This window comes from Enhydra lutris, unplaced genomic scaffold (assembly GCF_002288905.1).
Source record: "Enhydra lutris kenyoni isolate GAN:26980312 unplaced genomic scaffold, ASM228890v2 scaffoldscaffold35, whole genome shotgun sequence".
Classification (NCBI taxonomy): Eukaryota; Metazoa; Chordata; class Mammalia; order Carnivora; family Mustelidae; genus Enhydra; species Enhydra lutris.
The window spans coordinates 23036848-23108936 of record NW_019154119.1 but is presented as its reverse complement, the minus strand read 5'-3'; the positions used below and the strand labels follow the sequence as shown (position 1 = coordinate 23108936).

Below are 72089 nucleotides of genomic sequence, written 5' to 3'. Positions count from 1 at the left end.
TACAGACCAATATCCTTGATGAACACAGATGCAAAAATTCTCACCAAAGTACTAGCCATTAGAATCCAACAGTACATTAAAAGGATTATTGGTCATGACCAAGGGGGATTTATTCCTGAGCTGCAAGTTTGGTTCAACATTTGCAAATCAATCAATGTGATACAACACATTAATAAAAGAAAAAACAAGAACCATATGATACTCTCAATAGATGCTGAAAAAGCATTTGACAAAGTATAGCATCCCTTCCTGATCAAAACTCTTCAAAGTGTAGGGATAGAGGGCAGATACCTCAATATTATCAAAGCCATCTATGAAAAACCCACTGCAAATATCATTCTTAATGGGGAAAAACTGAGAGCATTTCCCCTAAGGTCAGGAACACAACAGGGATGTCCATTATCACCACTGCTATACAACATAGTACTAGAAGTCTTAGCCTCAGCAATCAGACAATGAAAAGAAATAAAAGGCATCTGAATCAGCAAAGAAGAAGTCAAACTCTCACTCTTTGCAGATGATATGACAATTTATGCGGAAAGCCCAAAAGACTCCATTCCAAAACTGCAAGAACTCATATAGGAATTCAGTAAAGTGTCAAGATATAAAATCAATGCACAGAAATCAATTGCATTTCTATACACCAACACCAAGACAGAAGAAAGAGAAATTAAGGAGTCAATCCCATTTACAACTGCACCCAAAACCATAAGATACATAGGAATAAACCCAACCAAAGAAGCAAGGAATCTGTACTCAGAAAACTATAAAGAAATTGAGGAAGAAACAAAAAAAATAGAAAAATGTTCCATGCTCATGGATTGGAATAACAAATATTGTGAAAATGTCTATGCTACCTAAAGCAATCTACACATTTAATGCAATCCCTATCAAAATCCCATCCATTTTCTTCAAAGAAATGGAATAAATAATCCTAAAATTTTTATGGAACCAGAAAAGACCCCAAATAGCCAGAGGATTGCTGAGAAAGAAAGCCAAAGTTGGTGGCATCAAAATTCCAGAGTTCAAGCTCTATTACAAAGCAGTCATCATCAAGATAGTATGGTACTGGCACAAAAACAGACACATAGATCAATGGAACAGAATAGAGAGCCCAGATATAGACCCTCAACTCTATGGTCAACTAATCTTTGACAAAGCAGGAAAGAATGTCCGATGGAAAAAAGACAGTCTCTTCAAAAAATGGTGTTGGGAAAATTGGACAGCCACATGCAGAGGAATGAAACTGGACCATTTCCTTATACCACACACGAAAATAGACTCAAAATGGAGGAAAGACCTCAATGTGAGAAAGGAATCCATCCAAATCCTTAAGGAGAACACAGGCAGCAACCTCTTCCACCTCAGCCACAGCAATTTCTTACTAGAAACATTGCCAAAGGCAAGGGAAGCAAGGGCAAAAATGAACTATTGGGACTTCATCAAGATCAAAAGCTTTTGCAAAGCAAAGGAAACAGTTAAAAAAAAAAACAAAAGACAACTGACAGAATGGGAGACAATATTTGCAATCGACATATCAGATAAAGGGCTAGTATCCAAAATTTATAAAGAATGTAACAAACTCAACACCCATCAAACAAATAATCCAATCAAGAAATGGACAGAAGGGGGCGCCTGGGTGGTTCAGTGGGTTAAGCCTCTGCCTTAGGCTCAGGTCATGATCTCAGGGTCCTGGGATCCAGCCCCATATCAGGCTCTCTGCTCAGTGGAGAGCCTGCTTCTCTCTCTCTCTCTGCCTGCCTGCCTTTCTGCCTACTTGTGATCTTTGTCTGTCAAATAAATAAATAAAATCTTCACCAAAAAAAAAAAAAAGAAAGAAAAGAAAAGAAAAAAAGAAAAGAAAAGAAAGGAAGGAAGGAAGGAAGGAAGGAAGGAAGGAAGGAAGAAAAGAAATGGGCAGAGGACATGAACAGACATTTCTGCACAGAAGACATCCAGATGGCCAACAGACACATGAAAAAGTGCTCCATATCACTCAGCATCAGGGAAAAACAAATCAAAACCACAATGAGATACCACCTACCACCAGTCAGAATGGCTAAAATTAAGTCAGGAAATGACCATTGTTGGCAAGGATGTAGGGAAAGGGGAACCTCCTACACTGTTGGTGGGAATGCAAGCTGGTGCGGCCACTCTGGAAAACAGCATGGAGTTTCCTTAAAAAGTTGAAAATAGAGCTACCTTATGACCCAGCAATCACACTACTGGGTATTTATTTACTCTAAAGATATAAATGTAGTGATCCAAAGGGGCACGTGCACCCAAATGTTTATAGCAGCAATGTCCACAATAGCCAAACTATGGAAAGAGCCTAGATGTCCATCAACAGATGACTGGATCAGGAAGATGTGGTATATATACACAATGGAATACTATGCAGCCATCAAAAGAAATGAAATCTTGCCATTTGCAACGACGTGGATGGAACTAGAGGGTATTATGCTGAGCGAAATAAGTCCATCAGAGAAAGACAATTATCATAAGATTTCCCTGATATGAGGAATTTGAGAAGCAGGGTAGGGGGTTTGGGGAGGTAGGGAAGGAAAAAATGAAACAAGATGGGATTGGGAGGGACGCAAACCTTAAGAGACTCTTAGTCTCACAAAACAAACTGAGGGTGGCTGGGGGCAGGGTAGGGAGAGGGTGGCTGGGTTATGGATGTTGGGGAAGGTATGCACTATGGTGAGTGGTGTGAAGTGTGTAAACCTGGCGATTCACAGACCTGTACCCCTGGGGCAAATAATACATTATATGTTAATAAAAATAAAAATAGTGTTTTAAAAAAGTGTTAAAATAAAGACTTATGTATTTATTTGGGGGGTGGACATGCACATAAGTAGGAGGAACAGAGAAAGAGGCAGAATCTCAGACCCTGAACCGAACATGGGGCCCAGTGTGGGGTCAATCTCATGACCCGGAGGTCAAGCCTGAGCTGAAACCAAGTCAGATGCTTAACCAACTGTGCCTCTCAGGCCCCCCAGTGTTAGTTCAATTATTTTTTCCTGTCATTTAGTGATTTTAAGGTAATTAAATCAGGAAGTCTGTATCTCTAAGAGTACTTTAATATAAGTATTTCTGCATTTTGGAAAAGAAATACCTCAATACATCTTCTATTGTAAACAGACGTCAGTCAACAGAAACTGATGACAAATGGAAGACTTTAAAATGGACGTCCTTCTGCGATAAACTTCCCTGGGCGACCTCAGTACACCAGGCAGGACACCAGCAGCCGCACTTAGAGGGGCACATGGAACATCGCTCCATCCAGTTCACACACACAACATCTAACAAGCCTGAAGAATGTGCAGAGACTGTCGCTTGGTGACAGTAGACTCTGGGATCAAGAGGGAGTGATGGCTAGAAGGACCAGAGACACAGATGAGCTAATCTGGGTTGTGGGTGGCGATCACCTGGACATTTCCGGAGCCTGGCATCTGGGTCTGCCTGGGCTGCAGTCTGTGGGATTCCCCTCAACCAGGCTATTTTCAGGCTCTGGAGGTCCTTTGATATATAGAAAAAGAGTTATTAAAAAAATTATCACCACTAAAATTTTCTTAAGTAGTATTCCTATTCTTTAACCATACTTAGAAATCTAAAATTATCCCGTGAATAAAATTTCCAGTCCTCTCTTTTTTCCCGCTATTAGACCATGAACATTTACATACCATTTAATGTATCTGTACATCAGCAATTTCCTGGCTGGATACTCGATTTAACCCTTCTTATGCTGTTAGTCATTTACATTTCTCTTTCATCACAGTAATACCACCTTCAGTGTGTTATTATTCTTATATATAAACCATTCATAATCTTGCTGAGCATTTATTTATGAGTTAGTTACATATGACTCGAGCTGATGTGGTTATATGTTTACATGTTTATTCCAAATAGAGTAAGACACAAGACAAAGTGTGTGGGCTCTGAGATGAGATAGAGCCACCCTGCACCCACGTTGCTACTCCTGCTATAGCTCCGTCCCAGTGTTCCGACACAGAAGATGTAGACAATGCCACGTGCCTCCTGACAGTGCTGCGAAGCCTACAGGGGAAGCAGGTGTGTGCTGAGCAGAAAGCATGGTGAGCACAGCTGGGTCCTTTCCCTGCCTCTAAGACGGACTGTCAGACACCCTGAAATCCATTCACAGAGTCTGTACTATGTGTGAGTATGTTTTCAGCAAATGTGGCTTTCCTCTGGGTCACTCTCAGCTGCCCTACCAGTTGGCATTCCTGGGACCTCCATGGGGAGGGTGGGTGTCGGCATTAGTGGAGAGTGACCCTCCCAGGTGTCTGTGTCCCTTTTGGGTTGCAAACAGCCCACTGCCCTTGATGTGCCTAAAGGAAAAGGGAAAAGCTGTGCTTCTAAGCTTGTGCAACAAATCTTTAACTCCTACTCCCACATGACAACCTGATACTGCATCCACAGCCAACAGGCTCCAGGGAATAGGGTACAGTTCTTACCAGTGGGGAGTTGGCTCTCACAAGCCCAGTGAACTCAAGCCAGCTGCTGTGTAACGAGAAAACAAAACACAAGTCTTTAAGTTAAATATTATACGAGAATAGAACAGGTGTTGAAGCATGTCTACATCCCACGTAGAGCCGCGCCTGGCCATGGCCTACATCACAGAGTCACAAGGACCTTGGGGAGAGGCTGCCATTCCCGTGGGAGGTGCAAGGACCATGGTGAGGCAGCATGTTGCCAGGGTCATCTCCTTCCTAAATCAGGATTTTCTCTGAAGAATGAGGAACAACTCAGTCCAGTCCCCTGTTTTTCCAATGAAATACAAGGGAGCCCAGAGAGTTGGACTGAGTCACTGACGCCTAGTCTATCCATTCAGTCTTCCTTCATCCATAAAAGGTGGAAAGCAGTAGAAGGTCCTGTGGTGGTGGGACCTGGCCCCACTGCTGTGGGATCCCACCATCTGTCCAGCCCACCGGCTCCCATGGGGGCAGCTGGAGTCCTCATCTCCTTGGGGGTGGTCAGGAAGGGGGTGGGATACAACTCAGGATGGAACTCCTTTTCGAAACAGTATATGTGTTAGTTTCTTCACTCTTCTGCTTTTTGTGCCAGCAATGACCAACAGCATAGTGTTTCTCACTTTCCTTGCCATGACAAGACCCCATATTTTACACAACTGAGTATTTTGAACCCTCTTTACTGGATTCCAGTGCAGTTTTACCTTGTTAATAGTGACATTTGAACATGTAAAGTTCTAGCTGTAGATCAGAGTGAAAGTAAAAAGGAAAGAAACAAAAACAAAAAAAAAAAAAAAAAAAAGGAAAGAAACACTGCCACAAAGGAAATGGGGATGAGCCTGTCTTGGGTCATGTTCACCTCAGGTACTGCCCAGCCCCACCTCTCATCCCTAATCCTGCCTCATTTTGGGGGGAGTATTTGAGAAGGATTGGCATTAATCCTTCTTTAAATGTTTGGTGAAACTCCACAGTGAAATAATCTGGTTCTGGGTTTTCTTTGAAAGTCTTTGGTGAGTGACACAATCTCCTTGTCGTTGATCTGTTCAGGTTTTCTGTATCTTCATGATTCAGTCGTAGCAAGTTATAGGTCTCCAGGGATTTATCAGATTTTCTCCACTTTGCTGGCATGCAGCTGCCCCACTGATTTTCTTATGACCCTTTGTATTTGTGTAATGTCCTCAGTGGCCATGCACACTCTTTCAGGTATAATTTTAGTTTTTTGGATCCATTCTCTTTTTTTCTAGTCTAGCTAGAAGTTTGTCAATTTTGTTTATGTTTTCAAAGAACCCGCTCTTATTTTTATGTTGATTCCAAAACCTAAAAGGTTTTAGTACTATGATAAGTATTTCTATGTATGAAAACATTGCAAATACTGCCCTTTACAACCCAACTATGTAGTCGTATTCCCGTTTTTGACCTGTGGAGTGGCATGTTAGATTAAGCAATTTAATGGTATCATATCTTTAATTGCTGACAGGGTTGGGATTTAAATCTGGGTCTGTGTGACACAAATGCTTCTGCCTGTAATCACTGGTGTCATTTTATCACCTACATCAGAATCCAGATTCTAATCCAGGCTTACCAGACTAGAATCTCCAGCGGCAGGCCTGGGAATACTCACTGTAACAATATCCTGTCTCGTGTAATATTGTGGCTGTTTCTGTCTCTGTGCCTTGCATGTCTCCTTCCAGCCTGAATGCCTCCTCCCTTCACTCATTACTTCTTCAAAGACCTATCATCTTGATAACGCTCTACCTCCCTCCTGCACGGGTGATCTATTGGTGGAACTCGTGTTCTCCATGCAGTGGGGCGATCTGCACTCCTTGAGGTCTGAAAGCTCTTTATTTCCCGGTTGGCAACCTGCACACGTAGCTCTGAGGCACCACAGCCAACTGTGCTTTACTCCTTAATGATTTTGCCTGCTCCCCACTAGTTATTGGAATCTAGTGCGGGCTTGTCACAGCCCTGTTCAAAGTGGGTGATTTGCAAGGACCTGAGCATGGCTCTCTGATTAAAGACAAGTTCTTCCTAAATGCTAACAGCACATGCGAAAAGCTGGAGCTGAGGGAGAATCTTGGCACTCAGGGATCGGGAGTCCTATGGGGCTGGTCGAGAATGTTGGGTGGGGACAGAAACAGCGTATGCTCACGGATTTGGTGATTTAACTTAGGGGTGTGGTGACACGGGCTTTTCAGGGTTCCTCTCAGAAAGTCAATGAAGAGCCATCTCCTTATTCTGAGTGTTTATTTCAACTCTCTTCCTTCACCCCTGTCAACTAAACATGGGGACAGGCGGGGAGGCGGGAATGTGAAAGAAGGGAAGTTGCGATGAAGTCTGCAGCCAGCATTTCTCAAGCATCTCCTGGAAGTGACCCACCACAAAATGGGCACTTCCTGAGTGGTGCTGAAACTGGCTCAGCAGCTGGGGTTCCATTTCTGGAAGATTCTTTTCAACCAGTCCTATTCTGCAAGAATTCTCTTTCCCTTTCTCCATTGAGTGCACACTTCCCTCAGAGCACACGGGCGCGCCCCACACACACTGCTTCCTAGCAGGCTACAGTCGTATCCTCAGGGTCGGTGTTACAGTCAGCTCAGACAAGCGTTGGATCGTAGGTCGCTTTACACTTCAGTCTCCAATTATACTGTGTTTTCTCTCACTCATTACATGAGCTAAAGACCCCATGCCTGTCAGCTTTTGGAAGGACCTCACTCTCTTTCTCAAATGCAACTTTCCCCTCCCTCAAAACTAATTTCCCTTTATCCTTTTGGACTTAGCAGCAGTTCCTGGTTACGGGGGCACCCACAATTTGGAATGAGAAGGTCTCCATCTGAGCCTGGTTCTGTGGGTTGGTGGCTGTGTGGCCACAGGCCAGTGGCTTCACCTTGGCCACCTACCTTTTTTCACTTACTAATGGGTGATGGTAACGGCTGAAGCAGACAGCAGAGCTGTGCAAGGTCAAACAACACACAGTGTCTCAGTCTTTGGTGCCTGAAACACCAACTCCTGTGGTCTCATCAGCATGAATCTCCTCTTGTTGCATTCAGACTGACTGGTCAACGTTATGACAACTTTGCATCAGAGTTTCCTCCACAAAATGTCTTCATAGTAGCCCTTGTGAGTTCCAGCTCAAAACAGGAGACATCGGGACGCCTGGGTGGCTCAGTTGGTTGGACGACTGCCTTCAGCTCAGGTCATGATCCTGGAGTCCCGGGATCGAGTCCCGTGTGGGGCTCCGCGGAGAGTCTGCTTCTCTCTCTGACCTTCTCCTCGCTCATGCTCTCTCTCACTGTCTCTCTCTCAAATAAATAAATAAAATCTTTAAAAAAAAAAAAAAAACAGGAGACATCAAAGTGCAGTCTGGGGGTGAGAGGTCCCACTGCAGGGTGGGGTGACGGAGCTCCCTGCTCTAGAAGACACTGGAGAAGGGAGCCCACCAGCCTGGTCTGCAACTGGCTGAATAGGGCCAGAGGAAGGGCCTATTTCTTGGAAATCTTTAATGAAAGTAGCCAAGAAATTAATGAAGTGGGACTTGACTTAACCTGGACTCATCCTCATGGTCTCTGTCTCTCCAAGGACATATCTCAGCAGCAAATCTGAACCTATTCAATGAGGCTGAGAACACTTTGTACAAACACACGTATCAAGGCAGCTTTAGAGATCCTCCTTGACTTCAGTAAACCACGAATCTCTTCAGACTTTCCTATACTGAACTTTGATATATTTAACTATAATTGTGATCTGAGTAGCACCAAGTGGAGTAAAAGGCAGGCCAGTGAGGGTTTACCTTTTCTGGTCGATAATCAATTCAGGGAAATGAACTGCACCATCCACAGGTCTGAGAAAAACAAGAGATCCTGTGCTTATCTGCATAGGAATACACTTAAAAACAAAAAGGAGGAGAATAAACTATAATAGCAAAATAATGCTTATGATGCGTGTTGCCCCATGACTCAAGGGAGAAAAGGCTCACAGAGCAATTATTCCCTTTTGCTTCTAATAAACACACACACACACGATTGCAATCTGGGGTATATACAATGCTGATTAATCATTTCCCAAATACTTTATGATGTGGGACTTCTTTTGAGTTGTCCTAGCATTACATAAGGATCTCAGCTTTGGGAAATATTGTTTCTGAGCTCTTAAACTGCAGTAGCTCAACCGTGTATATGAGGTTCATCTCCTGTCCAATGAGCTAGGCTGGCACGATTTCTCCTAGAGGCCCTCACTGGAGAACCTCGGGAAGTACGCAGTGTGCGTGCTTTGGGGACACACACCACAGAGAATACCCTGACACTGCAAAGGGGCCCAGCATAGACCACAGAGACCCAGTGAGTGACCTAAGGTGAAGTTGAAGGAGAATTCGAAATCAGAAGCTCAAGGGAGAACATGCTAGGAATTTCCTGAGTGACTTCAATTAAGATACCACTAAGGGCCAACCTTTGGAGCATCTTCTTCTTTTCATCCTGAAAGAGGAAGAGGAAACCCAGTATCTCTTGCTAATAGATATAAAATAACACAAGGAATTGGCATTTGTGGGTGGAACAACTTCAGTTCTATTTCTAAGTGAGGAATTTTTTTTTTTTTAAACAGACTAGCAGCAGCTGTCAAGGGAATAATTAGTTTTCTTCACCACTAAGACTTTTACTGCATTTTCTAGACTTTTGTCTTGAAGCTCTGTTAACCTGAAAATGAAGACCGGGCCATAGAGCTTCAGCTGGGCATGTTATGATCATGATAAGGTGATGTCACGAAGGCCATGAGAGGAGGGAGTAGGACTCAGAATCCTGTGGACAGAAGCAACAGTGCAAAGCTTTACAGGAGTCATTCAAGAGACCAGATGGGGGTGCCTAACAGCAGTTTCTGCCGTATGCACACCTGCACCCTGTGAACGACAGTGCCACTAGCCGACCGCACTCACGTCTGCCTTAAAACAACATAAGGAACGTCATACCACATCTACTCCACATATGACAAGACGAACCCAAAGAGTCATACATTAACTCCACAAATCGAGGGAGCGTTCATTTTGTAAGTGGGCAAATTGTAAAATTGTGAGTAATGAAAATGCCCATGAACAGTGCTCTGAGGGACTGGTAAGGCACCTTTTGCTGAGGGAAGGATTCTTTGTCTATCCTTCATGGCTTCTGACTAATTCACTAATTTGGTCATTCAAGGGAGTCAAATTCACTTAAGACTTATAAAGTGTTGGTACTCTTAAATTCTTATTATGAAATTCGTTCTAAAAATCATAGTGCCCCAAGTCTAAGGGAATTTTCTTCTAAAGTATGACATATTTTGGATGTTGGGGGCATGCTACACCATGATGATTTCAACCTCTTTCATCCTGCTTTCCTAAGGCTGGTGGTTTCTTTTAGGGCCTTTCAGAAAAGCGCTTGGACCACAGTATTGTACCAGGACTTCATAAACTAAGTTGGTTGAATTTAAAATTAACTTAATAAACCTGTTTTCTGTAGGAATATTTACTTGAGAATCTTACATCTATGATAAAATGATAGTAACAATTTTTGTGTGGTGTAGTCTAGTTCTTTTGCACTTTCAAAACTATATTTTTGATGCTTCTTAGAATAATCTTAAATTGGCATCTGGATATAGAAATATGTATTTGAAATGTCAACCCAAAAATAAACAGAGTGTTCTTTTTACCATACGTTTACTTTCTAACAATCACGTGTGTTAAACCAAAAACACCAACCAACCAGACATGCAGAAACAACCAGCCTCACTTTACAGGGAGAGGAGAGTTGACTAGGAGCGAGCCGCCCGGAATCATCATTTCACTAACGGCTGGACTGGGAAGAGGGTTTGTTGCCCTGGTGGGTTCTGTATAAAGTGTGTTTTTGTGCCAGGCCAATAACCACAGCGTGCAAGTGAACACTAATACCACACCCAGATTTCCACTGCCTATGTTTTGGGTGCAGAAGGACTGAGTGTAAACCTACCAAAAGTTGGGGAGGGGTGGCGGGGGCGCACCTGTCCCACCATACCTGTCCCTGCCGCACCTGTCCCGGAGGCTGGAGGGCAGGCATTGCGGCAGTCCCAGGCCTCCAGGCTAGGAAGGCGGCTCCAGCTCAGACAGACACTGGGTCTGAGGCAGCCAATGCCCCTCAGTTAAAGGGACTCAGCGGTGTGCGCACCCCGCACACTCTGGACGGTTAATAACAGATCTAGTTTGAGGGCCGGTGCACTTTACTTTCTCCAATCATCAGGCAGCCGTTCTGTTTCTATGATTTCAACCACGGAGACGGGGTGCACGGGCGGAAAACAGAACCCATTAAAGCTGCTCCGTGCTGTCCTGTCCGGCTGGACCCAGCTGCTCGCTGAAGGGCTCCCCTCTGAACACCCAGCAGGTAAGGCCACAGTCTCCCAAAGGGTGACGCCTGAAATCCAGGTCTGCACGTGGCCGAAGCTGCCTGGGTCTCCTGACCTCCGGCAGCCCTGCGCCTGGCCTGCGTCTACGCAGACTGACGTACACCGCGGCCTCGCTGCCGCTCAGGTACCGCACTAGGGCTCCGGGCACGGTCTCCTGTTCTCCTCCTGCTCGGCCGCGCAGTCCAGCGCTGGAGCCTGGTCACAGACTAGCGACCTGCCCGCGCCCCAGGCCATCCCTTGCACGCAAGCCTCCCCGTTAACAGAGGCTTCTGGCCGCGAAGCCACGGAGTCTCCGCGTGCCTGTCGGTCAGTGCCTCGGATCCCAGGGCCGGCGGCTCGTGTCCTTCTCCCCAGACGTGATTAAGAATGTGCTGAGCCGTGAGCAGAGTCACGGCCAGGACGCCCCAGAGAGCGGGAGCCCAGGATGACGGCCCTGAGTGCCCCACGGTGACTGCGGCGCACCTGCGCTCCGGGCTGGGGCAGCTCCCCGGTCACGGCGGAGAAAAGAAAGGCTGTGCGCTCAGACTACTGAGCAGGTGTCTTTAATTCCTTGTTCTGTATTACAAACCTCAACCTGGAATTCACAGAGGAGGCATCGTGGGTGTGGCATACGCAAGAGAGAAAATGCAAAATTCCAAGAGACTTCGCTGAAGGGTTGGCAAACTAATGTATGTTTTTGTACGTTCAGATTAAAGTACTACAGGTTCAACGTGCATGTTAGTCCATGTATGGATTTCTTCCTGTGACGGGCTGTTTACAGTGTAATTTTAAGTGACCAGATAGTTTCCTGCAGGAAAGCATGTGCTGAATTGGAGTTTCTGAAGAAGGAGGAAGGTCTCTGAGAGCTGGATGCAATCCTGACCCAGTCCGCTCGGGGGAAAGGTCGGCTCCTTGGGGAGACTGAGAGTTTGGGCTCTCCCACCTTGAACTGCAGCCTTCACTGCCCGCTGGCCTTCCTCATCCTACCTGGTTTTGAGATCACATCTGCCTTGGGCTATTCAGAGGCTTGTTCTGACGACCAGCTGCCTGGCTTACATCAGGGTATCTACTGTCCTGCAGAGACTATTTCTGGGCTCTGGAGCAGCTCACCTACTGTGTCAGGAGAATTTTTATTGATTTTATAGGATGTAGTGCTCCTGTTACTGATGTTAGGATACCCCCAAGGAAACAGAATCATGAGTTCATAATATGGCAAAGATTCAGGAAATTATCAGAAAAATTGTTGCTTGCATCTGTCCCTTGAGCAGGACCAGGTGGCAGTGACTGTTACTTGATGGACCAAGTGTCCTTTCCAGTAACTTGAGGCCAGATATAAGCCATCTCTCTCTCTCTGCTTCTCTGCCGTCTGGATTAGTAGTCCCTCCTCTAGTGGAGACGGACCCATGTGTGTACATCCGCTCTTCATCATCTGTGGGTCTGGGTTGGTAGGACCTGAAGACACTTCCACCTGTGAGGGGTCAGGGTAAGGCTGGTGGTCTTCTGGCCACTCTCTGTACAGAGTCCACCAGCTCCATTAGCCACGCAGGCTGTAAATGAATATACGTGGGCTTGGTTCACAGGGGCTGTTTGACTGGCAGCCCTGCCAGGAGGACCTAGGCCTTGGGACTCTCTACCGTTTAGGCCCGGACTGATGTTCAGAAGCTTTTTGTTGTTGTTGCTATTGTCTTTCCCAGCCCAACTTCTGATCTCACCAAGGCTCTTGGCCTCATACTTAGAGGACATAACCGATTTGTTTTGTTTTCTTTTGACCTCAGGGGACTGGCCTCACATCACATCTCTAGGTTTGTTTCTGACCCAACCTTCCACCCCAGCCTACCCTGTGCATCCCAGGGGCTCCGTAGCCCAGTGGGAAACCTTCTTACCAATGGTCCTTCAGAGAAGGGATAAGACCAAGCAAATCCCTGCACGTGGCCAAGGAGCTAAGGCAGGGATCTTCATGTGAAACTTTATGGGGTGGTGGGAGGGGTGAGGAGCATTTAGGAAGGCTACTTCAGCATGTGAAGGCACCTGCATTCCTCAGGCTGTACTAGAAGTGGGCTGGTGGGGAGTCCCTTATACGATCTGCCTCAACTAAGCAAACTGGTGTGATGAAAAAGTGCACTGAGCTGGAAATCTTATCTCCCAGCGGTAGCTTATTTCTCCAGCGCTGACTCATTCCATGCCTTGGGAAATTGAACCTCAGGGAATTTCTCTGATTTCTTAGCCCTCAGTGCCCCCATCTATACAATGTGGGCATTAGGCTAGAGAACCCTTAAGGCCCTGTCTCATTCTAATGTCCCATGATCCACTGAGACAGTGTTTGAGGGAAAATTATTTTTTGGTTATGCTGTGCCTTTAATAAAAGTAAATATTTCTCTGTCTCTGCCACAAGAATATGCACCAGGACTCTTTCCACTTCCGTTGTGATGTGGCATCTCTCATTCCAACATAAACATTGTCCTATGGTACGGATGAGGTGGGAAACAGACGAAAACGAGCTGGGGAAGGAAGTCTGGGAGAGTCAACACATCGCTGGTCGGGTTATCATAGCTGACTGCGGGCCTGACGCCGCTGACGGGCTCGAGGAAGGGGGCGGACATGAGGACGCAGCAGCCACGGCCTCACAGGAGGAAGGGACACGGCAGGGCCTCCTTGGATGTCTGGCCCTGTCCCGCACACCCCCTGAGGTCCCTGTTCCTCCTGTTCATCCCCTTGTCTCAAGCACCTTCTTCTCTACCAGCTAACACATCAGTGGCAACCAGGGCTTGTCTCTCCCACCTGCCATGGCCAACCTACCCTCACCTGCCTCCCTCTTTGCGGGCATCACCTGCCCTGTTTTCCTTCTTTCCCAAATAACACCAAACTCCAATAACACATTAAGAGTCTTTCTAAAAATATCTTTTTAAAAAAGTCTTTCTAAAAATATCTTAGTGGGTACTCCCTTGTCCAAGCTGATACCTGGAGCCCTAAATTTACTGAGCACCCCTCCTCCCTAGGATAAAAATGAAAACAAAATTTCTGTGGTCTTGGCTTTCTGCCTCCTTTCCAATGTCTCCTGCCTCTTCTTTGCTGGCCCCTCCTTAGAATTATAAACACTGCATTTAAGAAGAAAAATCTATACTGCTCACTGGGTCTGAAGACTACCGTACATAGCACTCTGGCTTTCGCCGTTTTTTGGGGGGTGGGGGGGAGCAGACTGTACCAGCAGCGCCCCATCTGGGCATGTCTTGAGTTATGGAAGCTAGATCCCCCATGTCCTCCTGCGGATAGACCTTGAGAGGGCGTCTGAAGGCTCTAACGGGGGAGTGCGGTGACTCACTTGCACTGGACTGGACGGCGGGGAAGGTCACTGACTTGGAACAGCTTCCCAAGGGGCTCATGTGGAGAGCTGAGGGAAGAAGGGGACCCCTGCGGCCTACAGCCAGATCAGTGGAACCAACCCGGGTGGCCATGGGCTGGCAGCTGCTGCATCCGGATGGCCGTCATATCCTCTCCCTACTTTTCTGCAACCATCTTCCCCCCAATCTCCCTGTCACCCCGTGTTCTGGTCACGGTAGCCTCTTTCACAGCTTTGCGGATCGAATTCTTTCAATCCCAGGATTCTCATCTATGCTGTTTCCTCCACCTGGCCGTCTTTGCTGAACTGTTTTCCTTTCTCAGTCACTCCCTTATGAAGAGAGGGGCCAGAAGCAGGAAATGGGTGGTGCAGAGAAGGTCACTTCATGCAGGACAAGACTTGGACATGTTCCAAGCTGCCCAGAAGGAGGCCAAGCTGCTGACACTGGGGTGAGGGGTTCGCTGAGGAGCCGGGAGGCTCAGGGGGGCCGACCCTACCGAGAGCTGGGGCAGGGACGCGGAGTGAGATCGTTCCACGGATGCAAAGGTAAGACCGTTCTGAGTCAACCCTGCAGGGTCACCTTTGGAGAGACACAGCAACCCAGAGAGTTACACATTAACCCGGAACCAGGTCTCTGCAGATGTTACCTGCACTTTCCTTCAGACACCCCACTTCTGTTTTTAATGACTAGTTAGAGTGTTCTCTTGCTCTAGACACTAAAGGTGAGTTGTTTTTGTTCTAAAACATGAACTTTTCATTAAGTTACTGAAAGAGTTCTCAATCATTGATTCCAGGATGTTTCTAATGAGGAGGACAAGCGAGGAGTGGCCCGTGACAACGCCCTGGGAGCGGACCCAGGAGGAGGGGCTGAGAGTTGCCCAAGATAACCCTGGCGCTCTGGTTCCTCCCCTGGAGACCAAGGCGTGTACACAGCTGATCTTGAAGGCCCTCCCATCTCATCCTCTCATCTGTGGCATCCTTTGCAGCTGCTGAACTTAAATCTGTGCTTTAACCCTTTATCCCAGATGTACAACAGAGACCATTTGTGTAGGTAAGAGGTCCCGTCTTAAGCAGAAGCAACAACTCCCTCACATCCCCAGAGTATGAATCGACCTTGAAACCGGAATATGTTCCTTGGAGCCGTGAGGTCCGGCTGGACGGCTGGCTTACTTGACTCCCTCTGCCTCTGCCTCGCGGTTTCATCCAGGGGACACGTACATTACAAGGTAGGGGGCTTCCACTGCATCCAGGGAGCCGGGATAGGAAGATGACTTTGAAATCTTCTGATTAGTGACAATGTCTTTGAACAGTTTTTATACTCAAGTGTTCTACCTCTCTGTAAACAGGAAAGGTCAGAAATGAAGGGGTGTCAGAGTAGGAATAAACTTTTCACCTATGAAGAGCTGGGTTTCAGACTGTAAGCTCTCATGCAATATTGTGCATTTTATGGTATTTATTCTAAAACTTCTGAATATAAAACATGATCTATTATGAAGAACTAGAAAAACAAAACAAAATGAAACACCAGATAAGTACCCTAGAACTTTGGTTACAAAGACTGTTGGATGGATCAGACAATAGGAAGAGATAATGTGGCAATGTTCAGACAGTTGGTCTCTCTTTTTTTTTTTTTTTCCTGAGTCTGCCTGAAAACAAGTGTGACCGTTTGTACACTCCCTATGTTATAGGGTAGTGGCACTCCAAATGAGGCAACTGTGTGTAGGAGGAACCTTGTAAACATGTTCTGCAAATGCGAGGGGTCATCTAGGCTTCGGATAACTCAGCGTAAGTTTCCCTCCCACTAAGAGCGAAGAGCTGCTTCTGGGCAGGAGACACGGGCTGCTGCGCGCTCGCAGGCCGGTAAGAGCAGTCAAGAGGTCGTGTCAAACCGGCGCACACACAGACCTACGCACACACGTTGCATTCCGCATACGCCAGGTCTCATGTGATAGGATGAGTTTAAAAATTTATTTGGGTCTCTCATTGGACTGGACAAAGCGTTAGTGGGCAATCTCATGAGAAAGATATAGGGATATTAGAAAGCTTTAGGAAAACTCAAACACAAACACAAAACACAAACACACAAAAAAAACACAAACACAAAACACAAACCAGAGCTGCCTCCATTAAGCTCTTGAATGAGCCTCGGGGAGAGCCTGACCAGGTGGTGAAGCTGATGACGTCTTTCTGGCCCCTCCGACCACCCAGCTCAGGTGTGTCACCAACTGGCCGTGTGAGGCTGGGTGGGTACTTTGACTCTCGATCTCTTCTATGGAACAGAAGCAGTGGCGACACTCTTCCCTGACTGCCTCAAAGATGTTTGTAAAGACCCAATGAGAAACTAGATCTCAGAGAGCCTGGTAAACCTTAAACTTCTAAACGAGGACGAGATGTTGTTACTTTGCATTTGCCATCAACAGCCACTTGGGACTTCTCGATTCCTAAGTCCACACGGTCCGCAAGTTCTGCGACACTTCTCCAGAATTCCCCAGTGCCGCTGGGGCGCTTTCTCCAGCTGGAAACACCAGCAACAAGAAATCATGTGTTTCTTTCTGATTTCTGTCTTCAAGTTCTAGCCTACCCTCGCTCTACTTACTGACCCACGGCGGTGAGGGGACTTTCTAGACACCACTGAGTCCTGTGCTGAACGCAGTCTCTGTGTAGCGCATGGCAGAGCTGGCCAGCACACCCAGAGCCGTGAAGCGGAGAGCTGTGAGAGCTGGAGGCCTCCAGAAAAGAAAAGTATGAATCGTCACACAAGCAACAGCTTGACCACGTACACTGGTTTACGCGCACTTTAGACAGATCAGTGAATGACAAACATACCGGACTCTCCAGGGACGGAGATGATGAGGAGACAACAGCTACTGTGCCTGGGTGCTTCCTCCGCACTCAGTGCCTCTAAATACACCCCATCTGATGTTCGCAGTCACTTTAACGCACAGGACATGGAAAGAGTTATCTCCTCCACGTCCGTCGGCTCCGAAGGCCGCGTGGCAGCTCCGTGCTGCTGAGGCGCGTGGCCTCCTCGGCCGTCACTCCAGTGGGCACCCACGCTACTGCGCGTGCAGATGCGTTTCTGTTAGAACACGTTCCTCCTCGGAGAAAGCGCTGTAGCTCTCTGACAGGGGCCCTGACACCACGGGCCGCTGCAGGTTTATGGTGCTGACTACAAGAGTGCATCCTGTGGCCACGGTGGCCTTAGGTGAGCAATCCTGAGCGATGTCAGCAGAGCGGGCAACAGCTTCCTACAATCTTCAAGTCGCAGCTCTTCCCTCAGCCCAGCCCTGAGCCAGCAGCAAACGTGAGTCACGCCGTCTCCACCAGCCCCTGCGTGGAGGAAGCGTGACACCGGACTCACCCGTACTTTTCACCTAGAAAAGACTAATATTTGTGGGGCCTAGAAACGCACTCAAGAGGCTGCAAGTTGATGTTTTGAGTGTGCATACCTTAGCCTTTTCTTTTGCTACTGCTGAAAAAATCACCCAAAGATGGGCCAAACCTTCTAGTATTTCAAAGTAAATTTAAAGGAGTCCCTCTGCTTTTTAAAACTGTGGTCATTTTCCGTTGACCTAAAAGTCAATGGTTGGCTACCAAAATAATCACAGTTCTGCCAGACTTTCTGTGGTGATCCAGAAGGTCTTGAACTTCTAATCCAGCCTCAGAATTCCCTGGTACACAAGTGCTTTGGGTTCACAGCTCTGTAGTGGGATCCACGAGTGACCCCCATCCCATCCAGCAGGTCAGCCCCTGCAAGGCCCTGTCCAGTGCTGGTCTGAGCTCTTCGGGTCTACCTTGTTTCCATCCCTCTGATTTTCCTCATTGTCCTCTTTTTAAAGCACATGTGATCTTCTGTGAAATCACCAGCATAAACTAAGCCATGAGAGCATTTCCTGTGATGTGAACGTCCGCACGCTGCTTTAAGATCTGAGACGTGGGAGCCCCATGTTCATCCTTGAGGGCAACCCAGCCTTGCCTGAGTCACCCAGCAGATGGTAATCAGGTAACCTGGGAGTGGCATCTTGGATCAGAAACCTGCTTAGGTTTTGACCTGTTGAATCAGTCTATGCCTCTGAGAAATGACGCAATGTCTTAAACATTCTGGTTGGCATTTACTTCTTAAAAACAGCTTGTGCATACACATGAGAGCCAGGCAGATTTGAGTTCAGACTCTCACTTCTCCAAGCTATGAGTTCTTCGACCCAGGCTCCTACTAACCCTCCACACTTCAGCTCCCTCCTCTGTGAGATGACGAGCATTACAGATGGTCTGGGGGTTGACTGGAGGACCCACATTAAAGCTCTTGGCCCCATCCCTGCTACTGAAGAAGCCTGGGAAGTGCCAGCTTCCCTCCTGATCTGAGGGGACAAGCTTCTTCCTGCACAGCCAGGTCCTCCCAGGTGCAGGGCTAAAACTGGGCTCCAGGTTCCTTCCCATCAGAGAGCCTTCTGGACCTCCCCACTCCCAAACGTATCATCTTCCCCACTATGCAGGAAACACCCTAAGCTGCCCAAATTGGACCTCAGTGTCCTCAGGGTGGGAGTTAAAGTGAAATGAAATGTGGCATCCACACGTGGCTCACTTAGTAAAGGTTCCTGTCTTAGGGTGTCCGACCTTCCCAACTTACTGCACACTGAAATCCCTCCCAGGAAATGAACTCAGTGTTTACACCAGGAAGAGGGGAAACAGGACCAGCGCCTCACCTTACTAACACTCACCTGGAAATGCACTGGGCAGAGCTCAGAACGAACCCTGGACAGAGGAGGAGGAGTCCACGTGCCAGGACCGCGCACACCGGGCAGCTCTGTGAGCTGGGATCTTGAGTACCCCACGGACGTGATCTCCAGCGTCCCATCCAGGCTTCACCCTCTGCGCTCCTGACCCAGTGCTCTGTGCCCACGTGAGCCTCCTCTTGTCGGCACCCCCTACGTGCCTCCAGGGGAAACGGTGTGAGCATGCCCTCAGGCACCTGGGACGTGCTTCCTTTCTGAGCTGTGGAGGCTGCCGTCCTGACTTGCAGCCTCGGAAAGAACATGACCCTGAAGGGCTGGCAGTGTTAGCCTGGCTCTGCCCAGCCTGCTGTTCACCCCCACAGCCCCAGAGACGCTCCGGACACCGTTCAGAGGAAACACGGCCACTTCTCTGGGACTGACCTGCTCTGGCCTGCAGGTCCTGCTTATTTGCTGTGTGGCCTTTTTTTTATTCTGTCCCTCCGTGAAGCGACTTCCTCTCAAAGCCAAGGGAAGGCTTGCAGTCCCTTACTGACAAGCTTCCGACAGGACACAGACCAAGCCTAAGTCCCACCTGCAACGTTTGTCAGTTCGTCAGTTACCTGCTGTTTGTCAGTTTAGACTTCCACACGCCGTGACGCCCAGTGAGCAAGACCTGCTAGTGGCCGTCCGAGGTGAAGGGTCTTCGGGGATGAAAATGAGCCTCTCAGGGGGAAGGTGTCATTTACGATCAGCAGGTTTCCCTTCTCTCTTGCTTGCTTCTTTTAATATGATTTGGACATGTGAGTTCCATTTGTGGTCCAGACAGTCGGGCCACCACACAGAAACCATAAACCAGAATGGTCCTATCGAAATTTATACACGAGGGTCACAGCGCCACTCAGTCCGTCTATTTCCTTTCTCGCCTTTCTTCCCTCCCTCCGTCGCTCCTTCCCTTCCTTCAGTGTGTCTTCTGTCGTGGTCATCTGTCTGTCTCTCTATCATGTATTTCGTCTATGCATCTACCTAGCTATCCATCTCTCCGTCCTTATGAGATATCTGACCCCTCCAAGAATGTCAACCCATCGTGGCAGGGAGCTTGGGGACTCCCTGGTGCCTCATGCCACATTTGGCTCCTCAGTAAATGTGAGTGGGTGAATTGTGCTTGTTGTCGGAGAGGGCTGTCCTCGATGACCATCAACACTGCTCAGGAGCACAGACGTCCCCATACCACCAGCAGGTGGACAGCAGAACAGGGTTAGCTGGCAGTGCGGTGTCCTGTTCTGGCACTTGTAACCAAGAGTCCTACTTAAGCTAAAAACTGACCATACTTCAGGGTACACTGAGGCCAAAATCCAGGGCTTTCCATTTCTGTTCCTGTGGTTCAGGAAACTAATTAGCAATTAACTAATTAATTACTAATTACTTTTTCTAAGGAAATCAATATTCTATTTTGACCTAAAGAGGAATAGATATCAATGGTTTAATGCATTCTCCCTTTCAGATAGAATTCTAATTTTATGACAATTTTCAAGGAGATGACATGACGACAATGGAAGAATTTGGGTATTGTAGCAGACATAATGAAGATAATGTAGAAAGTAATGTAGATGCAAATGTAGATAATGAAGAAAGTATCACTGGGTAGGAACACATTTTTTGGTGTGTCTGCATTTTCTCTCTGCACTGCTCCCGGATACTTCTGTGGCCAGAAGGATAACTTGCTTGAGAACTCAATTTCCTTCTTGTTCAGTGTTTCCAACGTGGAACGTTCAAATACATAAATCTATTTCATTACTCAAAATGCAAGCGAAGTTTAAACACCTCACTTTAAGTGATGCCTCTGTTTTGCTGAGTTTTCACAAAGGGTAACTGAAAGGTAAGAACTCAGGTTTACCTGAAGGAAGGACCTGGCATCTGCTGTGTGATCAGGACTGTTTCTAGAGCTACCTAAGACCACTCCTAGGGTGCCTGGGGGTTGTCCATTGTCTTCATGGAAATGCAGAGCGGTTCATTTCTTCTCCAAAGAATGCCTGTCTTTAGAGGCTGGCCTAGGTTTGGGCAGAAGCCACGGAAGGACTGAAAAGGAAGCCAGTTGACCTCAGCATGGCTGGGTTTAGGGATCCAGCCGCCCTTCCTGCCTCGCTCCTACCTCTCCAGTCTGAGCAGATGCTGAGAGCAAACTTGGTGTTCACAGAGTCTGCCTTCAAACTCTTCAAACTCTGATGAATTCACTAACACGAAACCTTATAAACTGTGCTTTCTTATTTATCTTTGTGCCCATTTTCCAATATGAAATTAATAAAGATGGGTAAAAAATATTATGAAGCAAAAGACTGATGAAACAAAGAAAGACAGTGTGCTAAATATCCCGGACTGTTACGAATGCATTCGCCGGAGACTTCCACGCCCTCTGACTTGCCTACACCGGACCGGCCTACGATGCTTCCTCATTTCAGCTGATAATCTGACATCGGGGAGAAAGGGAGACCACAGGAGACGTGAGTGACTACAATATGCACACTCTAGCTTCAGTGTCTCTGTCATGGATTCATAACCAGGAATAAATGAGAAAAATACTTTATTTCTTTAATACAGAATACATACCATTGCACTCTAGCAAGGTAGTGGTTATGAGACGACAGTAACAACGGCCTGGGCCTGATGTTTTGTGGCATCACCAACCGTAACCATGGCACTGAACTCTGAACCTACTGCAAAGGGCAATGTTTAATAAAGCCTTCTTCCTCCAGTGTCAGTGACCAGTGGTTTAACAGATATACACACAACGAGGAAACTTTACAGTAACACAAATACCTCTCAGAGGCACGGCTTATCTGTAGCCATATATTAGAGAAATAGACACTATCTAGCTATTTTCCTTGTTTTATCAATAACTCTTTCTTTTCATTGTGTTTAATCATATTACTTTTCATGAACAAATGAAACTACTTCATAGCAGTAACCATTGCTATCCTTGGGAAAAACAATTACAGGATTTGTTTTCAGACCAAGCTTCAAATTTGGATGTTCTCAAAGTCACTCAGCAAACTCGGGTCATTCAGGATTAAGAAGGGACTTCTCACCTGTACCCACACACATGGGACCTGACCCTGAGGCACGAATCTTAGTGGAGGAAAGGGAGCATCACTGGTCCTGTTGGAGCCCAGGGACGCCCTGTTCCTCCTCTTCGCAGCCGCCTCTGACATCTGCTTCTGAACTCCCTGTGGCTGAATTCCTCCCCGTACCTCCTTGGACACACAGATCCTTCCGGAAGCTCTTGGTGTTTTTAAACGCAACCAGCTTGTCTATATATACGTTTATCTGTTATATGAATTATGAGTCTGCACCATTCCGATCTAAGGCAAATATGATGATAGTTCTAGTTCACCCTACTTTGAGAGTAGAAAGGCACAAAATAGGTTTGCCCGAAGCACTGACATGTACAATTAATGCAACACCTTAAGTAAGGGAATGGGCATATGTAGAGACCCTTTAAAAAAAACTCTCATCTTTGACATTATGTTTTTAAACTAACTGCAATCCATTGAACCCTAAAATAGCAGCCTTTTGAGGGGAACAACTGGGGGAAATTCTTAAAGCATGGATCTGTTGTCTTTAAATAGTCTACGATGAGAAAGGTACATCCGCGGGCCAACAGAGGCTCCAAAAATCCCTACGTGTGACTTACTTGAAAACAAATCACTATGGTACAGAGAGCAGGGAGCACTATGCTTACAGACAGGAGTGGGACATCCAATGAAATGACACACACAAACACAAGCGCGGAGAAAATGATGGAAAACTGATAAAAACTAAAACCATACGATGTTAAGGCAAACTATCTAAAGACCAGTAACTGCGAAAAAAAAAAATAATAATAATAAGTAGCTCAAAGACCCCTCTCACAGTAGAAGTTACAAAAATCGAACACAATATTAAACAAGTACATGAACATATCAAAATGCATTGGTTTATAAAATGTTCTACCACTGAGAAACCATCTTTCTCCCCTCCATACTCTTCTCCATAATAATGTTGTTCCTGAGGACATGTATTTCATTAAAACACAGCAGGCTCTGGAAGAGTCAGCTGGGTTACAAAGTCTTCCGGGTTGTCATCATGGATATAAAATTTCTCTCCACAGGCTCTGAATCTGATATCTGCGTGGTCTGGGTGTGAGGAGTGGGCGAGAGTCAGTAACTCCTCACCCACAGGGTTCTGATCCTGGAGAAGTCAGGTGCCCTGAGGCTGCCCCTCATCTCAGACACATCCTGGGCAGAAAAGGGTGAGCTGGTGCCAAACCGGGGATGACTGCGTGATCCACAGAGGTGGGGGTTAAACAGCTGGGCTGTGTGGACCCTGGGCTCTCCCAGCTTTGGGCAGTTGGGGAACCAGAGCCCTGTGGAGGTGTACTGTCATGCTGCCAGGGAAGGGAGCTCCTAGGTCTCCTGCCAGCTCCCAAAAAGGCATTTTTAGCAGTATCAACTCCAACTTCCCTTCCAATGGCACGTCCACACATCTGCAACCCAATGGGAGTGGCATTACTAAAATTACTTTAAGAGTACTTTCTGCAGTTTTGGTGGCAGTGATGCTCAGAACGGAGGTGTCCATGAGAGCGTGTTACTGTGTTTGCTCTCTGCTACCCACACTGCTGAAGTACAATACACCTTCTCACGGCTACAGAACTTTGGTTTAATTGGGGCCCAACAGCCCAGACTGATGAAAAGCAGTAAATGCTATGGTATCCGTGCTTGGCTTTCCTACTCTTGGACTTTTTTTTCTTTTTAAAATCAATTTAAATATCATTACAATGCATCATGATACCTCTTTGTCACCAAGCCAGTCAAACAGAGAGCCCTGAAAACATTTCCAAGAAGCCTTCCCTCCTCTGCTGCCCTCTGGGAGCAAAACCAGATCCGCTTCAAACAAGAAAGTACCTCCCCGAGCTCTAGCTGTCTTAACAGCCAGAACTCAGCTGATTTCCAAGTTCCAAGGTCCCCTTTCTCCACCATATCTCAAACCTTCTGAACTCTGTACGTCTCTTCAGTGGGGTGCTCCGTTCCCAGGAAAGCAGCAATTGTGTGGTCACTTGGGTGCACGGGACAGGTCCTGTGGCACTGAGGATGGCCCCAGGTCCCCAGTCATCCAGGACATACTTCAAGGAGCCCCCACAGTCTGGAAACCTCACTTCCTGTGGAGTAAGGAAAAAGCAGTGAACCAACACGTCAGTCTAGGCCAAGGTTGTACCACAAAGTCTGGTCCCCGCAGTCTTTGCTTCTGTGGTACCTTCTGCATTTTAAATTCTGAAAAGAAGCCAGTAGCCTTTGCAAAGACAGGTATCTGGTTTCTGCAGCAGAAGAAACATCCATCTCCCTGAGGCCTTTTTCTGCACTTTTGAAGTTTCCGTTTGCCTCCAACTCACGGGACAGTGAGAAAGTGATCTTTCTCGTAGGCCAGCCCGCTGCTCACCACCGCAGAGCGGGATGACACACTGAATACAAGGCAGGCGGTCCAAATACATAGGAGAAGGCAAACGGGTTCCACCCTTTCCACGCACAAATCTCTCTGAAAGGCCCAGGGGCCCACCCGAAGACAGAGCAGAGCGGCCTTCTAGCTGCTCCAGCTGCTGGTTCCCCTAAAGTGCGCTCTCACATGGAGACTGGAGAGCCTCTCAGCTAGTCCAAACAAAAGGAGCAGAAAGTCAGGAGCATCACAGCTTGTCCTATCCCCCACGGCCTCTTCGCAAACAAAGAGACACGCTCTACCCCACCAGCTTATAGGGCATGTCCACGGGTGCTCCGTCCTGTATCTAAGAGAAATGAGAAATGTGAGAATATCTGAGATTTTGCCATGAAATTGAACAACATTCATCCCTAATTAGCTCAAAGAACACGTTACCATTCTTTTGCAATAACACTAACATCAGTAACTTCTATATTCTACGGGAAAGAGAGAACCAGAGAGACTAAGTCCGGGCAGCCCCACTGTTGTAATGAACCGAAGGACAGAGATGACTCGCCCCAGCAGTGAAGGCGAGTCCTCAGGCGTCACGCACTGGGGTGCAGAACGCCACGATCCCCCAGGAACTACCACTCATGGACCCCCGGCGGGCTTGCACACAGACTCTGTGAGCTATTCTCTAGCCCAGAGAGCATCAATTTTGAAAAGCATGCATTTTTACTTTACATGAGTTTGAACTTATTTAACTTTGGATGGGTTATTTTTATTTTAATTTATCTCTACCCAAGGAACAAAGGCCTCTATATAAAATATATTTGTTTTCCTTTCCACTTAGAAAGTACACATTTGTTCATCTCAGATTTTCTGAAATTTTCATGGAATCCTAAAATGAATATATATGGATCCTGGCACAAATATTGTGATAAACTAAAGGAAAACTACTTTCTTGAATTCTTGCTTCCACAGCTTCCAGAAGTTATGAAACCCCCTGTGAGGACAGGTCATCTGCCTTTCTTTTTGAGCTGCTGGCTGACCCTCGCCAGGGGAGGTGGTGGCTGCCGCGCTCTGTGCTTTGGGTGCTGCTCTCTCTGCTGGCTTTTCCCCTGAAGAGACTGCCTGCCACCCAGGTGTGCTGAGTTGAGTGTCTATGGTCGTGCCAGACATCGCACAGTCCCATTGAGCTGCACGAAGCCCAGGGGCGCTCACTTCCTCCAGGACCATGCAAGGAGCCAGCCTTCGGGTCTCTAGTAATGAATTTCGAAGAAGACGAACAATGGTTTTAATGGAGCAAATCTGTGAGGCAAATGTTAACAGTGCTGGTGACAGGCAATGAGACACAGCAGCAGCGGGTTCCGGGTCACATCCTCTCCCTTCTCTGAGCAAAAACAAACAGCTCAGAAGGCAGAGGACACTGTCTTCCACTGGAATCAGCGGGATTAAGGGAGAGGGAAACCTCTACTCTCCCACAAAGATTCATGCTGGCAGTTTCCTAACCCTTCCTCTTGTTCCTCTTGCCTCAACGACTTTCCTTTGTCATAAAAGTTTATGTTCTCATAACCTAACCCAACTTCTTGATTCTTCTTAGGCTCAAACCTAAAAGGGGCTTCGGAGGGTTAATTCCTAGAGGGAACCTTAAATTCTCTGGCAGGTCCCCCCGCTTTGACACTGGAGCCTGGAGAAGAGGGTGGTGCGTCTGGGTCTGGAGGGGTCAGAAGGGAGAGTGTTGGTTTTCACGCTGTCAGGATTTAATTTGTTTTCTTTGTGCATCATCTCATTACCTTGGTACTATTTATACCCACCAATTCTACCTCCCCTTTGTGAGAAAAGTACAGCACAAAGCTGGGAACCTGAAGGGAACTTAGTTTAAGTTCACTGTTTACATACCCGATAGAAAATGGTCTTCTGGGGCGCCTGGGTAGCTCAGTGGGTTAAAGCCTCTGCCTTCACCTCAGGTCATGATGTCAGGGTCCTGGGATCGAGCCCCACATCGGGCCCTCTGCTCAGCAGGGAGCCTGCTTCCTCCTATCTCTCTCTGCCTGCCTCTCTGCCTACTTGTGATCTCTGTCTGTCAAATAAATAAATAAAATCTTAAAAAAAAAAAGAAAATGGTCTTCTGTTTTCCTTTTCCAGGCTCCAATCATAAAACACAGATACACAGATTATTAACTATACAGAATCGAAAAGAATAGAGGTCTTCATTTGATGGACAACGGGAGGCTAAGGTAGAGGAGGGATTACCACTGGAAGACACTCCCAGTCCCCCCACTTTAGTGCTCTGTCTACTGGACCATGTCCCTCCGGAACGATGCCATTCCCACAACTTTCCTCCTTGACACAGAGGCGTTCATGGTGGCTTGGAGGAGTGTAGTCAGCTCAGTTTCAAAAACCAGTTTGTGAAACGCACAAGCTAATGTGTTGTTATTCTTAATTTAAATGTTGACTGCCTATATAGAGTCTAAGGCTGGTGAAAAATACAATATTCAATAAACTATATGGAAAAAAGTCATGATTCTTCTGAATCCAATCTATTTCTCCTTGTTAATTTTCAAGTCTGTACTTAGACCATGGATACTCAAGGAAGTTAGGCCTTTGTCCACTCAGTCTTCCAACAGGTGAGCTGTGAGCAATCAGGCCTTGCAGCGTCCTCCCCACTGTGAAGACTGATACCGGGTCTTTGATTAGTTTATATCAGAGGCAGACAAAATACTTCCATCTTGTGAATTTTGCTTTAATCTATAGCAAGTTGTCATTGAAGGGAAAGAGAAAAATTATGGTACAATGTTTAAATTCTTGGTTCCTAAGGAGAACCCCAAAAAGGTACCTTCTCTTCTCCCTTCTTTACCCCCAAATTGTCCTCTCCACATGTTCTTGGAAGTAAGAGTAGAGGTCACTAAGGATAAGCATTCCTCAGTTCCTCAGTGAAAAAGAACTTGAGATCAACCCTGTGCTACTGGTGTCCAGGGGGAAGAGATTTATCTCCCGTACGATCATATGAGGTACATAAACCACTGAATCATAGCCCTGCAGAGTTCTAAAACACCAGCAACAACCAAGTCAGGCCCCAGTTCAACAAACTGATGCTCCTTCTTGTGAACTAAAACTCTCCTTAAAAGCTCTCAAGACAACTCAGACAAAATACAGCCACATGGAAACCTGTGCGGCTGTATGAATGCCGAACTGGTAAATTCTGTAAAGAAGTTCTCCCTCTCTGCCAGGTTTGATGAGGGCCTCCAGCAAGAAGCTCAGAGCCTCTGTCCTGCCGCAGCGGGGTTGTCTGTCCCACCCTAGGGCTACAGGTGGGCCAGGACGCTCTGATCCAACCTCAGGATGCCCCCAGGTCAATCCACACAGCCCCTAGAGCTCTCAGGCTATTTTCAAGGAGAGAAATCACAGCAGGGGTACAAAATGTTCTCTGAACATTTTGAAACTCTAACTTCTCCTCTTCTCAGACTACATTTCCAGGCAGTTAGAAGCAAAACACTCAGAAGAAAGTGTTCTGTCCCTGCAGGGGACCTGGACTGATGGCCCTTCTGCTCTTTCAGCAGCGGTCCCTTGGGCGCATGAGCCTCTGGGTCTTCATATCTAGGGTCCCTTGCAACGTCAGAGGGCTGGATCCATCCAGCTCGGCCACACTCACCAAGCCCTCACAGACACGCACACACAAAACACCCCTCCCGGGCTTTCCGGATGCACACCTGGGGTCCAGGTCTCCGCAGAGCGCGAGCGATCACGCGGGGCCCTGCAGCGCCTGGCCGGGCTTCTCCCTGGCTTTCCTGCAGGTGTACAGCCACTTGATGATGCGGGCGTTCCTCTCGACCACCGAGGTGGTGCTGGGCACCTGCTCCGCCAGCCCTTCCTCCTGCAGCCCCGCGTCGCTGCCGCTCTGCCGGGAGAAGCCGCTGTCGGAGGTGGCGACGCTCACGCTGCGGACCTTGAGTGTGACGCGGTCCGACCCCGCGGAGAAGTTCTCCCTCCCGAGAGCTTCCACGACCTCCGGTTCCAGGCCGCAGAACTGGAAGAAGGTGTCCCATTCGGCCAAGGACGCAGAGTAGCGGCAGCTGAGGTCTGACTGCGACCGCTGCAGCCCCCGCCTCGATCCTTGCAGCTCCGGGCCCCGGGGCGCAGCCGGCACTGGGGAGGGCGTCCCACAGGGTGCTGGGCGCGCCGGGGGCGCGGGAACGCGGGGGGCCGCGGAGGCCGCCGCAGAGCCGGGCTTGGACGGGACAGGCTCCTCGCGCCTGGCCCCGATCTCCTCTCCCACCTGGGGCGTCTCCGGGGGCAGCGACGTCTTGTCCTTGCCCGGGCCCTGGAAGAGCTTCTTCACCAGGCCCGCCCTGGAGCTGTCTGCGCCCTGGCCTCGGACGAAGTCGCATTTCTGCCGGTAGATGACCAGCGAGTCGGGCCTCAGCGGCTTCCGAGCTATGGCCCTGCGCGCCACGGCACCGGGGACGCGAGGCGGAGGCCGAGGATCGCCCGCGGTCCCTTCGCTCGCCGCGGGGTTGCTGCCCGCGGCCGCTGGGCCCGCGCCGGCTCTCGGAGGGCCCCGCACGTACTTGGCGCGGTCGGCCGCCAGCCTCTCCACGGCGCTCCTGCGTGCTGGCCCCGCCGCGTCCCGGACCCTGGGGGCCGCGGGGTCCCGGGTCAGCAGTCGCTCGTTCTGGGGCGCGTCCAGGGCTGGCAGGGCTCGCATCCTCGGGGCTCCGCTTGTGCTCCGCGCCCCGTGGAAACGCGCTCCGCCGACGGCTCCTGCGCGTCTTTGGCCAGTTCCGAAGTCCGCGCGGGGTGGGAAGGGCGCCCGCGCCAGCCCGCACGGGTCCAGAGTCTGGCTAACCCGAGTCCGCACCTATCCGCGACTGGCCCCAGCACCCCCCACCCACCGCGCCCCCGGCTCCTCCCCGCGCGCCCTCACCTCCTCCCCGCGCAGCTCCGGGTTCGGCACCGCCCCCTTGCCGGGCTCCACCCCTACCTCCCGCCCGGCCCCGCCTCTCACCTCCCGCGGGGTCGGTGCGTCCCGTTCCCGCCCCCGCCCCCCGCTCGCAGCGGCGCAGCCAAGCTCCGGAGGGGACCGCGGGGCGGACCGCGCTAAGGCAACGCGCAACCCGGAGGGGCTCTGCGGCGCAGGAAAGCCCGGGCTGTGCCCCTGGGCGGAGGACCCGGGAACTACCGAGCTGGTTCAGCCCCAGGTATCAGCCGCCTCCTCCCCGCCAGGGCTGCCTTGGGTCACCGCTGGACGCTGGTACTTCCGGAGTGGGTAGGGCAGAGGGACCCGGCGGTCCCCACCCCCAGAGCAGGTGTCCTAAGTCCTTTGAATTCTTAAAGGGACCTCGGCGTGTTTCGAAACTTTTCACTTTGCTTCATTTTCTAAGGTCTGCTCAGAGCACGTACTCTTACCAGAAAGGAAACGGTTATGAAAGGAACGAAGACGCATCGCAGCACAGGGTTAGGCTATGCGTCCGGTAAAAAAGAATCTGGGAACACAGCAGGGACCAGCCATGGGTCAGCCCAGACCAGACCACCGGGGGCAGAGACTCATGGGAAGAGCAGGCTGGTGGCAGAGGCGAGGACCCAGGGAGTTGGGGGAAAACCCGACCAAAAACCCGGAATGTCTGCTAATTTTACTGTAACCAAGGCAACGGGGACCCGTTCACCAGGGCAGTGGGTCAGGTTAGGAATGCTAAAAGTGTAAGATAAAATATTTCCAAAATTCCACTATTTCCAAAAGTTGGGCAAAAGACAAAGTATTTGCTGGAGGAGTGAAATGTCCATTTTATCTCTTGTGTTAAAGCCAGCTCCAAGGTATATGGACCTTTCAGGGTTGTGGTTGAGTGCCACACAGCAGCCTGTGGATGGCGGACTGGAGGGTTCTTAGGGTCTGGGGCAGGTCTCATTTCACCGCTTCAGGGCCAGGGAACACCAAAAGGGGCTGGTGGTGGGTCAGCAGTCGCCAGCGGACTGACCACGATGCCCTCATGATCAGAGAACCGCAGCGAGCTTGTGCCAAATGCGCCTTTAGACCTTTCCTCCCTGTGAAGGTAAACCTCATAGTCAGGGATAGAGCCCGGCAAGAAACCAGGTCTCCGAGAACCAGACTAACCAGATAGTATCCTGGGAAGATGTTATAGTCTCGGAAAAAGAAGCCTATGATCCATGATGGGCTGGGGGGGTCATAGAGTAAGAGAGAGATTTAGAGAGGGCAGGATGCTGGGTTGGACACACTGTTTCCCACAGCTGATGGGAGCCCAAAGTCTAGCATTTTTTTCCCCTCAGGCAGCATGGTCTTTTTTCAGTCAGAGCAGGGAAAATATATGTTTAATTGCTTAGTCCAAAGTGTCTGCCCTTGTCTAATTTGTACTTATTCTTGTGCAGTTACAGCAGTCCTGAGAGCTCCTGAGCATGGGCCCCTGCGACGTCTGAGCTAACTGACTTATTTATTCACTAAGTTCTTTTGGACACATAACAAACCTTTCAGGGACTTCATTTTGTCATTTGTACAAAGTCTCATTTTATAGCTCAGACCGCTCATTGCTTGACACTGAGCGCTCGATAAACGCTCCTCGGAGCAGCCTAGGCTTGGGTTTCCGCTCTGCTTCCTCTGCGGACTTCAGGATTCGGGCCTCTCAGCGCCTTCGGTGGCTCATCTGTCAATCAGAGCTGACTGTACCCACTTTGCTAAGGTTTCTGTTAAGTTAATGAGATCGTGTACGTAAAGAGCTTAGCACTACTTCTGGCACAGAGCAAATTTTCACTAAATGTTAAATCTATTATTTTGCTGATGATGGTTTTAAGTTAGCTGCTTATCAAATTTTAAATACAATTAGTAAATTCACATATGAGAACTGAACGACCTAAGAGTAGAAGTTAAACTACTATAAATAAAGTTGTATTTAGGACATTGCTACTGGACAAAGCTAATTATATTTATATCCATAATTTTCTACCCATTAAACATAATTTACTGGAAAAATGGAACCGGAATAATAAAATAATAACAAGAAAATTGCCTAAGTAAAGTATTCTTGTTGCTCACTTTGTAGCTTAAACTTTGACCTAATTTCCTTCCTGTGTCTCCTCAAAAGACTTGGTCAGAGCAGGAGAAGGTGCTTATGGACCCAGTGATCCACAAACTCTATTGCTAAGAATTTACCCCAAGGAACCAAGAAGAGATGCGTGCACAGTATGAGGACTTTCACTGCAGACAGATAGTTGAAGTCCAGTCATTCAACAACAGAAGGAAGGGAGAGGTGATGTGTGATACCCCATGAGACAGTATTATCCAACCACTTACAATAATACTTCTACACAATACCTTATGGAGTAAGAAATTATCGTGATATATGTGAGTTTATGTAAGTATTACAAATATAGTAGCAGTCTGGATAAATTTCTAGAAACACAAAACTTCTCAAGACTACATCATGAAGAATGGAAAATCTGACCTAGAACTAGGAAGGAGATTGAATCAATAATCAAATATCTCCCAAAAAACAAAAGCCCTGGGCCTGATGCCTTCACTAATCAAACATTTAAAGAACTAATACCAATCCTTCTTAGCATTTCCCCAAAAATCAGAGAGGAGGGAACACTCCCTAACTCACTCTATAAGTGAACAGAATGCCAGTGAACAGAACTCAGCAGCATGTTGAAAATAACTGTATATACCGTAACCAAGTGGGATTTATTCTTGGAATGCAAGGATGGTTTACCATATGGAGTTTGATCAAAGTAATGTACCACATCCACAGAATGAAGAAGAAAAAAAAAAAAGGGCTCATTGTAATTGATGCAGAAAAAATATTTGACAAGACAATACACTTTCATGATAAAAACACTCAACAAACTAGGAATAGAAAAAAACCATCTCAACATTAATTAGAGCCATTTGTGAACCCAGAGTAAATATTATACTTAATGATGAAAGAAATTTCTTTCTCTAAGATGAGGAACAAGGCAGAAATCTTGCTTTACTACTTCTATTAACATAGTGCTGGAAGTTCTATCAGAGCATTTAGGCAAGAAAATGGCATAAAAGGCATCCAATTTGGGGGAGAAAAAAGGAAGTAAAATTTTCTCTGCGTGCATATGATATGATCTTATACATAGGAAACCCTAAAGTTGGTGGTCACATACACACACACACAAATTCTTAGAATGAAAAATTAAATTCAGCAAAGTAGCAGGATACAAAGCCAATATATAAAAATCAGTTTCATATTTATATACTAACAAACAATCTGAGAAGAAAATTACAAAAACATTTGTACTTATAATAGCATCAAAAAAGGAAATTCTAAGGAATTAAACAGGGAAGTTGAAAACTTGTACAATGAAAACTACATTGCTGAAATAAATGTTTAAAAGGATGTAAATAAATAGAAATGTACTTACAGTTTTTAAAATGTTTATGGATTAGAAAACTTAATCTTGTTAAAATCTCAATACTACCCAAGAAATCTACAGATTCAATTTAATCTCTATCAAAGTCCCAATGACATCTTTGCAGAAATGGGAAAAAGCCAAACCTAAAATTCATATGGAGTCTCAAGGGACCTCAAATAGTCCAAATAATCTTAATAAAGAAGAATAAAACTGAAGCACTCACCTCCCCCCCATTTCAAAACTTAACTACAAAGCTACAGTAACCAAAAGAGTATGGTATTGCCATAATACCCAATATAGATAAACCGAGTACAAAGAAACCATAAGACCCAGAATTAATCCCTGATATATATGGTAAATGATTTTCAAATCATCATTGATTTCATTGAAATCATTGAAGGAAAACAATTGAAAACAATGAAATCATTGATTTCATTGAAATCATTGAAAAATGACTTCAAATCAAATCATGTTGAAAATCAAATGATTTTTAGCAAGGGGGCCAAGACCATTTAATGGAGGAAAGTACAGGTGTTTCAATGAAAGGTGCTGGGAAAACAGTATCCACATGCAGAAGAGTGTATCTGAACTCTTACCTAATTGACATAGAAAAATGAACTCAAAATGGACCAAGAACCTACATGTAAGACCTAAAACAGTAACTTAGAAGAAAACAAGACAAAATCTTCATGACATTAGATTTAACAACGATTTCTTGCATGTGACAGCAAAGGCACAGGCAACAAAAGGAAAATACACAAGTTGGACTTCATGAAAATCAAAGCATTCTTGCATCAAAGGCACCATCCTTAGAGCACAAAAACAACTCACAGAGTGAGCCGGCGGTGGGTGTTAAGGAGGGCATGTACGGCATGGGGCACGGGGTGTGGTGCATCAACAATGAATATTGGAACATGACATCAAAAACTAACGATGTACTGTATGGTGACTAACACAACACAATAAAAAAAAAAAAGCAACCCACTTTTTGACAGGAATGTGACATCTGATGTGGGAGTAAATCCAGAATGACAGAGAAATCCTACCACTCAAGAACACAAAACAAAACAATTCAGAAGTGGGCAAAGGATTTCAATACACATTTCTCTAAGAAAGATTATAAAAATGGCCGATAAACATGTGAAAAGATGCTCAACATCAGTGGTCATAGAAATGAAATAAAAGCCACAGTGAGTGGTTGCCCCGCAGCTGTTAGGGCAGCTAACACACACACACACACACACACACACACACACACACACACCTCGAAGGCAGGAAACAACTGGTGCCCATGAGCAGTTGGAGAAAGGGGGACCCTGGGCACTTGCGGTGGGAACATAAAACGGCATGACGCCACGGAAACACCGCGGTGCTTCATGAAAAATTAAAATAGAACTGCGTGTGATCCAGCAATGCCACTTCTGGTTATTTTACCTAAAACAATCGAAAGCAAGGTCTCAGAGACCCACAGCAGCCTTACTCACAGTAGCTAAAGTAGGGAAGCAGCCCAAGTGTCCCTCAGTAGATGACTGGGTGAGCAGCATGTGGCATATTCCTCCAACAGAGCACCATTCGGCCTTTAGCCAGAAGACAGTTCTGTAACACGCTGCGACACGGGTGCACCCTCACATCATGCCCAGTGAGACAACCCAGTCACAAAAAGACAAACGCGGTATGATTCCACTTATATGAGGTCCTTGGAAGAGTCAGAATTATGAAGACAGAAAGTGTAATGGTGGTTTCCAGAAGCTAGGAAAAGGGAAGAATGGGGAATTATCTTTTTTTTTTTTTAAGATTTTATTTATTTATTTGACAGACAGAGATCACAAGTAACAGAGAGGCAGGCAGAGAGAGAGGGAGGAAGAAGGTTCCCTGCTGAGCAGAGAGCCCGATGCGGGGCTCAATCCCAGGACCCTGAGTCCATGACCCGAGCCAAAGGCAGAGGCTCAACCCCCAGAGCCACCCAGGCACCCCAGGGAGTTATCGTCTAAGGGGGACAGAGTTTCTGTTTTACAAGATGAGAAGTTACAGGGTGGACAGTGGTGCGGGTCACACACAATGTGAATGTATTTAGTAACACTGAACTCAACACTCAGAAATGGTTAATGTGACTGTTGGGTTATTTTGCCACAATAAAAAAATGAAAATAAAGACAAATCTGCAGTAAAACTATACAATGGAGTATGACTCAGCAATAGCGAGGAATGAATTGCTGATAGATCCAACTTAGATGAGTCACAGGGAATTATGCTGAGTTTTAAGCCCATCCCGAAAGTTTGCCCAGTATGTGTTCATTTGAATAGAATTCTCAAAATGACAACACTATGGAAATGGAGAACAGATTAGTGGTGCCAGGGTTAGGGACCGAAGTAGTTGAGACGAGGGCCCAACTATAAAAGGACAACATGGGGCATGTTGTAACGGACATGGTCTGTGTCCGGACTGTACCCCAGCAGTACCCTGGCTATGATGTTTTATCACATCTTCACAGATATTACCCTTGGGGGAAACTGGGCAACGGGTTAACTGATCTTTCCCTATTATTTCTCACATCTGCATATTAATCTATCTTTTTTAATCTCAAAGTATGTTTAATAATTAAAAAGTAAAAATAGTAATATACATAAGTGAATAAATAAATAGGTGTATCGGTTACATTTACCCTAGCCTTCAGTCTTGGAGTACATTGTAGAGCATAGTAAATACTTATTGAGCATTTATTATATGAAGAGCACTGTTGCTTTTAAAATGCTACGCAATATCTTTCTAATCATATCATGTAGTTTTTTCAAGACCAGAACCTTTCCTTTCTGCTTGAGTCCCAACAACTAGCAGAGTATCTGTGTCCAGTGGGTGACCAATAGGAGTTTGTTGACTAATTTGTACTTTTATACTCCTGATCAATTACTGACATTGACCAATGTCAATAGCTCTTCAGCTAAGTCTCTAAATGTAGCCGTTAAACCATGAATCCTTCGGATCTTTATATTAACAGGCTGTCATGCCCGTTTCACTCCACAACCAGAAGCTTAGTTACAACAGACAGTCTTTGTTCTGTCTGACATCAGTTTCTACGTGCATACAGGGGCACGTCCCTGGGCCTAAGGAGGGAGCAAAATCACAGTTTCTAATTTTCAAAATAATTAAGCTCCATTCTTCGATGAATGGGTTCTTGCCTTCTTTTACACACACTGAAGAATTTGAAGAATGACATTATTACTTAATTGCTTTGGTTTGATCTAGTTCGGGTAATGCACAGTAGTGATAACGACTGGATGCAGGGTTTATCACAGCAAACTGCACATACATTAAAATAGTTTTTTCAAGATAAGTTTGTGAAATAAAATACAAATCATTTTCTTCAGTTAAACAAAAACACTGTTGTTTTCAATAGAACCAGTGCACAGAAGTGCTTCTTACTATTCTTGCAGATCTGCTAGGGGTCAGGCTCGAGGCAAGACACAGAAGGTCTGGTTATAGCTGGGGGAGCGCAGGTCTGTGTTTGTCGGGCACTGTCCCAGTTTACGCCTGTTATTCTGGCCTAATTATTCATACCGTCCCTTTACTTTAACAAATACCTCATTTGAATGATAACCATAGGCTCATTCCAGTTACGAAGCCAGTTCTAACCAGTTGTGGTTAATTAACTTTAACTTAATTAATTATCTAATTAATTAATTTTTTAAAAAAGGTTATTTTTCTGGGCTCAGTCCCCCTCTGAAAATTAGAACGTCAGCCTAGGTGGCGCCTCTGGTCTGTTTGGCTCTGTCACTGTGACCTGCGAGGAAAGCACAGTGGGTCTGAAGTGATGTTTCTTCTGGTTTTCTGGTTCTCAGGAAATCAGCCTCCTTCACTGAAGAAATTCAAAGGAAGCATCCTTAAAATGAAACAGAAACGCAAGCCCTGCTCTGACCACATTCTCGAGTGCCATCGTGCTCTCACTTGCCAGGCTTCATGGGACTCCGGTAAAAACACATCAAGAATGACAAAGCCCTCACAATGATGGGCTTTGTCCTGCGTAGGCCTCTAAGTTAGATAAGCTTCCTGTCTTTCAGGTATGGGATCTGCCGGAGGTTGTAGGCTGGGGAAGCTGGGTTGGGGGGGCAGTCCGAGCGGCGGGAGGGGCTGGGGCTGCCTCAGAGCCAGTGCCCGAGGAAGGCGTCTATGGCAAGAGGGATTTCCAGTCCAAACATCCAGGGGGGTTGAGATCTTCACAAGCAATACAAAGGATCTATAAACTATCATCAATATTGTGAAAATCCAAATAGAAAAGGTTCCTCTCCTTTACAGCTGATTGGCTTAACCAGAGTGTCAGACCCCTGGGCTGCCAGCCAGCATTTTGTGAACCTGCTGGGATGAGAGCAGGGGGGCAAACAGAAGCAGACAGAAGAAAGCCTGGTGAGACAATTCAGGAGAGGAATGGGACGACCCGGACCTCACTCTCTTCACTTACAGATGTCAGAGTCGCGCGCAGCCCAGGTGTCACATACAACACACCTCGAGCAGTTTCTTTAGCTTAGGAAGAGGATAAAATGCCTTGTTGAGAATAACTGAGCATGTCCTACAATGAGAACAGGACAGACTCTGCTTCAACATAAGATTTGCAGGACGGTTACATGACATAGAAGCTGCTGTCAGACAGTAATTCCTTCTTCGTCAAGCTCTGCTCGGTCACTACCCCTTTCAGGGTAGCTGGGAACATTGCTCTGGTCTGGATGCTGTTCCTTCCAGACTCAGAAGGCCTGTGTGCCCTGAGGTCTTGCCCCGGGCAGTCTCCAGGGCAGACTTCCCTTGTCTGTGTGTTTGTTTGTTTGTTTTAATGAATGACAGGCAGTGCTTGGGTTTTGCTAGAGCATTTTCTCAAGACACGGTTGCTATATACAAATTCTTTTTCTATTGTTTTCCATCTGATTTACTCTGAAATTTGCTGGATGCCTTCTTTGCTAGTTACAGAGGTTAGTGTTTCTTGTGAGATAAATCTGAGCAAATAGAAGCATGCCCAGGGCAGGTTGTGGGGAACAACCCTGGTGAATGTGCAGGGCCTTGCTGGGGAGAGGGTGTTGAAGTCCTGGCCAAGGGGAGGTGTGAAACAGTAGGCACTAGGCTTCATCACACATTTCTGGTTAGGAGACTGACAAGATTATGAGGCCCCAAATTAATTGGAGTACTCTAATTTTCTTGGGCCCTAACTTCAGTCTTATCTAAAAGGGGCTTTCCTTTAAACCCTGATTCCAGGAAGAGGAGTGTCTTCCTAAGTGATAGCAGGAGGCATTTATAGGAGCGCCCAGGGAAATGGGCCTTGTCCTCAGAAAAGTCTGGAAAATTACCTCTTAAATTGTCCTTTCTGGGACTAATGTTATACAGCGACATGGTGAAGAACCTGAGTTCTCTGCGCAAGGGAAACCCATTGAATTCTGTTTGGTACAAACCTTCTCACGCGTACTGGAGAGCAACCCTTGCTGGGGTGTCCTAGCACACAGTTCAGTGTTCTTTACCTTGTTTACCTTGTTTTACCTTGTTCTTTCTGCTCAACTCTGCCCACAGGCCTTGCTCAGGAAGAACAAGGTGAACTCACTGAAGTGCCTTTTGAATATTGAACACAAGTTAAAAAAAGCGAATTCATTTGTTAACTTTTTAACTATATGTCAGGACCCATTTTCTACAGGCATGCGCCCTGCCTTAGCCAGAGAGACCCCCGTAGCCTGTCCCAGCCACAGAAAGACCAGCACACCCTCTCTCCAGCACCAGAATCCTGCCACGTCACTGTAGCCTATTTCTTCCTGCAGATGGTCCTAAACTTTCGGGAAACTGGTCAGTATCCCCTTGTGAAAACCCACTGAGTAGTCATGAGAAAACATTCCTTAATAGCCTCTCACTATCTGGGCATCACTCCGGGTGGCTTTGCTCACCTTTTTGTGACTGTCACCACAGTCCATTTTCTTCCTTACAGTCACTCTAGGGCAGCTTTGAAGTTCATCAGGAAACAAGAAACACAGGGAACAGAGACTTCCCAGTGCACAGAGACAGCTGAGTCATAGTTCCTGGAGCAGAGAGCTCTAGGCCGCCAGAGGGAAGGGGCGTGGGGTTAGTGGGGGTGTTAGTGGCGGGGGGCAGTGGGGGGCTAGTGGGGGCTAGTGGGGGGCTAGTGGGGTCTAATGGGGGGCTAGTGGGAGGTCAGTGGGGGTCAGTGGGGGCTAGTGGGGGATAGTGGGGGTCAGTGGGGGGCTAGTGGGGGGCTAGTGGGGGATGCTTACCTCCCCAGGGGTTGAAACCACAGAAGCAGACAACTCCAGGCTGCCAGAGGGAAGGGGGGAGGTTAGTGTTGGAGGAGGTTGGAGGGGGGTTAGTGGGGGGTTAGTTTTGGGGAGGGATGCTTACCTCCCCAGGTTTTGAAGCCCCCAGAGGCTCCAGGTCACAGCATGACCCCACCCACCCCAGTAGCAGCCGGATGGCTCTGAGGCAAACACACGAGACTCCTCAGGAACACTGTGGGAAACCAGTCACAGTGGAAAAGTGGCACAGTTGTTCTTTCCGGACAAGAACACAGTGTGCTTGTCTAGCACCTTAGCACACAGGTGCTTCAAACAGCGACACTGTGACCTGAGTGAAAGAAGACACTGGTGTCGAATTGCAGGGACGTGTTTCTAATTCTCTCTAAAACTTTAATGGCTTTGTGTGGATGTTAATCTTCAGTTAATACAATTTTACATAATCAATTGGCAGTTCACACAGTATTGAACCTGTTCTAAGAGGGCAGATGTGGTTTCTGGAAACTAAAAACCCGAATCAAGGAACCTACGTATTGTGTCCGTGACTATGCCAAAAAATGAAGGTTGGAGGAAAAGGCCCTGGCTTGACATGTTTGCCTTGAGTGGCCAAATGAGGAGCAATCCTCTCTGACCCAGTGGGAGGTTAGTAATGTCGTATTTGAAGAGCTCACATCCTCCTTGGAATCCAAGGGACCAAGAAGTTTCCCAAATCAATTGCTAAGAACTGGATATTAACCAAGCAGTAAAATAAATAATAAATTACCTATACAATAATATACTACCAGAGATAATGGCAGACTTTATTTACTTTGCACTTTAAGGAGGAAGTTTATTAATTTTGAGACAGTTTTTTTCTTAAAGATCTGCACATTGGCAGACCGTGGGAGCAGCGGCCGCATGGACACATTTGCTCCGATTTCCAGTTCTGATTGTAAGTCAACACCGGGTTGGGAAAGTACATGATTTGTTCTATTTTTTTAAGATTTTATTTATTTATTTGACAGAAAGAGAGAGCACAAGCAGGGGGAACAGCAAGCAGAGGGAGAGGGAGAAGCAGGCTCCCCATGGAGCAGGAGCCTGATGCGGGGCTCCATCCCAGGACCCCGGGGCCACAACACAAGCCGGAGGCTGTCGCCCAACCGACGGAACCACTCAGGTGCCCCAGCACACTGATTTTAAAGCCAGGTGGTCCGGGGCCAAGTCCCAGCTCTGCCGCCTACTAGTTATAAGGCCTGATGAAAGCTAAGGACTGTCCACTAGAGCTGTATGAGGTAATTCCGCCTTCCTCACGGGATTCTACACAGACTGTGTAGGGCATTATGTGTGGAATTCTCGGATACAGTCAGCATTTTTCCTTTTCTTCCTCTAATGAATTCTTTCCCATTTACTGAGATATTCTCTTTCTGTCAGTTCTGAAATCTTGAGGTTCCCTAAACTAGAAAGTACGTCTGAAAGCAGCTGAGAGACTATGGGCCCCATTTCCCTGACAACCTTGTACAAGCTTCTTAGGGCAGATCTTCGCCTCTGTAGTTAAATTTGCTAGATTTGCTCAAATTGTCAATGTGATACTCCAGGTGAGGAGACAAATACTGATTTTGGTCCTTAAAACCCCATCTTTCATGCTCCAGGGGTGCCCTTGGGCTCCAGCGGTGGGAAACCTGCATCTCTGGAACCCTAAAGAGAGAATGAGCAGCACCAGGAAGCTGTCTGGACGCCCACAGGAACCACAGGAGGAGGGAAAGGGAGCTTGTTGGCAAAATGGGTGACAGCTTCGGGATGTTTGGAGCCTTCGGTCAGGCAGACCCCACAGTGCATAGGCTCTGACCAGTCCAAAGCAAGTCAAAGCCCCAAAGGGTTATCTTTTTGGTACTTCCACTTTCTCTGAGTCTAAATTACGTGATAGTTTACCACAGATCTGTCATGGGAACACCTGGTTAGTTAGCTGTCAGCATTACCTTTCTTTTCTTCTAGATTTGAGAAAAGACACAATTTGATGTGAGTCATGTGGAACAAAATGCTCCCAGGTCGCACCCATACATGGCAGTGATTTGTAGTGGGAAAGTATTACGTAGGAACTTTGAGGTGGTTGCACACAACACCATCTGAGAAATGGGAAATAAGTACCTCCCGGGAGAACTGGGTTATGCTTTTCTTTAGCTCTCTCTGTTAACTCTCACATGGATCAGTAGTAATGTTCTCCCTCTCCCCCCTCAAAAAAAACAAAACAAAACAAACAGAGAGAGAGAGAGAGAGAGAGAGAGACAAAATGGAGGGTTTTGAGTCAGAGATGGGAGCTCAAAGCCTGGTTCCATCAAGTCAGTGAATGTGAAATCTTGGGCAAAGCATATGGCCTTGCTTAGACTTGGGTTCCTAATTGGTAAAGTGACTCTAACTCCATCAGCCCGTAGGTCATGTCCGCGAAACGGACACCGCTGCACCAGTACCCAGAGATATGTGCTATTTGGAGAAAGGCGGGCTTCCTCCTGTCTGCGCTCCCTCAGCCCGGCAGAAGCTCAGCTGCCTCAGTCTGGTCCAGCACTCCATCGGCCTCGGAGATCGTTCCTCACTTGTTCTTGGAATCTCACCAAGTGTAATGCATAACGCAGAGCATAAAGGCCAGAGCAGAGGATCTGCCGCCACACTGGGCCGGCTTGATCCCTGACTCGGTGACTTGCTAGCAGAGGGATACAAAGAATGGTGCATCGACTTCTGCTCTAGCTGCAGAGGGACAGGCACTGTCTTATAGGCTAGTATGAGGGTTAGAGAAGCTAATATTGGAACTTAGTACACCCCCTAGTTTGTGGGAGGTGCTACACACTCCTCTGATAAAGGAAGGAACTTGTTCTCACATCCATAGCCGTGTCTCTTCAAAGACCCATCTCAGATGTTTCTCTACTGTTCCATCTCCTTTCCCTCTACTTCCAAATCTTGACAGCAGTAAACTGGTAGTCAGTGGTGATCCCTCTGGAGTATGGAATTGTCTCCCTTGGTACTAAGTAAGAAAGAAAACCAGCTTTGATAACTATAACCCCACAAAAATACAGGGGCTTAACATAACAGAAGTCACATTTCTCACAAGGGGGCAGGGATGGGGAAGTGGATGGCTCTCCACCAAAGACTTGTGGTCCCCTCAATGCACTTATATTTTGCAATGTTCCTATGAGGAACAACATTTGCTAGCACATCTTGCATGGGTGAATTCACGCAACTGAGTCCCAGCCAATAGAATATGGACAGAACAATGCATATGTTTCCAGGGTCAGCCCATAAAAGTGTTCCCACGGATCCTCCACTCTGACCTGGACCCCACCGGCCGCTGGGTATTGTTGGAGCTGACTTCAGTGGGTCTTCGAAGCCACTCACGGAAGACAGCCAGGTTACTCTTAGGAGGGTCCCTGCAAGTTGACCTGACCCCTCATCCCTGCTGCTGGTCAGAAACACCCACCCTTGGTGATTCTTGGAGATTCCTTCCAAGAACCAAGAGCCACCATGAGAAGTCCTCACTGTCTCCCTCACTGATTAAAATTCATGGAAGCTCATATCCTTCTAACCCATTAATTCCAATGAATTTGGTGGTCTGAATTTAAGTGCATTTGATGAGAGAAAACAAAGACAAGAATGTGTTGATGTAACCTATCATTATATTTTGGAATATTAGTCTATTGTGTTTTTGTTTATCCCCCATTCTGTTAAGGTTTAAACATGAAACTTGCGTTTCTAAGTTTTAAAACTCTTTTAATTATTAATATTTGAGTAAAATATTGCATGAAAATTTGTATGAGAGAATATGTATTCTTGCGCTAGGAAATATATCCTTGCACCCAATGCAGACTTTCAAAAAATTACTTGTATCACAAAATACTACACTCATATGACCTTTTTTCCCCACAGAAGACATACAGATGATCAACAGACACATGAAGAGATGCTCGACATCACTCATCATCAGTGAAATGCAAATCAAGCCACAATGAGATGTCACCTCACACCTGTCAGAGTGGCTAGAATCAACAACACAAGAAACAACAGGTACTGACAGGACGCGGAGAAAGGGGAACCCTCGTGCACTGTTGGTGGGAATGCAAGCTGGTGCAGCCACTTTGGAGAACAGTATGGAGGTCCCTCAAGACGTTAAAAATAAAACTACCCTATGATCCAGCAATTTCACTATTGGGTATTTAGCAAAGAAAGTGAAAACACTAATTCAAAAAGATAAATGCACCCTATCCTTACTGCAGCATTATTTACAAGAGCCAAGATATGGAAGCAATCCTAGTCTTCACCCATAGATGAACGGATAAAGAAGATGTGGGAAATATAAGCAAAGATTTGTGGAATACTACCCAGCCATCAAAAATATGAAATCTTGGGGTACCTGGGTGGCTCAGTCGTTAGGCGTCTGCCTTTGGCTCAGGTCGTGATCCCAGAGTCCTGGGATCGAGCCCCGCATCGGGCTCCCTGCTCAGCGGGAAGCCTGCTTCTCCCTCTCCCTCTCCCACTCCCACTGCTTGTGTTCCCACTCTCTCTGTCTCTCTCTGTCAAACACATAAAGACTAAAAAAAAAAAAAATGAAATATTGCTATTTGCAAGAACATAGATGACTCTAGAGGGTATAATGCTAAGTAAAATAAGTCAGAAAAAGACAAATTCATATTATTTCACTCCTATGTGGAATTTTAAAAAACAAAACAAATGGCGGCACCTGGGTGATGCCGTTGGTTAAGCATTTGAATCTTGGTTTCAGCTCAGGTTGTGATCTCAGGGTTGTGGGATCGAGCCCCAAATTGGGCTCTGCACTCAGTGCAGAGTCTGCTTAAGACTCTCTCTCCCTCTCTCTCTGCCCTTCCCCTTGCTCTCTCTCTCTCTCAAATGAACAAATCTTTAAAAAAATAAAATAAAAATACAAAACAAGTGAACAGAAAAAGAGACACACAAACAAACAAAAATGGACTCTTAAATACAGAGAATAAACAGGTAGTTACCAGAGAGGAGGTGGGTTGGGGGGTGGATGAAACAGGTGAAGGGGATTGAGAGTAAGCGTCATCCTTGTGACACTGAGTAATGTAGAGAATTGCTGAGTCATTAGACTGTACACTGGAAGCTAATATAACATGTTATATTAATTATGTTAATTTGTCAATTATACTGGAATAAAATAAAGAACACACACATAAGTGTTCGTGTAATGAATTATTACATGAACACCAACGTGCCCACCACTCAGACTGAGGAATAAAGCATCGTCAGCATCTCCTCTGTGACTTGACCTGGTGGTAATGTCTTCCCGTCGAACACACCAGGGCAGGTGTTGGGCTTATAATCATTTCAGAAGGGAAGAGTACATCATGGGGGAGCCGTAAAGCTTCTCAGCAAGAGGGTGTTAGAAAGGACCTGTACTAGGATTTGATTTATATTTGGTAATTTGGGGGAAAATTTAAGGAAGCAGGGGTTTGCTCTGGGCTGGAGGCTCCCAGGGGATGGGTGATTTCACTGCTGGGCCCCAAAACATCTGGTGCAGGAGATGGAGGATGGAGGGAGGCAGACATACGGCGGGCACGGCCTCTGGCTGGAGATGGGCACTGGGTGGTTTGTAGCTTGGACAATGTCCACATTTGGTGTGTTCAGGCTTTATCTTTGTCCTCACCTGGTGTTGAAGAGGAGAGCACCAGCCCAGCTCCAAAAGACGAGGGGAAGTTTTTCTCTCTCTCACGGGTCACAACACCTCTCTGTGCTCCTCTTCCTGGGGACCTGCAGCTGCTGTGTCATTAAAAGTACCTTTGTGACCCTGGGAATTCAGGTGTTGAAATTGTCTGCCGGACGGTGACACGTGTGTTCTCTACCTCCCATTCAAACTGAGGTCCTTTCTATTCTTCTCCGAGTTAACACTGAAACAATTACAGGTGACCTCAGAACAACACAGGTTTGAATTGCATGGGTCTACTCATTTGTGGATTTTTTTCAATAAGTATCAAAAACATGTGATATCAATAAATACAGCACAGTACTGTAAGTGTATTTTATTTCCTTATGATTTTCCTCATAACATTTGCTTTTCTCTACCTTGCTTTATGAAGAACATAGTATATAATGCACATAACATACAAAATATGGATTAATCAACTGTTCATATTATCAGTAAGGCTTCCAGACAACGGTAGGCTATCGGCAGGTAAGTGTTTGGGGAGTCAAAGTTACATGAGGCTTTTGAATTGAGAAGGGGGCTCAGTGGCCCTAAATCCCACATTTCCAAAGGTCAACTATATACCATTTTCCTCAATTTTTAAAGAACTCTAGAATCAAGCATTTAAAGATTGAAGAAAATAGTCAGATGTATGGACACAACAGCTCACTTTCACAAACTCTGTGTGGTATCTAAAAGGACCGCCTATGACTTGCTTTGTGGCTTCAGCCTTTCTGCACTCTCAACTCCATGCTTAGTGCAGTGTCAGCCAATTTTCCGCAGAAAATTTGCTTCAAAACCATATGAAACATATTTTCTCTATTGACCATATTGGCAGCTAACCCAAAATCCGCATGGTCAAAAGATGTGCCCCTTTCTCCTAAGTTGGATGTGACTCGCTGTAGAACTCGGGTTTGCGCTCCCACCAGCAACGTGGTGCTAAGAGGGCTTCTGGGGATAAAGGAGGTGACACCAGAGAAACGCTGTGAGTTCTTTGTCAATTGCTGCACATTTTGCAGAACTTTTCTACCTTACACTTATGAATCTTATTGTGCTGTTTGTTGTCTTGTGTAACAATTATTGTTTTAACTAGAGTGAGAATATTCCACCATGGAGTGGTTCAGCAATTAGCCCAATTTCATTTATTGTGTTAAAGCCAGAAACCAAACTTTATTTTTTTTTTTTTACTCCAAACATATATATTCTTACCACTGTTCTACTGAATTTTTTTTATTTTATTTTTGCATGTTCCAAGATTCATTGTTTATGCACCACACCCAGTGCCCTCCACAATACCCATCACCAGGCTAACCCAACATCCCACCCCCTCTCCTCCAAAACCCTCAGTTAGTTCCTGAGTCCACAGTCTCTCAGGGTTTGTCTCTTCCTCTGATTTACCCCAATATCTCAAGGCTTTTGTCCTAAGGAGAATTATGCTAAATTTTCCTGAAGACTCTCATTTTCATGCAGGGAAAGCACTACAATACAAAGATAAGAAGAGCAAAGCTTACACCCCTAATAGCACAAAGGCTATGGCTTTCGGTCAAGATCTTTGCAGTCTGAGTGTGACAGTCCTGGAGCCTGCTTCCCCAGTCAGTACTGCAGTTGGTGATCGCTAAACACTGCTTTTCCAGCGGTTCCAGCTGTGCCGCCTGTTGTCCTGTTATTAGTTAGGATTTCAGGATGGTCTGAGAAAACCTGAAGCGGAAAACCATTACACACCAACCAAAACAAGAGAAAAACATGCTTGCAATGCAATCCCTGCTCTCGGAGTCCATTCATGGCCTCCAGGCCTCTGGGCCCGCACCGGACACCAATGCGGCCGTCTAAAGATAGATATCGGGGAAATTATATAAGTAGGAAGAACAAGACAAAATAATAATAGATACATGGTGACTTTAATTTAGGAATAGAGACATAGAATTATTGCTAAAGGTGAAAATAACTAGTGTTTCTTGACTTAAAAAAAAGCTCCCCACTGAGCAGAGAGCTCGACAGGAAGCTTGTTCCCAGGATGCTGAGATTATGACCCAAGCCGGAGGCAGCCGCTTAACCTACTGAGCCCTGCATGTGCCCCAAGAGCACCGGGTCTTAAGTCAGAGAACTGGGATTGAGACCTGTCTCTGCACTTGCTAGATGCAACTTTATCTTTCATCTATAAACGATGATACTGACATTTGCTCTAACCAACTCCCAAGATGGTTATGAGGATCAACTATTTAACATTTTTGTGTTTGGAACCTCTGTAATTTTCCTTTTACTTGTATCTCACAGACATTATTAGTAAACTTTATCTGTGAAAAGAAAGAATTAAATTTTAAAATTGCCACGATTATCTTCCTGACTCTAAAATTGAGAAAATGTGTGGCTTTTTGCCTTCCCCACCCTTTGAGCACCTACATCTCATCATAAGATCAAATGAAACCCTGACAACTTCCAGCTGCTGAGAACTTTCTGGGTCCTTCGTGTGCACTGCTCTCATCTGCATTTTAATTTTTGTGATTAAGCTACAGACCTTTTCCCCAGGAAACACACACACACACAAACACAGGCACATACTTGTTAATTTAAGAGCACTTCACCAGTATTCATATATTATTTATCAAATGCTAATTAGGCATCTAATGTGTACTAAGCACTATGCACCAAATGCTAATATTCCAGACTGGCAAATAAGGATCCTGACATTAAACAGTGCAAAATTAAACCACCAGTTAGTCCCAAAGGCAGGATTCAAACTCAGGCCCTTCTTATTCCAAAGTCTGTGCTAACACACTCTGCTATGTTGCTGTTTCTCCAAGAGTCCAGTCGAATACAAGTGAGTTGTCTTTAATTCTTCCACTATCAATCATTCAGTATAAAGTCAACTGAACAGAATCCTGGGGGGCAATCACGTTCTGCTTACAGGAACCACAGTCCAAAAACATTTTTACTAATGAGTAACATATGCACACAGCACCTATTCTGACCCATAACACCTAAAGGTGGGTGCTGTCTTGCATAGTTACGTTAGCCAAGAAAAGTGCTACAAGCCAGGCAGCGATGGCTCAAGGGAAGAGCTTAGGAAGCAGTGGAGAAAGAACGTGACAGGGCTTCCATCATAGCCTTCAGGGTTTGAATGCCCAAGGAAGGAGCCAGGGTCGCTGGAGCAGGGGAAGTTGTTGAGGTTGATGGTTAAGTTCCTGAACAGGATCACTCTGAGGTAGGGGCTGGATCACAAACAACGTGCCGGTGGGACACTCATGAGTAAGGTACCAAGCCCAAACTGTATCTCAACAAAGTGTCAGATCAGAAGCAGGAGTCAAAGGCAAGCCGAACAAAATTGTTGTGGGGAAACCCAAGTCCAGGGACAAGCCCCCGGAGCTCCCATAGGGAGCCTGGGCCATGGCCTACTGGTCACTTGAAGCCATGCCTCCTTTAGTGTTACCCTTCTGCTCACAAGCTGCCATGTGAGAGGCAGGGTTAAGGACCACTTTGAGTCAGACTCTCGAAAGCCGTGCTCGTCTGTGGAAGACTCAAGCAGCAGGAGCTTGAAATCCAAGACTACTGGTTATGAGGGAGCCATGAAGCACCGTAAGCAGAACAGCAATGCAGTCTTCCCAGAACCTGGGGAACCATAGACCGTAAAATAATAATCAGCGTTCTTTATCAGATACCAGAACAACTGGAAAGTTCTTATGTCGTTAATGCCACGGACATCTGTTGCTTTTTAGAAAAGGCACACACACATACGTATTGTTAACATATTTTTATCTAACCCCTTGTTAGTGGTAACAACAGTTTCTTCAGGAGGCCAAATGGTTTATTTTATATTTTTGTTAATTACGGAGCAGGAAGCTTAACTTCTTCTCCATGTACGGGATAAAGACGTCTTTCTGTGATATCTGCGAACAAATACCACAACTTTAGAGTCAAAAATCTACAGTTGTATGAAAAGAATGTAACAACTTTTGCAAGGTCTGACTTCAAAGTACTCATAAAACATGAAATACATTGTCTATCCTAAAATAAAAGCCCCAATACATTGCTTAGTAAAACCATTGTATTCACTGGAAATAGGTTTCCATATACAAAAGAGAGGTTGGCTAAATAAGGTAGACGTTATTTTACTTTCAAACTCAAGAATCTCAGCTTTTGCTTATCTTTTGTAACCATGTCTTTTAACACATGCCACTTTTGAAGATTACAGGCCAATTATTTTGTGCTTATTATCCTTAAAGGAAAAAAAATAGCAAATTTACAGTGGAGAAACCCAGAAGACAAGACTTTCAACAAGCAATCAAAGTTGACATAAACTTTGATGGGAAAAGTTGAAATCATGTGCCATTCCATAAGATGAACCAAGGAGGACATAGTATCTCTTTTGTGATATATTTGCCAAAGATGCATGATATGACTCAAATTAGGAAGAATATGACAAACCCAAATGAGGAACATTCTCCAAAAAAGACATACAAATGGCCAACTGGTATATGAAAAATTGTTCAACGTCACTCATCGTCAGGGAAATACAAATCAAAACCACATTGAGACATCACATCACGGGGTGCCTGGGTGGCTCAGTGGGTTAAGCTTCTGCCTTTGGCTCAGGTCATGATCTCAGGGTCCTGGAATTGAGCCCCACATCGGGCTCTCTGCTCAGCGAGGAGCCTGCTTCTCCCTCCTCTCTCTGCCTGCTGCTCTGCCTACTTGTGATCTTTGTCAAATAAATAAATAAAATCTTAAAAAAAAAGACATCACATCACACATGTTAGAATTGTAATTACAAAAAAAAAAAAAAAAAACTAAGTGTTGGTGGAAATTGAAATCCTTGTGTACTATTGATAGGAATGGAGCGGCCACTGTAGAAAATATCATGGAGGTTCCTAAAAAAAAGTGTATATATATATATATATATATATATGAATGACATGATTATATATGGGAATGACATGATATATAGATATATATGACATGATTCAAGCAATCTCCCTTCTGGATATTTATCCAAAAGAACTGAAATCCCATCTCACTTGGGATAGGCATGTATAGGCACTGTGGAAAACAGTGTGGAGGTCCCTCATAACTCAAAAATAGAACTACTCCATGAGCCAGTAATCCCAATTCTGGGCTTTTAAATGACTCCACCTTCTCTCTTTTCTTGTATTAGTCGTACTTTAGAACATCATTTAAGTAGTTGCAACAGAATTTTCAATACACATTTGTAAGTTTCCTTTTTTTATTGTGTTATGTTAGTCACCATGAAATACATGAGTAGTTTCCAACGCAGTGTGCTTCACAGGCAGAGCAGGGTCTTCTTACGAAGCACCCCGCTCCTGCTCTCTGTCCCTTTGCCACTGCTGTCATTATTTCACTCTCTAACCTGTAATAACCCAGGGCATTATTGCTATTATTACTTTGAAAAAGGCTATCAGGTCAATATGTTTTAGGATTAAGTAAAATAAAAATTTAATAAATAAAGTAGATTTAATTTTACCTTCATTTATTCCTTCTTTAATGCTCTTTCTTTCTTTATGTAGGTGCAAGTTTCTGATCTATATAATGTTCCTTTTCTGTGAAGAACTTGCTTTACATGTCCTACAAGTCAGCTCCACTACGAATTTCTTCAGATTTTGTATGTCTGAAAAATTCTTCTTCACTTTTGAAAAATAATTTTGCTAGATATTGAATTCTACACTTTTAACATCTTCTTTCCACTCTTTTCCTGCAAGCACCATTTCTGAAAAGAGGCTCAGTGCAATTCTTGTCCCTGTTTCTTACGGGTAAGGCGTTTCTTTTTAACTCCCCTTTGGTACCTCTCAAGATTTGTTTTGTGCTGAGCTGTTCGAACATGACATGCCCAGGTGCACACCTGTCCTGTTTGGCGTTCTCTGAGCATCCTGGATCTACGGTTTGGTGTCTGTCATTAATTTTGGAAATCCTCAGCCAATCATTATTACTGGAAATATTTATTCTGCTCCTTTCTCTCTTCCTTCTTCTGTTATTCCTGTTATACTTGTGTTACACCTTTTTTAATTGTTCCACAGTTCCTGGATACTCTGTTCCATGTTTTTCTGGTTTTTTGTTTGTTTGTTTGTTTGTTTTTCTCTTTGCTTTTCAGCTTGGGAAGTTTCTACCGACGTATCTTCAAGCCAATTTATTTTTCCTTGGTTGTTTCCAGTTTACTGATAACCTCTCCAAAGGCTTTCTTCGTTTCTATTACCATGTTTAATATTTCTACCATTTCTTTCTCCTTTTTAAAATTTTTTTTTCTTGTAGTTTCTACCTCTCTGCTTACATTACCTGTCCCTGCATTTTGTACATTTTTCCCATTAGAACCGCTGGTATAAAAATCATAGCTGTCTTAAGTTTCCAGTCTAATTACTACAAAATCTCTGCCAAATCTGAGTCTGGCTCTGAGGCTCATGTGTTTCTTCAGACTGGGTATTGCCTTCTAGCATGCCTCGTAATGTGATGGTGAATGTGATGGATGTGATGTACGTAGTAAAAGGAATTGAGGTAAATAGTCCATGGGTGTGAGGACGTATGTGTGTCTGCCTAGGAGTCAAGTGTTACTTGCTGTAGCTGAAGATGTAGGTACTAGAATTTTCTCTAGTTTCCTTGTTTTTGTCTTCCCTGATGTCTTTGGGTTTCTTTGGACTTTTTTTTTTTTTTTTTTTTAGATTTTATTTATTCATTTGACAGACAGAGATCACAAGTAGGCAGAGAGGCAGGCAAAGAGAGGGGGAAACAGGCTTCCTGCTGAGCAAAGAGCCTGATGCAGGGGCTGGTTCCCATGATCCTGGGATCATGACCTGAGCCGAAGGCAGAGGCTTAACCTACTGAGCCATCCAGGTGCCCCTCTTTGGACTTCTTAAATAGGTTCTGAGTCTCGCAGGTTTTTCACTTGTCCTCTCCCCAAGGGAGCCTATTGCTATGGCAAAGCAAGGGTGGAGAGTACACATCCTGTCACACTGTTCTTGTGCTGTAGCCTTTCTGGGAGCCTGTTTCCCTTGGCTGCAAGTTTCACGTGTGCTCTCAGCCTTTTTCTCATTGCTAGGTAAAACAGGAAGGCCGGAGTTGGTGTTTGCCTTCCCAGGGTTGGCTGTTGTGGTAAAGGAGTTTTCCTTGAGGGCAGATGGAGAGCAGAATGCTCTGGGTGTACCTCCTCCTGGTTAATTTCCCCCAGACGTATTTCAAAGTGGTTACTATCTTGTGTGTCTACTGGAAGTGTAAGGAATTGTCCTCCAGTTTTCACTGTGAGTACCTGGTGGAAATTCTGGAGGCAAAACTCATGAAATTGTGGGGACCCTCTTAAGATTGGCTCCTCATAGGAGTAACCGTGACATCTGTAGTCATGCTTTCCAAGGGTTATAAGGACTTTTTTAAGGCATTAATATTTTTGTTATATAGAAGTTTTGTTCTAGACAGGTGATAATTATTATTGCTTATAAGATATGAATATAATGACCTGTGGCCCCTAGTGATGTATGCCCCCAATATCCATGCCTTTGACTAGTTCTCTCCCACACTGACTCAGGGCCGGCCTTCTCTGATCCATGTAATAAGGAGGGAGTGTGTGACTTCCGAGGGGAGGTTATTAAAGGCACGACTACTTCTACTTTGGCCTGCTGCATTGTTTTCTCCAGAAAACCCAGTCACCATCCTAGAGATGGCCCATGGGCAGAGGACTAAAGCCTCCATAATAGCCAGCGCCAGCTTGAGAGCGCCATTCCAACTTTCAGATGACAACCTCTTGTAGATCAGCACATACTCACAGCTGAATAGCTTTCCGTCTGTCCTGCAGAGTCTCAGAATCCAACAGACTTCCTTCATTTTGTCACATCTCCATTTCCTTCCATCAGAATTGGCATTGTTTCTGCTCATATAATCCATTCTCATTCCTGATTTCTGCTGAGGTGGCTAACTAAATTTGAAATTCACAGGCATGCTGATCTTATCAAATGGTTGTTCAACCACACCTCTTGCGTTCTTTTAGAACACAATTTTTCTCCCTCTCTTTGCAATCCAGATAAGCAGAGAATTTTCTAAATCTCTAAATTCTTTAATCCCAAGGATTACCTTTTCTCTATTTAACAACAACCTTTTCTGATTTGCATCTGAGACTCACCATAATGGACTTCAATGTACATATTTCTGCCAACATTCTGTTCATGATTATTTACATAGTCTCTAAGAAGATGGAAGCTTTCTCTCCAGGTCTCCTTTTTATTTTCTGAGGCTTCACAAGAATTCCCTTTAACATCCATATTTCTACTGTCTCTTGATGGCAATCTAGGCCTTTTTTCTGGTATGTACCTCAAAACTCTCCTAGGCTTTGTCTATCACCCAGTTCAAAAGCCATTGGCTACCATGAAGCATCCCCATATTGTGATAGCAAAAAGAAAAACACAGCCAACACTAGTGAAGTGAGAGAACATGGTTTCTAGAGTTATGACATGATTATTTTTTAAAGATTTTATTTAATTATTTATTTGTCAGAGAGAGCAAGAGAGAATAGACACGCAAGCAGGCAGAGAGGCAGGCAGAGGCAGAGAGACAAGCAGCCTCCCTGTCAGGCAAGGAGCACAATTTGGGACTCAATCCCAGGACACTGGGATCATGACCTGAGCCAAAGGCAGCGGCTTAATTGACTGAGCCACCCAGGCGTCCCTTATGACATTATTATATTGAAACAACCAGTTTTCAACAAAAAACAACAATGATGGGGCACCTGGGTGGCTCAGTGGGTTAAGCCTCTGCCTTCAGCTCAGGTCATGATCTCAGGCACCTGGGATCGAGCCCCGCATCAGGCTCTCTGCTCGGCAGTGAGCCTGCTTCCTCCTCTCTCTGCCTGCCTCTCTGCCTACTTGTGATATCTCTCTCTCTCTGTCAAATAAATAAAAAAAAAATCTTAAAAAAAAAACAACAATGATAAAAATACAAAGCATACAAAGAAACTGAAAGTATGACCGCATAGGGGGAACGTCAGCAGCAATAGAAACTATCTCTGAGAAAGACCAGGTGGCAGACATACCAGACAAAGACTTTAAGACTGCTGTCTTAAGGATTACAAAGGACTAAAAAAAGATATGGAGAATGTTAACAAAACAATGTATAAGCGCAATGAAAATATCAATAAAGATATACAAACTGAAAAAGAAACCAAAAGTAAACTCCGGAGCTGAAAAATACAATAACTGAAATGAAAAATTCATTAGAGGGATTCAGAGACAGATTTGAGTGGGCAGAAGAATCAGCAAACTTGTAGATAAGACAATGGGAAGTATCAAGTCTGAGGAAGAGAAAGAAAAAAGACCAAAGAAAAGTAAATGGAACTTCAGGGCTCCTTGGGACAACACTAATCAGACGAATATGTACATCATGGGAGTCCCAGAAGGAGAAGAAATAATATTTTAAGAAATAATGGCTGAAAACTTCCCCAAATTGATGAACGATATGAATATAAACATGCAAGAGGCCCAAATAATTCTGTTAGGATGAACTCAAAGGGAATGGCATTGAGACATATAGCCAAACCATCAAAGAGAAAGAGAGAATCTTGGAATCAGCAAGAAAGAACTGATTTGCTACATACAAGGAATCCTCAATAAGATTATAAGGAGACTTCTCATCAGAAACTATGGAGACCAGACGATGGTGAGCTGATATATTCAAAATGCTAAAAAGAAAAAAAAAAGTCCACAAAAAATTCTATATACAGCAAATTTATCCTTCAAAAGTGATGGAAAAGTTGAGTTCTCAGGCAAACAAAAGCTGAGGGGTTTGTGACCACTAGATCTACAGGGAAAAAAAATGCTCTTGGGGATCCTGCAGGTTGAAATGAAAGGACACTAGACAGAGACTTGAAAAACATACTGAGAAATAAAGAGTTCAGTAAAGGTAGGTACATGGTCTCTGGGTGACAAGAACTCAGTGACAGCCCTGGGGTGTCCTCAGTCTTGCTGGCTGAGACTTGGGAGGGGAGATCCAACAATTGGTTCCTTTGGTTACTGTGCTGTGTTAGACTCAATCCTGGGAAAGGAGGGCCACACTGACTTCATTTCCTTGTTTGCCTTTTCTCAGTCTCTCCCTTTTTCTTCGGTCCCTCCTCTTCCCTCTCCTTCTACTCTCCTCTCCTCTTCCACTTTTTTCCTACTAAACTGATTTTTCTTTTGCTCAGGCTTAAACCTGTGGATGGTTGCTCCTGTAGGGGTTGGGGAGGTGGTTGTAAAAGACCATTGTCCCATGAAATTATTCTTTAAGCTAAAATATCCAGAAGCATCAACTTTAAGTGGCTAAACTCATATGTTGACTTAAATGACATATTGCTCAGACGTGACTCACGGCAAGATGACATGAACCCCCGAGTATAATTGAACCACAGGAACAGGTATGACTCCAAAACAGAATTCAAGGTGAGTTTCAATGACCACGACAAGGTTAGATGGAGCTTAAATCACTAGTTAGAAGATTTAAATTGTAACCAGATGTTGTTTGTTTAAAATATAGTATTTGATAATGTTGTTTCTCTTATTTTAAGATTTATTTATTTATTTATTTATTTAAGATTGAGAGAGAGAGAGAGAATGAGCAGTGGGAAAGGGCAAAGGGAGAAGCAGATTCCCCATTTAGCAAAGAGCATGATGCAGGACTCCATCTCAGGACCCTGAGAGCATGACCTGAGTCAAAGGCAGATGCTTAACCAACTGAGCCACCCAGGTGCTCCAAAAATATTGCTTCTGTTTAGAAACTTTTTTTTTTCTAAAATTGTATTAATTTTTTAAGAAAATGGGGAATTCATTTTTTAAAATCTGAGTCCTATGGTTTAATCCATGGGGTCCGCCCCTGGGATTCGATTTTCTTCTCACTAACAGTGTATGCTAGCAATGTGTCAATTAAGTAGGAGGGAATTACGTCTCTAGCTCCGAGCCCGCCGCCTCTAACTTATCAGGTTCCAGCGTGACACTGTTAGTTCTTTTCCTGAGAAACCACTCATGGTGTGGCACTAAGGATGCAAGTATTAAGGATAAAGATAAATAACTAAAAAGCAGGACTTACTTTCCCTTGGTCCATATAGAGATGTAGAGATACTACAGGAGCTGCCTCTCAAGTCAAGCTACTGAATTTCCTGTACCTCAGTTTCCATATCTGAAAAACTTCTACCTTACAGGCATGTTTGGAGGACGAAATGAGATCTGGCCTCCATATCCCTTAGCCTGGTGACTGTATTATAGAAGGTATGCTAAAGCCATACAACTAGCTTTATGAGGGTTATTTCTATGGTTCTTTTGCCTAGATGACTGTGACTAAATTTTAAAACAGATATTTGAACACTTGTTTGTACAAATCTTGTTACCATGTCTCATTTAGTGCTGAGAGTAAAGTGTCTTCATAAACTAAACGACAAGAGCCATACTGGCCATGTAAATTGTATGGACACTTTTTAGGAAATTTTAAAGCAAATCTCTCCTTAATTGCTAAACTGATATCGTTGTGATCAGGAACTGTTGGCAGATTGCGCTACATTTCATTACTGATTAATAATACAAACAAATATTAGTCAGTGAGCCCCTAAGGACAAGGAAACTGACTTTAAAAAAGGAAAAAGAAAAAAGAAATACAATATTTAAATATTAGTCTAGAATTTTGTTTCTGTAAAGTGACTTCTTTTTTACTGTCTTCTGATCCTTGTGCTGACACAGTGATGTAGCAAGTTGGAAGTGGGCGAACTAACCGTAAAATGCATATTGTTTACCTTCTTCTGTGAAGTAACTGTAAAATGCTGGCGTTTTTACTATCTTACTAAATCAGGGATTTGAACCACCTGCTATACTTTCTTAGGAAAACCATTTATAAGCTTTTTGTTAGTGATTTGATCGGGCATGTAACATTTTAAGAAGTTTTGTTTTCTTTTCTTTGGGTAAGAGAGTGTCCACAGAGGAATAGTATAAACTTTTCAAGATAAAGACACTTAGGAGCTGACAAAAACCAGTGCTGGCTGAGCCGGGACGCTACACTAACAGAAACTCCCACGGCTGGAGTAAATGGTAGAGGCTATGTTTGCTGGAAAACCTGCTTATACACACACGTGATTGCTGTGCCCTTTGAAATAACGACTTACAGGCTGACTGTCCAGGTACCCAGGTACCGAAAGGGTCTTCATCCTTAATTTATCTTGACTTTAGACTTAGTTCAGAACAGCTAAGAAATTAGCAAAACCGATTATTTTTATGATTTCCTGAAAGCAAATCAAATGTGCCAGAAAAATCCACACCATCTGGTACGGCAAAATTTAAAATATTCCTCATTGATATTGATAATTTATAGTTTCTGCATTACTCCAAGTAATTCAATGGAGGCTGAACACTAAAAAAAAAAAGGAATAAAATAAAAAAATTCCCACAGACGTGCAAATGTTTCCAAATTATTACCTGTTCGTATTTATATAGGCAAAACATCTAGACGTCTGGCTTAACTTCTCAACTTTGTATTTGTGTTAGGTGAGCAGTATTTTCTTTTAAGTCCCAGGACTGTAAACGGCTTATCCCTTAACCTCACTAAAAGAGATGTTGCACTGAAAATTGCCCCAGGCATAAAAATGGAATTCTACTGACTCTAGCATTTTGGCACATTACATTTTTCTTTAGAAATCACATCCATAAAATAGTGTGAATAACTTAAGACGTAAAACAGAATGTCCAGGTTCATGTTCCTTGTGACATTAGTCTCTCTACTCATATCCATACATTAATCCTGGGGCTGGTAAAACACATTTAGAACGGTTGTTTCAGGTGTGGGATTGCATGGGACATGCATTTGTATTTTGTGTAATTCTGTATTTTTGAGGACATTTTGTTTCTGAAATATGTATGTAAGTGTGTGTTTGTGTGTGTGCATTTCCAGTCTAGAAACCTTGACTAAATGGCTGGTTTGTGCACTGACATTGTGTGGTTCATTCTTTGCCCAGCTGAGAGTCCCTAGCAAAGGCTCCAAGAGTTGAAAACCATTGCTCATTTGCATCTTGTTATCTAACCTTAGAGGACTGTGACTTGTTTAAGGACATAAACCTCCTCACCTGCTTATTAGCTTTTATGGGTCAGGTTTAAGTGTTGACACATAACCTTGATTCCTCTAAATAAAAGATTAGATATTATTTGATAAATTGCATCAATTTGGGCCAGTAATATTCAAGAACTATTTTTCTCTTAATTTCATTATCATATTTTCATCTTGAGAAAACAAAGAAGAGGAAATTATAAGATAAATTTTTATTTTACATATATTCCTAAGACAGAAATAGCAATAGCAACCTAAAGTATAACTTCTGGTACATAAATGGGATAGAGCAAACATTCAACAGAGTAAAAGCTGTTAGACTGTGTTAATATGGATGGCATCAGCGTGGCACTCGTGGGGCATCAGCGTGGGACTCGTTGGGCATCAGTGTGGCACTCGTTGGGCATCAGTGTGGGACTCGTGGGGCATCAACGTGGGACTCGGGCATCAGCGTGGGACTCGTTGGGCATCAGTGTGGGACTCGTGGGGCATCAGCGTGGGACTCATTGGGCATCAGCGTGGGACTCGTGGGGCATCAGCGTGGGACTCATTGCACATCAGCGTGGCACTCGTTGCACATCAGCGTGGCACTCGTTGCACATCAGCGTGGCACTTGTTGGGCATCAGCATGGCAGTCATCAGGCACTTGCTATTGCCAGATGGCTTACATACTTTCTCTCATTCAGTCTTGCAACAGTAGTTAATCAGGTGTGATTGCTGATTTGCAGGTAAGGAAACAGACAAAGAGAGTGTTAGTTGTCTGTGGTCACACTGTAGAAAGGGGGAGAGTCTTCCCGATTGCTTGCAGAGCCAGAACTCATTTCATTGTGACATCATTTACTCTAGGATCTTGGCAGAATATGCAAAACAAATACAAGTGTAGATAAAGTTATTTTTTTCTAAAAGTAACTCACAGCTAAGTATTATATTTAAAATGTAGGTACTGTTATCTTTTTAAAATTTATTTGTGGGGCACCTGTGTGGCTCAGTTGGGTCAGCTTCTGCCTTCAGCCCAGGTCATGATCTCAGGGTCCTAGCATCAAGTCCCATTGGGGCTCCATGCTCAGTGGGGAGCTGGTTTCTTCCCTGCCCCTCCCCACCTCACTCTTTCTCTCAATCTCTCTCTCTCTCTCAATTAAATAAATAAAATCTTTAAAAAAAAAAGAGTCACTTGTGATTTATTTCCTTCACTACAAAGCCCAGATGGTGACATCAGAGCTCTAAATAGCTTGCTGTATGAGACAGATACATCTCGGTGCTGTGGGAAGCGAGCATCGGGACATTTTGCTTGCTCACTCACACAATTGCAAGACTATTTTGTTCACATTTTCAATCTTGATATTAAAGCAACTGATATTCACCAGGTCATAGAAAATTATAGCATAATCAATTTTCTGGGTTTTTTGGACAAGGCTTTAACTTTCTAAAGGAAACCCAACAAAAAATATAACTCTTAATACTCCAAAATGTAGTACAGTATGCCAACCCCCAAACTATCCTTTTGTGATGTTTTCAGGGAAAGGTAGTAAATTAGAATTAAGATCATCATCAAACTTGAACTGGATTAGAATTATATTTGTAGAATGAATGAAAAGAAGTGTTAAAAGTATTCTTTGCTATTTTATTGCATAAGAAGATGATAAAATTTGGTCAGCAAGATTTGTTTCACTTTTGAGATGCAAATATAGCCAAAGATAGAACTGAAGGATCAGAATTAAGAATTTACCAAAACTTGAGTTTCTCTTTCCCTATAAAAGGTCGTAAACGATTCCTGAGTTTGTCCGGGCTATCTGCACACAGGCATCCTCCAAGCTGGTAGTGGGGCTGAGGGATTCACAGGATAAAATGGTGTCCTGGTGTTGACCGGTGGGCAAAGACTGGTCAGATTATAGTGGGCATGGACTGACTTATCTCCACAGAGCTAATTAAATTAAGAGGCTGCATCATATTAAATGTAATACTAGGAAGAGATGAGTTCCAGTTGATTAGGAAACTAGGGCTGAGTCTTGAACCTCAAGTCTGAGCAATGGCAAGCTGACCCGGAATTATTATTTTCAAGAGTATCAGCCTCACTTATCACTCTCTCCCCAACATTTGACATGGCACTTGGTACATAGTAGGGACTCCAAAACTATTTTTCTTTAAAATGTCGAATGAATAAAGAAAGAAATGACCTTAATGAATTACTTCATTTAAATTTTAGTCCCACGAATAAAACCTTGAGATTCTACCTTTTTTGAGGAAAGACATAGAAAAAATAAGTAGATACGGATTTTAGACAAATAATTACGTATTCCGTGAAGGACAATACTCATATCAAATTTTGAAGCAATAAAAAAGTCTAAAAACTATGGTAAAAGGAAAACATATTTCATAAAATTATGTAGAATTCTCCATACGGGAACACAGAGAAATTTCACCCAGACTTACCCTAACGGTAATCCTGTGGAACAGAAAACATATCCGACTCGTGTCCTACGTGCTAATTTTTTAACAGTCAATGGGAGCAGAGCTAATAAATCTTATTTCTTCTCAGAGAGTTTTACACAACTTAAGGTCATCCTAGTTTTCTCCAGACTGCCTCAGACTTCCTCAACCACCCCTAAAACGGTGTAGCTCCTAGTGCCACCCCCACCCTCATTGTCATCCTGCAGATAGACTCCAGGTCGCTGGGGTCCTGCAAAAGGGTAGAGGGGCCCTAACCGAAGCCCCCAGAATCCTAGGTGTAGCTGAATCTTGTGTTTTTTTTCTCCCATTTGCTCGGTCCTTTTCCTTTTCTCGAACCTGGTACTCTGTGTGCCAGGAATACTCTCCTCCCCGCCCTCTTCCTGTAGTTAGGGTTTCCTCTCGGGACCCTTCAGTGCTCATGACTACTTCAAACCTCTCATAGGTTTCACGGCTCCCTGTACTTGTCTTTGCATTACATTGATCATCATCGAAAATTTATTTATTTGGATTCGTGATTATTCGATGAGTACATGTTTCTCCCACTAGACAGTAAAACGCAGGAGGGAAAGGATCATGACTGATGTTGTTCGTACTTGCTAGCTCATGGCTAGCGTGGTGATTGACATGGAGGTAACAAAATGCTTGTTATTCATTTAACTAATTATCATTTAACTAATACTCTGGTAACTGAATCTCTGATCCCATACCTTAAGGTGAAATTTGCTTTGCTTTTCCCCAATCATTGTTGATTTACTTTTAGTATGGGTTCCCTAAGAGTAACAGTGGGATTTTCATGAGGTTTTTTTGTAACTGAAGTCACACAGTCCATTAAAAGGTGAGCCAGGGTCCCAACCAAGTCTTGAAGATTCTAGAGCTTTTATTTCACAGTGCTCGGACAAACAGAAGGAAGGGTTCTGGGTGCTAATGCAGACACTTGGTGGAAACTCTGATGCTAGTCACAGTTTTCACCAATAAACCCTGTGTGTGTTCATGCGTGTGCACGTGGCACCCAAAAGTCAATAAGTAGGACTGAATGCTTGTGGGGTGGACTCAGCAGCTCTGGTGAGCCGCAGCCCCGTGCAGCCTCTGCGGCCCAGGGACCACAGACACTGCAGGTCCCACTGCCCCAGGCCCCTATTCCAGATGGATTCCAGGGGAGATGCAGGAGTGGGGACAGCCTCTGCCTCTGGTCTCGGAGAATGCGTGCAGCTACCCTGGGGTAGAGCTTGGTGGTATAAAAATGGTCATGCCAGGTCTCAGGTTCGCACCATGCCCTGAAGTATAAATAACGCTTTCGTCGCCCTCCGCGCACCGTCCGTAAACGGACGTCTACGTTGAAGAGATGTCCTAACCCCTACATCCTGCAGTTTGAAATGTCGGCTCTCACATGACTGTGTTAATGCCGTCTCTTCTCTGCTCAACGCCCAGCCTCTTCCAGGGCCTCTGGATGCTGAAGGGAGGCTGTTCTCGCGCTCGTGGTCCATATGCCCGGGAGAAGTGCTCTTGTCCGAGAGGCAGAGCAACAGCTGAGTGAGCCTGACACGGTCACACTCAGGCAGGAGAGCGTTCCTCGGCCATCAGAGTAGTTACTGACAGCGGCGCTGCGTCTCCTTCCCTCCCCCGAGAGGACAGAGCCAGTGGCTGAATTCCCTGAGAGAATGATTTATGACTGGGGCGTACATGGATCTCGCTCTGTTTCTGCAGCTTACGGAACGAGATGGCCTCCCTGCCACCTCTGGTGTAACTGCGGAGCGTCTGATTTTCCATCGCGGCCTGTGCGCTGACGCACTCAGAGGTGTGCTGGTGGGGCTCGTGCTCAGAACGCCGTCATTGCACGGACGGGCTTGTCCTCACAACACATCAAAGTCGTCGTGTAGGAGTTACCGCTATTATGTGTCCTCATTGTCCCTGGAAACAAAAATTGTCTCATGTCTGTGCCATAAGGGAGCAGCCTCTCTCCCAGCCTTTTGGACTAACCCCGTAGGGAGAGACATTCCCTTGCAGGCGGCAAGGCGGGCACCAGCTCGCAGGTGGATGGTCCTGCAGTCTTTGTGAGGCTCTGTGACCTGAGGTCAGTGTTGCCGAACGCTGCAGGGGTCCTCAGGGGCCACGACTGCAGGGGTCCTGGGGGCGTCTCTGGACATTCAGTGGTGGTGGCAGAGGCTTCTGAAGTCCCCTCGTTCTCCTTTTCCTCCGTGGGGGGAGGTGCTAAGCCAAGGGAACCCTGTTGGCATGGGGTCCGGCATATAGCACGGAGAGGGGCTGTGGAGCTGGAGTCAGGGGTGCATGGAACTTCTGTAGCCCCTGGGGTTAGGGCACGAGAACCAACAGTTGCTGTGGCGGGGGAGCCGTTGTGTGAGGTTTGAGAGTGTTTAGATGACCAACGCAGCGGGGCCGCAGGTCTCTGGGGCTCACCGCCTTGACTCAGGTCTGGGGCTGGGATGAGACACACCGTTGGCAGGGGCCTAGGAATGAGGGCCCAGGAATGAGGGTCCAGCAGCGCCTTGGGCCCAGGGTGCGAGTGCCGCTGGTCGGAAACCTCACTTGGGAGCCCGGCAGCAGCCCGCAGCACGGCAGGTCCGTAGACGGTGAGGACTTAGGGATCCCACGGCCACAGAGTGTGGGACAGCAACAGCTCAGGCCTCTGGGGCAGGTGTCAGCACAGTACAAGCCCTGGTCCCAGGGACGCAGGGTGCCTGCTTCAAATGGATTCAGCATTAGTGAAGACCAGGAGACCCTTGGTAGCGAAGGCTGTAGGTATCTGGCTGATGTCACCTCCAGTGGTGTTTTCTGAATAAATGTACTGTAGCCAACAAGTGTTTATACATTATATCATCTATGTTTTATAGAATATTGTGAAAATAATACAGTTTTCACATACCCAATATCCAGTTTCTCCTTATTAGAAAATCTCACATTAGTGTGGTATATTTGCCACAATTAATGAACCAATGTTGATACACGATTATTAACTGAAACTCAGACTTTATTCAAATTTGCCTAATTTTTTCTTAATGTCCTCATTCAGTTCCAAGATCCCTCCAGAACGCCAGCTTACATGGTAGTTATGTCTTCCTAATCTCCTCTTGGATGGGAGTGTTTCTCAGACTTTTCTCGTTTTTATGACCTGGATGGTCCGGAGGAGGACTGCTCAGGTATTTTGTATGTCACTTGCTTGGAATCTATATGCCTGTTTTTCACGATTAGACTGGGATTATGGTTTGGGGAAGAAGACATTGCAGTCTTGCTCACTGTGTCGTATCAAGAATGCGTATGATCAATGTGACATCGTGGGGATGGGAGCCCACATCACCTGGTTGAGGTCCTGTTTTTCAGGTTTCTTCACTGTAAAGTTAATCTTTCCCCCACTTTCCATGCATACGTGTTGAAAAAGGTCATCATACACAGCCCACATCTAAGGAGTGGGGAGCTATACTCCAGTGTTTTAGAGAGAAGTACCCTCACGAGCCCCTAAACTGAGGGGACATGTTGTGTTCCTGAGTGTACTGAGGGTCTGAAGCAGAGACACACAGGGGTACGCACTACTGGGATGTCTTAAAAAGCAGTGGAAGGAACCACCCCGCCTCTAGCATGTGGCTGAAGAATTAATCAATGACAGACACAGTTTGAGCTCAGAGTTTTGTTTCTGGATGTTACCGGCCCGGAGTTCAGGGAACTACTTCCAGGATTTGAAATACGAGCTATTTCATGTAGTATCGTAATCCTTAAATCTGTTTGCCATGTCTAATTTCCCTCGTCCTAACACTAACACCCAAGGGTAAGCAGCTTGTCGGCGGCAGGAAGAACCACCTCTATGTTCATTTCAGTGCAGGCCAGTGGCGATTTGGAAACAGAAAGGTATCTGAAATGGTTGGTACCTTTATTCTCATTATCAACATATGTCATTGTGGACACAGAGGCACAGGCTGTTTTCTGCTGACTGGGTTTACAATTAGAGTCAGATTCTTAGATATTTGCTTGGGTATCTGAGAAGTATTCTCTGAGCTAAAGGCAAGTGCTACGAATCATATAAACATTGGTTTAATGAAGAGAAATTACTTTATAGTCGTAAACCCAAAAGAGATAAATATATACATGCAGTTTGTGCATTTTTTATTAGTACAAATCAATTGCCCATATGAAGGGAAGGTGAGGTGCGTAGAGCCTCAGCCCACAGCTGGCCTCTGAGGGACAGACTCAGGAGGAGAAGCAGAGACTAGGGCAGCAAATATCACGTAGGGTTAGAAGCGTTCTTGGCATAACCTGTTAGCAGTGTCCACCTTTGTCTCTCTCCTTTTGGTTCATCTCTGATGACTTAACTGGTCTTCCCAGGGACGCCTGCATGGCTCAGTGGGTTAGCGTCTGCCTTCAGCTCAGGTCATGATCCCGGGGTCCTGGGATCGAGCCCCGCATTGGCCTCAGACTCAGTGGGAAGCCTGCTTCTCCCTCTCCATCTGTCTCTCCCCTCTCTCTCTGAAATAAATAAATAAGATTTTTTTTAATGTCTTTTGGAGAGGAGAAATGAGTTGGGGGAAATCGGAGGGGGAGATGAATCCTGAGAGATTGTGGACTCCGGGAAACGAACAGGGTTACAGGGGGGGGGGGGGGGGGATGGGTGAGCCGGGTGGTGGGTACAAAGGAGGACACGGATCGCACGGAGCACTGGGTGTTACACGCAAGCAATGAATCTTGGAACACGACATCAAAAACTAATAATGTACCGTATGGTGACTAACAGAACATAATAAAACAACACACACACACACACACACACACACACACACACACACACACTAGAGCATTATAAACTGTGCTGTCCTTTGTTCTCTCAGATGGACAAATGGAATTCCTGCTACGGTGACTTGTTCCTCTGAGAGAGCCTGACAGCTGGTGCTCAGGGCCCCAGCCACGGGAGCTGAGGCACCGTGGTCCGCTGGTCATGTCTGCATATTTACACACTTCAAGTTTTCCTGCCAGTTTATTACTACATATTTTTTTATTAAAGCTGTGTTGAAATTTTATGTCAGTTGCCAAACTATTTTAAAATCAGGTTGTAAAGTTCTCACTCCTGGAGCACATACTTTTCCTGTGAGTGTGCATAAAACCCAGGACTTGCAACCATGGGGACTGTTGTTCAAGATATCTGCATTTATAAGCCAGAACGTGCAATTTCTCATAAAACAAATTCAAGGCGGTCATTTTCTTTGGAAGTATGCTATCCGTCAACCAACTGTAACCATGTGGTTTCCAAACACTCAGTAAATTAGGTCTTTGTTGGATCAACACGGTGAGAACTTCAAGTCCAAACACTCGAGCATAGAAGGCAGCACATCACCTATGTCCCTCGGACTGCAGGGAGCACCGGTCCCAGAGCTCCCGTTCACCCCGGCCTGACCTACACAGGCCAAGGACGTTTTCCACGTGAGCCTGTCTTCCTTTTTTGTCTTTTGCTCACTTTAAAATACAAAATGACACCTGCTCCCATGTCACAAGAAGAAAGGCAACTCTTGCGACGTGAAGGAGGCCTTGGCCCTCCCTTGCCTTCCCTAGGCCCCGAGCTGTGCACAGGATCGTGGGTGAGACGCGAGTCCACGCCCCGTACTCCTGCCTGAGTCCTCCCAGCGCGGGAGGTAGGACTTGAAAGCGGAGGATGATGGGCATCTACGGGGAGGTGGGAGCCGACACGTACCAAAGCTCGGCTCGGGCTCCCCGGAGAGCGCCTCCTGGGCCGGTGCAGCTCACGCGTCGGGGACTCAGGACTCCCATGTCCTCGGTGAGAAAATGAGGCTCAGAGACGCGCCCTGCCTCCAGTCACGGATCCGGTGAACGCTAAAGGCAGAATTTGGATGGGGGTGTGGACAGGGAGATGGACAGACAGGTGACATGCAGCGGGAAGGGACACTGGCGGGGAATTCTGTAGATGGTGGGAGCCAGAGTCTGACAAGCAGGCTTCGGGAAGGACAGCAGTGCGGACACTGAGCGTTCATTTGGGAATGAACGTGTCCGGGAATGGCGTGTCCGGCTTCACTGTGTCCGGCTGCATGAGCTCTGTGGGGGTTCTCAGCCTCTGTCTGCTAAGAAGCCACCGCCTCTGCAGCAAGGCCGGTCGGCCGGCCGGGCAAGCCCGCCCAGTGCGGGTGGGAGAGGCTAGTGCCAAGGAAGGACGCCCATGTACACCGAGGTGACGGGGGAGAGGCTTCCCAGAGGAACCCTCAGCTGAGCAGGAGGATAAAATACTAAATGTGTCCAGGAGGAGACGGAAGGAAGCACACCAAGAAAGCAGGGCACCGAAGTGAGGACATATGCACAGGGCAGCCCCACGCGGGAGCCGCAGGCGGGAAGCTGTGAGGACCTGGAGGTGGCACAGGGCAGGGATGGCTCAGACAGGGGATGTCTGCCGCGTGCTCACGGGTCGTCCGCTGAGCGCTCATGTGTGTAACGCCCAAGCCTGGGACACTCTCGGGTGTGGAACACAGGGGAAAGTTTGAGAAACGAATGACTGAGTGGATGGCTGAACACATGGCGAGACCTGGTGTTCCAAGGTTGAGACATCAGCTTCTAAAGGCAAAAGGCATATAAACAGGTTGTATTTATATATATTCCTATATGTAAATATAAATATATATATTTCTCTGACATAAAAAAAGGTCAGAGAAAGCCGGTCTGAAGAATTTGCACGGTCAGCAGCCAGTGGCAGTGTGGCTGCGCTTCTTCTTACTACTCCTCCACACTCTGCCGGTTTTATTAAAACTCTTCCACAACACCGGGTAATGGAGAATAGGGAGTTGGTGGTTAATAGGGGCTTTACCGCGTGTCTGCGCCCCACTTGTATGGTCCTGGGCAAGTGCCTGAGCTCCTCTCCGCTCGCAGTGGTGACGGGTTCAGGTTGGACGTGGGCTGGGCCGAAGACTGCTTCGCACAGAGCTTGCCACAGAGCAGGCATGTTTCGTTTTAGCTACAGACGGACATATCTTCTGCCTTAGCACAGTTAGATCCTTTCCGTGAATGAATTCAACAAAAGCATTACAACCAAATGACAAGGAATCTGTCCCTACTCATCTCCCCCTGCTGTGTGCAACGGCTACGTGCAGTTTCTGAGAATTCGTTTCAGGTCGGTGCATTTATCTCTATTATTGGTTATTTTGAAGATGACGTATTTGCATGGTTTTAGTTTAGTTGCTCTTTTAGTGCACCCCCTTTCTGCCGACTCGTGGTAGCTGGAGATGGAACATTTTGGAGAAGGGTGACCACAGTCGTGACCCCAAGACTTCGTTCCAATACATTTAAAAATAAATCTAATTATTAAATGAATCTACATGTTGAAAATATGAATCACTGCCTCAGGATGGTCAGGGATACTTTTAAGCAAACCCATTACATCCTTGAAACTTGAGAAGACCAGATAATCCCTTCCCTTTCTCAGGGAGGGCCGCTCTCCCGGCAACAATCCTATTGACTGAATGGAAGATCAAACAATGCTCACGTACCGTTAGTCGTTCAGAAACTGTGGCCTGGGTCTGGGGCACCCAGTGACTTTTGGCCTGTGAGCTGCACAGGACTGTTTCCCCACCTCATTCATGTAGAGAACTGTTGTGGTAATATGGGAAAAAAGAAACAGGTCATTGTAGATATCGAATGCTCCAACTCCAGACCCTAATGATCAAAATTAGAATTTTTATAGACATAACTGCAGAAAATACATTTAAATTAAACACGCTTGTCATCTGGATGGCAAATTAAACAGTCATATGTGGTCGAACCAAAAATATTTACTATGTAGCACCAGATGCAAAGTTGTGAGGTCTGAGGCCATCAGTCTCAATGGTGTATTTTGAGGATATAATTAAAAAATTGTAAATGAATCTATTAAGCTTTTGCCCCCTCTCAAGTATCAACCACAGTGTGTTTTTAATTCCACGAATATTTGAGAATCTTACTGATGTCACAGACTGTGCTGGAAGAAGACAGAAATGAATAAAAAGCATAGACTGTTAATTGAATCGAGCATACAATGTACGTGTTCATTCAAACACTAATCAGAGCAAAAAGAGCTAAATTTAAGGGAAGATTTTACACACTTTCATTAGGACTTTTCTGGTGCAAGTTGTTGTCTAATGGCACCTGCCTAGCAGTGTCCGTTGACATCCAAGTATTAGCCCCACACGATATTTTATTACTACTACCACTTCTGAAAAACAAACTTAAAAACAATTGCTATGGGGGAAATCCTTGTTCTGCCTTTAGTTTCATAGGCTTGGCTGTGGCTGGAAGCCAGAGGGACTTACACCACCTACCTGCAGACAACCTGCCTGGGCTGCCAAGGCTTCGGAGCACCCAGGGCCAATCTGGGTGAAGCAGGTGCCTCACAGACCACCCCAGCACTCGGTCTAAGGCTCAGCGATCACGATAGAAAAAAAAGTTGGACCACAGGCCCAACGAAGTGTGAAGACATGTGTTTATGGTGTAAGAAAGAAAGTCTGTGTGACGCTTCTTTGGAAAATAGGCAGTTTTAGTATGAAATGAAGCGTCATGTGAGAATGAGCCACGGAAATGTGCTCTGCTGGCAATGTCTGCAGTCGTGGTACATCCTGAGTAAGAGGTTTGGCACGTACTGAAACTCCTTCATTCTATTTTGAGAATAAACACATCATTTAGCAAGTGTCGACTCTGACAGTTCCCTTTGAAGAATGTCCGGGAACTTTCCGTGCTGTCCAGCACCAGGACTGAATCAGGGTACCTCGAGATTAGGCAATGGGCAGAAGAGGTGCACTGACGGAAATGGTCCCAACCAAGATGAACTGTTGGGACCTCAGCCTCCGGCAGGATGAATAACGCAAGGTCTCACAGGAAATTCCCAGGGACTGAGAAGCATCGTCATCTCCTACAGGACTGAATGCTGACCCTAGAGCCGGGCACTGTGGTTGCATTTACTATGAAGCCCAGAGCCGCCTGTGGCTGCTCCTTCCAGGGTTCAATGGTGAAGAGGAGCACAGAGCATTGGAATCCTGCCCTTTTCTTTGCTTAAAGTCTTGGAGCCTTGGTTTCTTCAGCAACAAGGTGGGGATAGTCATAGCCCCTAACTCACAGAGCTGATGTGAAAAATAAGAGTGAACATAGGTACAGCACTTGGGAAATGCCCACTGGCTGTTATGAGTTACAAGAAAATTGAAGCTCAGACCACAGTGGCCCAAGTAGCACCGACAGGAAGTGGAAGGGAAGTGGAAGGGCATCAGCGTCCCAGGCAGTTGGGCTCTAGAGGACTCTCTCAGCCGGCGCACCATGCTGTGGGGAAGTGTTTACTTCACGTCAACAGCTGCTCACCGAGGGTGCTGGACTCTAACCCCTTGGAGGTCGGGGACCAGGTGTTATTTACATTAGTTCCCTGAAAACCCAGCACAGAGTCGGGCACACGAGAGATGACACACGGTGACTCAGTAGGTGTCAGGCTGGGGGAGGTATCATGGGATGCACAGTTCCAGCTGTGGGCCGACTCACCTGGCCCGAACCCAAGCGCGCCTAAGGGGAGTAAAATACCACATGACCACAGGTTGGGTGACTTGCTACGTATAAAGAAACGTCTTAATCGAAACAAGATTGTGCCAGAATTCTCAGAGACCGTCCCTTTCTGCAAGAGGTTAAGGTATTTGCTTACCTTTCTCTTCTTCACTTTAACATCAATAAAAAAGTCCTTCCAACTTATTTTTGTTAACGTTAATGGCCTAGAACTTGGAAAAGGAGAAGAGACTTCTGCCAAAGAGCTGTGTGAAGGGCGTTTCTCAGGGAGAAATCGGCACTGGCGGACTCACCGGTTGCAACAACGACAGGACTTCAGAAAACCCCTCGGCACTCGTCTGTTGAAGGAGAGGGCTGCATCAGATTTTCTTCCCAATGCCTTCCTACCTAAACTTTCTAGAATTATTTGACTGACGGGCTTCAACGATTACCTATAAAAATGGCCAAGAGGACTTTGAAACGATGTTTGACTCTAGGTGTTGAGAAATCAGAAAGCTAAGCTCGCAATTCTCAACTACAAAACCACCTTCAGGGTTTCCCCGTGAATTCAGATCTTCTAGGTATTGTTGAATGAAAACACTTTTATTCTTCTTATGGTTCTCTGGTTCTACAAAACTCCTTCTCTAGATCTGAGCCAAAAACAATCAGAACTTGAGTATTAGTCACATTAGTCTTTAGGGTTCTATTTTAGTTTATCAAGCTCCTCACATCCTCTGTTTTTCTAAAAATAAGTCCAAGAGCAGGGGTTGTTTTTCTTTCTTTTTTTTTTTTCAAGATTTTATTTATTTATTCGAGAGAGAGACAGTGAGAGAGAGCATGAGCGAGGAGAAGGTCAGAGGGAGAAGCAGACTCCCTCCCCATGGAGCTGGGAGCCCGATGCGGGACTCGATCCCGGGACTCCGAGATCATGACCTGAGCCGGAGGCAGTCGTCCAACCAACTGAGCCACCCAGGCGTCCCAGGGGTTGTTTTTCTTAAAGACAAATATCATTTTGTATTCACCACATAGCAAGCTTACTCAGTAACAACCTCTAGTGGAATTCCTAAAACATTTTTGTCCATAGTAGATGACTAAAGTGCAGAAGGAAAGCACATAAAATAGGGTAACTTATGAATTCAGTGCTCCAAATTCTTACTGCACAAGAAACCCTTGACAGCCTCATTTACTTTGTGTTTGGATGAGAAGGTAATTTCCCACATTTAATACAGTATTTTGCAGCAGATTTTTAAAAAAAAATTTTGATACTATGTTATCAGTGGTACATAAATGCCAGGTGTGCCTGAAAATATCCTTATAGTCTTGATTCATTGGAATTGTTAAACCTAGCTTCCATTCACATATTCAGCTCTAACAATAGCCCCCACTTGTTGGAAATCTAATACACATTCGATGGTGTGCTAGGTACTTGCACTTCCATTTGCTCCCAGCAACACCACAACGTGAGTACTGTTACTCCCATCTTGCAACTGGGGACACTGGGCTTAAGTGATTGGTAAGTTCTCCAGGCCGGGTAACAGCTGTCAGGAGACGGTGCTGGGATGCTTTCCTAGACTGCATGACTCTGAACCTTTGCTCTTCCCTATGCTGTGTTCTAGGATTTAGGATTACCTGTTAGGGTCAGGGACACAGACAGTAAGTGACAAGGTATTCTCCTATGTAACACCTTGAACAGTTTGGGAGCTGACAAGTAAACATGCTTGAAATGTGAAATAAACAGTGGGTGGTTATGTACAATTAAGAATCGGAAAAAATGTAATTCTGAGAAAGCTGACATGCTGGGAGCTACAGTGGTCCATGAGGGCCCCACAGGGGAGGAACAAGCTACTCCTTGACCTCATGTAGGATCTAGACCAGAAACCAGAGCAGGAGTAAGGAGGAGGAGGTGAAATCAGTCGTAAACAAACACATTTGTGCGGATCCAGGAAGTTTGAATAGTGGTCAAGGGTCACACATTAGCAGCCTGAGGGCTGATTAGGACTCTGAGATGCTGTTGTCAAGACCAACACAGTGTATGCACAACTCTTCAGAACTGGGTCTCTCCAAGCAGAATGCAGACCTTCTCCTTTGCCAGAGGTCCCTTTCTTCTGTACGTCTGGTCAACGTACCCATCTACCTGCTGTCCACCGAGCCAGCTTCAACAGTCCCTAACCTGCCCTGGCCCGGAGCACATTTAATTCCGTGGCCTCTAGCACAGACTGCCATGGCACATCCGTGTTGGTAGACTTGGACCCCAACTGACAACAGTACGGCAAGATCGTTTGGCCTAACTTCCAGGAGACCCAAGAGTCATAAAAGTAACAAAAATAATAATCCTTGTATTTGCTTACTATTTACACGAAATATTTTCATTCATTTTTTTCACTTATAGAATAAAAATTAAACCTTTCTTTT

At 45.6% G+C, this 72089-nt stretch overlaps 1 protein-coding gene across 1 annotated transcript; it reads right to left on the bottom strand.

Moving 5' to 3' along the window:
* Nucleotides 1-24021: 24021 nt before the first annotated feature.
* Nucleotides 24022-29064, bottom strand: LOC111154037 (family with sequence similarity 110 member C). The gene is made up of 2 exons (XM_022513391.1): nucleotides 28070-29064; nucleotides 24022-24105 (listed from the first exon to the last, which is right to left on the bottom strand). The coding sequence occupies exon 1, from the start codon at nucleotides 29062-29064 to the stop codon at nucleotides 28102-28104; it is 963 nt and encodes a 320-aa protein (XP_022369099.1). The 3' UTR covers nucleotides 24022-24105; nucleotides 28070-28101.
* Nucleotides 29065-72089: the final 43025 nt, after the last annotated feature.

Coding starts and splice junctions, on each gene's coding strand:
- LOC111154037 (XM_022513391.1), bottom strand. CDS start 29,064: ATGCGAGCCCTGCCAGCCCTGGACGCGCCCCAGAACGAGCGACTGCTG.